At 41.9% G+C, this 72,089-nt stretch overlaps 1 protein-coding gene across 1 annotated transcript; it reads right to left on the reverse strand.

The window, feature by feature from the left end:
* Positions 1-5,726: 5,726 nt before the first annotated feature.
* On the reverse strand, positions 5,727-49,633 carry LOC148903298 (prickle-like protein 2). The gene is made up of 9 exons (XM_088999531.1): positions 49,538-49,633; positions 14,458-14,653; positions 13,124-13,237; positions 12,889-13,026; positions 12,121-12,324; positions 9,687-9,873; positions 9,098-9,252; positions 8,173-8,986; positions 5,727-8,098 (listed from the first exon to the last, which is right to left on the reverse strand). The coding sequence occupies exons 2-9, from the start codon at positions 14,587-14,589 to the stop codon at positions 7,161-7,163; spliced, it is 2,682 nt and encodes an 893-aa protein (XP_088855657.1). The 5' UTR covers positions 14,590-14,653; positions 49,538-49,633; the 3' UTR covers positions 5,727-7,160.
* Positions 49,634-72,089: the final 22,456 nt, after the last annotated feature.

The raw sequence follows: 72,089 nt of genomic DNA on the forward strand, positions 1-72,089 counted from the left end.
TGATTAAAAACAAACAGAACACCACATTAAAAATAAAAAGGGCAAGAGTTAATTTTTCTATTGACAATTCTCATGTCCTGAGGCATTTTAAAAAGCCATTCAGAACTTTTTTCAGTGCTTCAGAATGGCAATAGCATTCAGAATTACTTGTTGGGTATGTCCTAAATAAACAATCAGAAAAATTGTTGTCTTTTGAAAGAGTAATTTCATAACCGGGAGTCCAGCAGCGAGCTGGTGATCAAGCTCAGCAAGGCCCTCTCTGCTGGCCCAAAAATCTCAGGCGCTCTGACCTACATTTCTAACTTAACTCATTTACGCCGAACATGTTCATACGAACACAGATAAATTCATTTTCAAATAAATTAATGTTGTTTATTGCCACATTAATTATTGTTATTTGTATATAAGTATGTTATTGTTGATTATATACTCCGTTTGAATCTACGTATATGATACTATGTTTTGATTTTCTTTTTAATTTTTAACTATGATTTTATCTGTGTTCATATGAACACGCTTGGTGTAAATGGGTTAAATTCTAATACAGCCTCTTATTATGTATTTCCAACATTCGCTTCATTTAGCAGTTTTTCCACTTGACTATACCGCTGCCTTCTACTATGTTTACGTGGCGGTTGGATATTTCCTGCCCAATCAGATATTAGTATGTGTCAGTCATATCTGGTTACGGTCTTCAGAATCAGGAGTGCTGCATGGCTCACGCGACTGTAATGATCATTTTGTTTTTGTGATTGTATGAAGTAACTGTGAAGTACTGCAAAGGATCTAGGTGGCACGGTTTTGTGCTAATTTGATTGCATTTCTGTATTTGAGACACAAGAACAATGGCAGGTGGATTGAATACACAAGGCTCAAATACTAAATTCACCACCCATCACTGCAATAATTCAAACAATTGGCTGTAACAATGATGCCCTGTTATAAAGAGATGGCAAAATAGTTATCATATTTAATTTAAAAAAAATGAATGTATTTGGGCAGGTGTCGGTGTTAAATGAGCGATTCTTCACAGTAACATCATGAGTGTTTGAAGAACAGACCGCAACCTCGCCTATTTTAAGACTTAATGGAGTTGACCGAGAGAGGATAAAGATGAAGACTGAGACCGGGACTTGAAATAAATGGCCAGTACATTAGCCTCCTATCCACCTCCCTAGCCCCTGCTATTAATTTGTGTGTGCATGTGCTATGTGTGTAACACCACTATAAAAATAGCCTCTTGGCCTATAAAAGGTGACTGAAAAATAGATTTTGTAACCTGGACAATACTTAACCAAGCAAGACGTTTAAATATAACAATACTGGTATACTGTATTTGTACCAATGGTTCCACCCACTTTATCCACAAAATAATTTGACAGTGCATTTTTCAGCACCAGGGCAAAATTGACATCTTGTGTATGCAATTTTTCGCATGCCCATTGGGTGGCAGTGTGTGTTTCCCTGATGACAATCTATGACAAATATTTTGGAGGCTACCAGCTCCTGCAAGTTCAAGTGGTTGGCGGGCAGTCAAATGTCATCAAAAAACAGTCCTCAATACATACACATAGTACCCTTTTCCCATGTCAACACTTAGCTCCTGGTAAAATAACCCCGGTCCATGTTGCTCGTATGTTAGTAACAAGAACTATTCATTTGGGTTTCAGTGTACAAAGAATATAAATTCAACTTGTGACATGTACCACATTTTAGCATGGAAAATTGTATCGTGCATGTGCTTCTTGAATATGTTGCATTGAGCCAGCTCGTTTTCTCCCATCCTCCCTTGTGCACACTGCATCACTGTGGAGGTGTATTTGTGTACGTGTGAATGTGGCGCAGGTTTTGTGTGTGTGTGCACGCGCGCAAGTGATGGTGCAATGCTGGTGACTCATCGCTGATTTGTGTGTGCTGTATATAAGGGAGAACAGGAGCGACTGTATATGGTTCTGTTGGCTGCACAGGAAAACTGCATTCTCATATAGCAGCAAATGTTGCCGTACTTTCTTTGCAAAATCATAATTGGTGAGGCAAATACCATGGAAACAAGTCACATGTAGATGTGATGGAGAAAGAGCCATGTCACGAAGAAAAAAAAAAAAACAATACATATATTTTCACGTGCAGTATCAACCTTGGGTGTTGTTTTCTTTTCAGTGGATAATTTTTTCCTGAGTTCATGTCCAACAGGGACAAGGACAATCAGTTCAAAGGATGTTTTTGAGCTTCGCCATCTGCTTTATTGTCCAAAATAACGGCCTTCTATCACTTGGATTATTTTCTAGTCCTTTTTTTGTGGCAGGTAATGAATGCTGGGGGACACGTAGCCTGTATAAGAAAAAGAGTATTAATGAGAATGGTTGGAGCAATTCTATACAATTTCAAAGAGGTTGATTCGACGTACCTTCACAATGTGATGAATACTTAATATCAGAAGGCTTTCTGCTATGAGATACTTGCCAGTAAGTCAACCTTCTTGGTTCATCACAAAAGAAGTGATTGCTGAGAAACCCACTTTGTGTCAGTGCGCCACACATCTAAAATTACAGCTTTGCACACATTTCAGCACTGGTGTCAAAACGGAAGAGATGAAGAGGTCTGTTCATTTGTCTTAAATTGTATTCAAAACCAAGTTGGCATCGACAAAAAGACCTGCAGGAAAAACACACATGAACAATCATGTTCCTCCTCCATCTATTATTGGAACCGCTTATCCTCATGAATGCTGCAGGCATGCTAGAGCCTATTTTAGCCGTCTTTTGGCCATAGAAGAGGTACACCCTGAAATGGTCACCAGCAAATATCAGGGTACACAACCATTCACAATCAAACCTAGGCACAATTTAGAGTTTAGATATCAACCAACCAACCACCTTTTTGAACTGTGGGAGGAAACCGGGGGACTTGGAGGAAAAACCTACACAGGCACATCGAGAACATCCAAACTACATCTGCATGTGCTCATTGTTTGTGTCCCAGTACAAAACAAAGTTTTACTAGAGAGCAAAAACAACACATCCTCGGCCATATTGCATGATTGCCAGTCATTTTCAAAGTTTTGGGAATATAAGAAACAAAAGAAAAATCCTAACATTTTAAGACATTCCTTGGCATTTTTTTTCCTTTCGCCTATTTCTTCACTCGTCTGGTTGAAGGTTTTTGTAATAATTGAAATAAAGAAAAATCAATGTTTTTTAAAAAAAAAAATATTTTTTGTTGTTGAATAGTTTCCAAAAGTATATTATAATAATTCGGCAATCACGGCATGTGGATGACGACACATTTATCGGTCTAACTAAAACGACAACAAATATGAAATCTTTGTAAAACAAAATGTGCTTGAAACAAAAGCAAAATCACTTGAAATCAGCAACCGCAATACATTTTGAAATACAAAAAGCTGTCTATAAACTTTGTTGTTGACCAGTGTAATGAATGAATGTGCTCTGCTGAATGCAAAGGAGTCTTTCCCAACGGATTTGGCGCAAACACAGGTGAATGACACCCTGGATTGTTGCCAGTCTATCATTGTTTATCAAATCAGGTTTTCTGATTCTGATCTTAGACAAGGAACAGGAACCAGTCTCACCAAGATGATTGGTCTCTTGCTTTAAATGCTCCATTTGAAATTGATCCGAGGCTAATGAACATTTGAGAAATCGATCAAACTGCCCCCTACAACTAAAAGGCAATCTTTCAAACTCTTACATTTCCAATGTCAGTTCATTTGAGCCAAAAGAAATGAAAAACAAAGCACCTGAAGCAATCAATCAGGCATCTTGGCGAGAGGCTAATAATCGAGACGGACATTCCGAGGCACTACGCTAATGAATGTTATATGAGAGGTTATGAACACCTTGAATTTTGACTCCCCTTTACTCCTTTTGAAAGTTACGCCAAGGCTGTTACGTGGCGAGGAACTGTTAGTTAATGTGTACAGTGACGACATCAGTCGAAGCAGATTAAGTATGTGATTATGCGTACTATATTTTGTTACTATTTGTTCAATAAAGTGATTGAAAGTGGCTGTGTCCCCTTAGCGTAGCTTGATTTACTTTGCAATGACTCCTTTTTAATATAGTGAGTGATTTTTTTTCCAGGGCAGCTGTGCTAATCAACAGTACACATCCCAAAAGAAAACACCGTGTGAACATTTTCAGTAAAAAAAAAAAAAAAAAAAAAAAAAAACCCAAACAAACCAATCTTAAAAATGTGTCAGGAATGCTGTTTGAAGCGTCTGTGGCCAAATGTCTGTTATGTCCAATGTTGAGGCCTAAAGCCTCGTTGAGAGACATCTCCTGATATACTTTGATATGCTGTAAACTGGATTGAATCTTTTTTTTCTTTGACAGAATTTGATAAAATGTGCCCTCAAACAAGCTTAGAATTCACTGGTGCATTGTCGCAAGTCGACATGTGGCGCCTCACTTTCATCATCTTTGAGTCATTTTCAGCTCATCATTATCCCTCTCGAGCCAACTGTCACACTGAAACAGTCCAACTGTTTGGTACCATTTTCTTTTGCAGGTTCCTCAAAGCCAAACCAAACCAAAGCCGGGAAGGAGAAATCATTCACGTAATTGCCGACAGGATAGCTGGTGTTGTTTCTGCGGTGAAGTCACAACAGTTGCTTGTCTTTAATGTTATTGATGTATATTGCGGTTGAAGTCACCGACGTGGATAGCTCACATCTATCTATCCATCTATCCATTGCGCTAGCTAGCGACCTAGCTAGTTTTATGTGTGCTTATGCGTTTGAGTGTATAAATGTGCAATTCGTTTATTTTGATTGACACATTTCTGCACCAAATTGAGTTATCATTTGTAAATTCCATCCTTGATATCAAATCACCTGCCGAGGGCAACTTCATATCAACATTCAGCATAACTATATTGATATATTAGGGCTAGTGTATGCAATATTGTAACATTATGAGAGAACGGTGATATTTTGGCCCACCACTCCGGTTTTTGCTTGTTATTGTTTGGACGTGTGTTTGACACCCACTCGGGGAGGCAAAATGGCCTCCTTTGCACTTCTACATAGTTGCAGGGCAACAGAGGGCGCCTGGTAACAGAATGGATAGATGAAAACCTGTCAGCAAATAACAACTACAGATGCTTCCTATTTAGTCGGCACTATAAGTGAATGTGCAATCCGTTCCACAGATGCCATGGAAACATTTAAAGAGGACAAGGCACAAGATGCTGTCTGCCTACTGCAGACAGCAGTACCGCAGACAATCTTTTTGTGCGTGATCCATTTTGCCACTTGTCATTTCTACTGCTCTCACCCATCCATTAAAATGGCAATAATGCTAACTAATGTTAACCTGCTTTTAGTTACTAACTGTGTCCAAGCACATTCATCTTTCTCATAGATGAAGCCCAATTTTAATTGGCCCTGTCAGAGAGCTATTCAGTATGTTTATTATTGGAGTTGTACTTTCCAAGCCTGTGAAATTGCACAGTCATACTGGGAGCTCTTTCAATTTTTTATTTTTGCTGTATTTTATCCTTTCTGTATAGCTGTGTAAGTAATAAATTGAGAAATTGGGAATTTCTCTATTGTTAGAGAAATATAGGTTTGCTTATCTTATCATATCTTAAACAAAATCTCAGGCAAAAAATATATACTGTATATGTATTTTTAGTACAGTACAACATTCATGATTTGTGCCGGTAAACTATCAGCTGTCTGAAAAAAAAATGTGTGTTAGGTTCAGGAACCGAGTCAAACATTAATGACACAATTCAATGATATCATGTGATCAGTGAAACATTTTGATTTTAACGGATAAACAGAGCAAATTGTGACTGGTCAGTGTGTTCAATCTTTATTATTTTCACAACCGATTTGAGCTTGGAATTTGTCACGGAGGGCATGTGGGGAGTAGCACACAAGATTCATCGTGAATATGTCTTATTGGTTGTTCATAGAAGTAGACTTTATTTTAAGTATGCGACAACAACAAAATGACATGCAAATATCCCTATCTCTACATGATATCATACAAATAATGATTGTTGAGTTACAAAATATAGAGATATTTAAGACCATATGTACATAACATTTACATCACTATATCCATTTTGTTAATATGTGTATTACTATATAAACATTTAATATGTATTCTTTTTCCATAAGATGATTATTTGCATTATTTGTTATTACTTCTTTATTGTTAGGGTTATTATCTTTATTTGTACGTGTCTTTAAGTTACTCTGGAAAAAACAAAGCATGTTGCAGAAGAGAAAACGGGACCATACCTGACGTTACTGTGCCTGAATGGTCAAGGAGGAGAGGCCACCCGCTGAGCGCCCCGTCCTTGGTAAAGCATGGAGAGTCGGCTATGCAGAGCACATGGTTCAACAGACTATTTGTACAAGGTGCTAACCGAGCTAGCAGTCTGACACTCCATTCCAATATCGTTTGGATTCCAATGAGGGGAAATCCATGACACCGCGAGGAATCCAGCATGTAGTCGTCATTAGTACGACGCAACTTGTGCATTGTCCACAATCATACATTTAACAACAAAGCCTTTTGTTTAGACGTCTGAACGGCGATTACTCCAGTGTCTTATTTACCTGTAAATCGGTTTGTTCAATCTTCCCAGATCATGGACACACGCACGGACACTCACACAAGTCTTACTCACACAAGTATACCTTGACCACATTCATATTTAGGAGTCAAATTAATCAGTGCTTGTTCTCGCTACTGTTGGCGTCCAACGTTATAAACATTCCCTTTGTTATCTGTTGTGTAAGACAACTGAGCTTCCTCTTGTAGTTAGATCATTCTGCGTAGGTGTGCACAAACACTCCACGAGTTGTGTAAGCTTACAGCATGAAAAATAGGCCTAATGTCTCTTTACGTCCGCCCCTACACACACACACACACACACACACACACACACACACACACACACACACACACGCACGCACGCACACACACACACACACGCACACACACACACACACACACACACACACACACACACACACACACACACACACACACACACACACTATTATCTGTCACTATCTCGCACTCAGCTACCCACTCCCTGTTGCTTTTATTGTCTCCTCACCTGTCTCTCTTGAACGTTCACCTCCCTACTTATGCCCTCACCAGGATTTTTATCTAAATTTATGAAATGATGCAATTTTTGCTCTTCCTGCGTTGGCGGGCATGCAGCTGGCCGTGAATGGGTCCGTGCAGAGGTCCGTGATGGCCGCCCATTCCGGAGGGGCTGTAGCGATGGCGTAGCTCCTCGTTGTTGATGTAGCACAACTGCACGGGGCGAGGGATCGGTTCACCCATGAAGTAGCCCTCGTTTTCCTCCGATTCGGAGGAAGAGGAGCAGCTGGAGCACCATGTGTCAGCGGCTTCCGCGTAGCCGTCGCCCCAGCACGGCCCACCCAAACCAACAGGTTGCCAGCCAGCGTTTTGTAGGGTGAGATCAGAAGTGGTGCGGGGACAGGGTCGGTGGGGTTGCGGTCGGCACCCGCTCGGCTCCGGCCCAAACAGTTCGCGAGCGGCGTGACCAGAAGGGAAACGATCATAATCTTCCTGGACACGGTGGTACGGCAGCTCGACCATTTGAGTAGGTCGGTCGGCCACCAGGTGCAAAGCGTTGTCAGAGCGAGAACGGCGGGAGCGTTTGTGGTGGTGGGCGCTACGATGCTGACCCCGATGGTGTTTGCGACGTCTTGGTTGAGGCTGTTGGTTCTGGGATGCGACTTCCGGCCCGTTTATGAGTCGCCGGGGCATTCGGTCGCTGGTGGGAGCCATTCGCAAGTTGCCACTGCTGCCCATCAAGCCGACACGACCTTTGCTGTCAAAACCCAGGGGCTGCGGCGCATCCCAGTACTGCAGCGGGTAGCCGACTCTGTGTGGTGTGTACATGTTGTTGTTAAATGGACGAGACGAGGACAGAGACTCCGTGCTATGGAACTGAACGGAGGAGCTGAGCGTTCCAATGTTGCTCTTTTCAGACACATTCACACCCGAATCCTTGCTCAGGTCAGGCATGGAGAACCTAGACAGATTCTCCTGACGCTTGCCGACCCCGTCCAGAGAATTGCCTGTGAAAATTGGACAGCACATTTTAGGTTTGCATCCGATTCACGACTGGGGCAGAAAGCGTATGCCTCTTTACCTGTAGCATTAGACACGGTGAGGGAGTCCATGGAGCCCCGAGGCGTCTGTTCTAATGGAGTCAGCGGCTCATTGAAGCTCATGGCATTGATGTGCTTCCTTCTGGTTAGCGGGGGTCTTCCATCTCTCTGGAAGCCGTGAAGGCTAATGCTTCTCTTGTCAGAAAATCCTTGGTTCTGGCTCGACATCTCATTGAAACTCATTTGGGTGCGAAGCTTGTTCGGTCGGAACTCATCCTGGCCATGATGGATCCAGTTATCATTAAAAGAGTGACCCCTTAGGGCAGCCATGGGTGTCCTCTTTGCATTGCCTTGTTCTTTCCCCCAGGAATCGGGCCTCTTTCCGGGGTTGACGGGACTCTGGGCTGGCGGGTGAACATTTGAGTTGGGATTGTAGCCCTGCCTGGCGTTACACTGACCTAAAAAATGAACAGATGTTGGGGTGGGAGACGAGTCTTGCTGACGGTCCTCAAAGGCAGCAGGGACGTAAGGGTCATCCCGGCTCATCCACACCTGGTTAAGACTTGGAGCGCGACTCGGAGTGCGGTTTGGGGTACGACTGGGAGTGCGGGTAGGCGTCCTGCTCGGGGTCTGGCTGGCTGATACACTCAAACGGTCCATCTGAACAGTCAGTGGATCAATTTCAGCAGATAGACGATCAGGCAGCAGTGGAGGAGCCGAATGGCGTGCCTCTGCGTTCCTTCGCTCCTGCTCGGCATTCCCACGCTCCTTTTTACCAATCTTGGTGCTGTGGCGAGACTCACGGGATCGGGCGCTCTGGAAAGCGGAGTCTGATGAATCGGACTCATCCGGATCCTGACCCAAACAACAAAACAGTTATCCGACTCACTAGAAAAGTCTTGCCTAAATTTAACATGACACTGCACCAGTTTTAACTATTCTCATTTTAGAAATGACTGTTATTACCTGTCCAGCACTGCAGGAGCGAGAGCAGAAGATCTGCCCCTGCTTTGGCAGGAAGGGACGACCGAGCAGAGAACGTTTGCAATGAGCACAACAAAAACATTCTTCGGTTGCGTGCCAGTGCTGCCCATCATACGTCATCTGGCCTTGGTCAATGCCTTGAAGTAACCACACACAGAAGTGGACTTTCATTATCTCTTGAATGAAAATGATGCTCAAGGCACGGATTGATATACAGGTGATGATAATGAAGGCGGTATTCACATTATTTATTCGTTTTGCTCTTTACAGGAAAACACTCGTTATCTTTTAGCGACAAATCTATGTCTCCAGCCTTGGAGCGGATCTCAAGCAAGTCAGACTTATTCACAGATCCCATCTGGATCCAAGATGGGCTCGTACTTAATAGCCATCTATGTCTCATTGTGCTGGCTCCGCCTCACCGCAGCTGTGGCAGAGCAGGCCGGTGCTTACAATACTCTCTTGAATGTCTTTGAGAGGTTTTCTCTGGTTTGAGTGTACGCAATAAATAGTCAAGTCTTGCGTTGAGGTCAGGTCATTTCAATCAAACGAATCGCAATGAATCGCTAACCTATATGTTCTCCACATGCATCACAGTACTCTGCAAAGAGGGACTCGAAGCAGTTGCAGCAGTGTGGCCTTCCATCCTTCATGATGTAGCGCTGGCCACCGAGGGTGGTCTCGCATTCGTAGCAGCAGAAGTGCTTCATGTGCCAGTGTCTGCCCTCTGCCTCAGTGCACTCATCAGCAAAGATGATCTGCATGGGGAAAAAAAAATATTCATTTCCTTTCAAAGGTCATTTGGAACCCAAGAGAAATCTAATCATTCCCGCCCCCTTCCAAATTCAGATTGACTATCTTTTTTTTTTATCAGCTTTTTTCTGCTATTTTGCTTGAGCACTGATTTTTTTTTTTTTCACAAGAGATGACACCATGGAACTGATCAGTGATTTTGCATTCACTTTTCTTGGTGTTTGCTAACCGTATTCGGAGGTTGCTTGCATAGCTCTCAACCAGGAAGTTTAATAGGAGCTTCTCACTCCGTAATGGCATATTCTCCAATTGCGTCCTTACTCCGTGACTGGTCTGCTATCATGACACCAAAAGGATGATTTGTATTCATTTATTCCTAAATCATGGATATTGACAGTCAACTATGTCCATATCTGGGCTTTTTTTTTACATGCAGCACCGGGTTTGAATGGGACCTCTTTTGGTAAAGAATTACAGTGATCCAGTCAAGCCCAAGACTGATCAATTTGGTTATTTTGATTATTTTGTTTTAAATGAGGTTTACTGCAATCGTGTATGCTGATTTCAAATAAACACAATTTTTAATGCATCTAAAGATTCAAATGAACCATTACTACATTCTCTCGGAGGTGCAAGGGTGGCATTAGCACTGTAACGTGTGCATGTCTCACCTAAAGGCTTTTGCATGTTTTTTTTTTCATAAATCCAATCCAAGTATTTTAATCAGAATATACCGTGCTCATTTTTGAAAGCTTAGGAGATTGTGCAAATTGAGAGTTGGCCCCATTAGAAAAGATTAGAAAATGTATGTATGTATGTATGTATGTATGTATGTATGGATGGATGGATGGATGGATGGATGATTAAAAGGTCATTTGATTGTCATCATACATACATCAATACAGTCAAACCTCGGTTTGGGAATGTATCGGTTCAAATCCAATTCGGTTTTCAACTAAAAATTTACTTTTATTATGGCCTGGTATACAACCGAAATTTGGTTCTCAACCAAACTGAGTGAGATGTTTTTATGTTCCAATGTTAATGTAGATGTTGAAATTGGTGAAAATAAAACACATTACAGTTTGTTTTTATAGTATTTTACAAATTACCGGCTCTATTATGACATGTTTATCCAGGTTATGCTGTAAAATAGCGAAAACGTGCTTTTAAAAAGGTGTTGTCTAGATTTAGAGCGGATTTAAAATTGTATATTTATTATAATGGAAAGTACTGTTTCGGTTTTCGAACAAATCGGTTTTTGAACAGGTTTCTGGAACGGATTATGTTCGAAAACTAAGGTATCACTGTACCTGTACAGAAAATAATGTAGTGTCTTTAAGTGCCTCATCACAGGCACATGGCGGTGGCCTTGCATCAGTCAAATGTGCAAAGCGCAGAGCAGAGGAGATGAACAGAGTTAAATCTGAACAAATACTTCAGACTTGAAAAGGTTCGACATTGTTGATGATTACCAGAGGACTTATTGAATAAATGTATTACCGTTTTGGTAAGTGGGATGGTTTCATACCCTAACTTCGTTGAAATGCGGTATGTGATATAACCATTGTAGCTGTGTGAAGATGATGTACACCAAGAGCAAAATGTAGTTATTTTTTATTTAAATGACACATGATTCATTTTTCTCATGACCTGCTTATGCAGTTCAGGTTTATTTTTCCGTACTACTCTACCTTTTGAAAGGTTATGATCCTGATCGTTTGAATCAACAACATGCAGGACATCGGCCCTCGAAGCAGAGTCGGACACCCCTGATTTAGATTTAAGATACAGTATGAGTAAAAACAACACACTTGCTTTGTTGTGCTAATTAACATTGTGTCCAAAAATTAAATATATTTTCAAGATTTTTCAACCATTGAAATGACCGTAGGCCACAAAAATACAATTTGTTTTTTTTACAGTGTGGGGATGAGGGAAGCTCCACACAGAATGGGTAGTGCCTAAATTCCAAATTGCACCTATAAAACTGTGATGTACTAATCATTCATCCTGCCCTCTTTACAAAAGTAGTCTCATCATTATTACAAGACTTTAATTAGTAAAAAGTCCTATGACCAATTTGTCATCATGACTGGCTTGCTGCCTCATATTCGGTGCATTAAAGTGCATGCAGATTTTCTGAGATGTGGCAAGAACACTGAGTCGTCTTTTCACAGGAGACTAATTCCAACCAGTTTCAAATAATACATTGCTCAACAGTGAAGGGCGGCAGGCTCAGAGAGGCGCACCTCATCGCAGGCACAGCAGCGGGGCTTCAGTCTCTCGGAGTGGTGCCGGCCGCAGTAGAGTTTGCCATCCTGGTAGAAGTAGATGAGATCCACCAGCATTTCCTCACACATGCAGCAGACAAAGCAATTTGGGTGCCACCATTTTCCATGACCCGCCCTGGCGGCAAACACCACGATGTCACCTCCCTGTAGTTGACCACCGCACTAGGAGGGAGGATAGAGGAAAGCAAAAAATAAGCAACGTATCAAATGCTTGACGAGAGTTTATGTTTTTTATTACTGTCATTAGGAATGAGCAAATAAATAGTAATTTAATAACAGTGCAACTCCCATCAGCTCTTTAAAATCAAGGAATCAGGAAGATGATAAAGACAGTGGATACATCATATTGGTGGTTTACATGTGTTGTCATGGTTTGTTTACACTAATGCGATTTTGCGTTGACAGAAAAGGAGAATGAAAGCCAAAGATCACTTGAATGACGAAGGTGTCATTCTCTCATTTGCCAGTAATATTCAACCGGGGGCGTAAATAAACATATTGAAGCTTGTGTTTTTCCATAATTGTTCTCTGATTGCCAAAATGCTGCTTTTTGTGATGAGAGTTCAGTTCATTGCTTAAAACTATGTTCGCAAGTTTGAGCTAAAGAAATTGCCAAATATTGAAAAACTTGCACGTGAGTCATTGGTATCATAAGGCGCACCTGTACACTTTCCTTAAATATGGGACAACATCGTTGTTATATGAAATATTTTCCTTTCTTCATACCTTATCACAGATGGCTCCATTAATGGTGAAGGGGAAAGGACGGACGTTGCCTCTGCCCAGGTTGTCCTTTTTGCGTTGGTTGCTGAACAGTTTCAGTTCTCGTTTCTCTTCCTCGTCCAAGGAGTTGCAATAACGCACCTGGACAAACAGTTCATCAACAGTCTCAAATATTCGCCTCGCATGTGTATTAAAGCAGGATAGTCTAGATTTGTTGTTCGCCTTTCAAATGCTTTACCTCATTGTCGTGCGGTGGTAACTGATGCAGCAGTTGTTTGATGCGGTATTTCTCCCCGGGGCTGTTAATGTAAGGGACCTTCTCTTCGGGTAAGGAGTTGTAATACTGATGCACCTGTTACAGACAAATCATCCGTCCATTTTCTAGGCTGGTTATCCTCATGAGGGTCGCGGGCATGCTGGAGCCTATCCCAGCCATCTTCGGACAGTAGGCATGGGACACCCTCAACCGGTAGCCAGCCAATCATAGGGCACACAGAGACCAGCAACCATTCACACTCACAATCAGACCTCGGGACAGTTCATGGTGTTCCAATGACCTGCCATGCATGTTTTTGGAATGTGGGAGGAAACCGGACTGGCTGGAGGAAACCCACACAGGCAGTGGGAGGGTTTTCAAAATATAGTACAGCGATTCAATGGAAAGTCCATTGCGACACTAGAAATTAGTTTAATTTGATTTGCATTGATCAAATTGACTGACTGGGTGCACAACTATCCCCCACAGTTAAACCAAACCTGTTTGTCGGATGTCACGACTAATGAAAGTAACACGTACGGTTTGGTCTTCCTCTGCCATCGATGAAATGAGCTTGGTCATGCATACAATTAAAAGGAACTTAACTGCAAATGAGCCCATTGTGGCACCCAAAGGCATTAACACACATTTCAATTAAATTCATCTGCACACCCACATAAATGACTTCCATTTCTTTGGGATTCATTTTGAAAGGCAACTTTTGAATCCTACTGAAAGTCGAAATCGTCAATTCATTTCTTGAATGATGTGTTTCTGTCATATTTCCGGACAAATTGCACAGTTGCTTCTGGGGGAAATTGCTTCTTCGGTCGAGTGATCCGGGTGGCATTTGTTCACTGCATCACAGACTGTGTTCTAACAATGTAATCAGTCAATCAGCATGGGGTTGCTTTTAAACATTTGGTCATGCTTGTCACTCTGCCCCAATGTGAACTCGACCTTAATGTTGCTTCACAAAAAATGTCTTGACAATTATTCTTCCAGGAAAAGCCTGACGGATTAGTTGCAGTGATTTGTTTGACCCCACCCCACCCACATCACCCTAACCCAGTGCAAGCCAAAGACTCCAAACGGACCGTGAAGGGAATCAGTGAAGTAACCATCTTAGTGTTATTGGGAAAATGCCACTGAACACCCAAATAATTAAATCCCACTTCCTGATTCAGTTCAATTTGTTGCGGTCTGGCACAGAAACAGCTAATGGAGTGTGCAAGAGTGGCGGCACGGCCTTGTCAAATATGTGACAAAAATCTCTTGTGAGTTGAAGATGAATAGGGAGAAAATTGGGCGTGTACCTGCTCTGGACTGAGGCCGGGTGGAACCCAAACATATTCCTCTAGGGCGCACCCGGAGTCATCATCAGAGGTGGAGTTCCTCTGGAAGTCGTACATCAGCTTGGTGATGGTCTTCTCCATCTCCAGAGACATAGCTGTCACAACATGCTCTGTTGCACGCGTTGCTTCAGGGGAGGCTTGTACACCTGTTACAGACCTGCCCACAAAAAGGGAGTCGAAAATATGAAAACAAGAGCGATGAGGATATGGCAGCGCTTGAGTGTTTATCTTCTCCGTTTACAAGGCACCATGTGGACTGCACAGCTTTAGTGGCAAACATTAAATGCACCAAAATGACTGAGGAGCCCGCCAAGTTGTGATGCCAATTCTACAGATGCCCACGAACACGCAGGAGCCTTTTGCATTTTTGATATTGAACGGATAGATGGAGATTGCAGTGGCTGGCAAACAAAAAGAGAAGATGGCGCTGGCGAGACATTTTATGTGATGAGACCTTTAAATAAAAGGAGATGCAATATTACGTAATCCTGTATTGTAAAATGAAAGAGAGATGGATAGATAGAGTATGATTTGAATTGGTTTGATTGGAAGAAGAGCAACAAAAAAGTGGTGAGAGTAATAATGACGAAGAACATGGTTATCAGATATCATACAATACAATATTTTAACAAACAAAAAACACTTGACTGTCACTGCTTGACCTTCTTTTGGTTGTGTTTGTACATGAGCATGATTCCACAGAAATGTACAATGCAATACACCTGTTTTAATATAGCACTATCACAATAGCTGCAGGAGTCCAAGATGGCGCCCAAGTAGGCAGCTGTCAGCAAGTGCTCTCATGAGCCTTGCTTTTGTTGTTGTTGTTTTTGTCTTGTTTTGTGTTTTCTTTTGTCACTTTGTGCAGTTGTGCGTCGTGTGGAACGGATCCGGATTGTTTTTCAGCATTTTTGGCCACAACATTCATCAAGGAGGAGGCTGTGCTGAGCGGTTGCGCCTTTTCGGCAGCATAAATATGCCAGTACTGTTTTTGAATGGGAGGAATGTCGCTGCCATTTGACTGTCATCGCTGGACAGCTCTGGGGCCATTGTGCTTTTTTGCGCTTGTATTGGGCAGCATCTTCACAGCCCCGCTTTGTTCAGCGGAAAGGTTGGTGCTGTTGGACAGTCTGCGGTTGGATGGAAGCATGGCTTGAAGAGCCTGCGATAAGAAGAAAGGAGTGTAAGCGCAGAGCGCCGATGCGTATGTGGAACTGTCGCGGCTTGGAATTGATGCGAATTTATGTGGGACAGATGTGATGATGTGAGACAATCTCTTTTCGTCAATGGATACTACAGCTGCATGTTTGCTTTCAACATTTAACTTGTAGTCGCTGTGCACATTCCACCATGATGTCCCTGATCCACTGGTGAAAAGATGCTTTGATCCTCTCCTCTTTCATCTAGAACTGCTTCATGTAACAAAGAGGGTACAGAAAGTGCTTAAGAAGGAATGACTATGTGTCTATGTGTGTGTGCGTGGGTTTTCTCCGGGTCCTCCGGTTTCCTCCCACATTCCAAGAACATGCATGGCAGGCAGATTGAAGACTCCAAATTGTCCCTAGCTGTGAGTGTGAGAGTGACTGTTGTTTGTCTTTGTGTGCCCTGCGATTGGCTGTCAACCAATTCAGGGTGTCCCCCGCCTTGTGCCCGAAGACAGCTGAGATAGGCTCCAGCACCCCTCACGACCCTAATGAGGATTAAGCGGTACGGAAAATGGATGGATGGACTATGTGTCTTTGTGTTGTCATATTGCCGTTGTGTAGTCATATTATTTGTTATTTAGTTTTTTTTTGTTGTTCTTTTGACTTCAAGACGGCGCCGCGAGAGTGGCTGCCTTTCCAGCAGCTCATGTATTTTGTTTTTCTACCTTCATTCCTTTCATCACTTTGCTGCTGTGAAATGTAAATTTTTCCACTGCGAGACTAATAAAGGCAAATCCAATCCAATGTAACAAAGTATTTTATAGCACATCCAGCCATCCATCCCTCCCTCCCTCCCTCCCTCCCTCCCTCCATCCATCCATCCATCCATTTTCTGAACCACTTTATCTGTAAAGGGGTAGCAGCTATGCTAACCGTCTTCAGGTACCAGGCGGGGGACACCCAGGATTAGTTGCCGGCTTATGCAGGGTACACATAGACAAATAACCATTCTCGCTCACACCCACACCAAGTGTTCAATCAGCCTGTCATGCATGTTTTTTGGAATGTGGGAGGAAACCCGAGTACTCTGAGAAAACCCATGCGGGACTGGGAAGAAACATGCAAACTCAACACACGGAGGCCAAATCTGGAATTGCAGTGCACTTTGAAGTTGACGCGATAACCATTCAATAACTCGGTTGCCCCTTTGCAGAACAGATCATATATATATAAAAAAAAATAACAAAATACAGAACGTAAAACATGGACAGTCATACAATCATAACTGTCGTTTGTGCTATTTCACCAAAACATAACACCTTTGAAGCCAGCAGAATGACAAATGTTGAAGGCAAACAATAGGACAAGGACTTCTTTGTATTTTCTATTTATTAAAGAAAAAAAATTATACAGAAAGGGCTTCTCTTTGTTTTCTTTGTCTTAATTTGTTTGTGTCGTCAAAACATTTTTCAGCCGTCACCTGGCCTCATCTGTCTCCTCATGACCAGCTCCTCCTCCTCATTCTTCACACTGTTGCCAGTCGTGTGACGTCACAACAATTCCCGTATTTTCCGATGTATAAGGTGCACCCAAGAGCAGTGTCTGAACTAGCGTCTGCCCGGACACCCGGGACGTGTAACTTTTCTGTCGGGCGTATAACTTACAAAACGTCTCCGCCCGGGTGGCTGACAACTTATTCAAGGAAAAAAAAACAAAAAACTAAAGATTATTTTTCAGATCAAACATTTGCTTTATTTAATAAAGTAAACGTTTGAACAAAGATTTCGAAATCAGAATAAATTATTCCGATTTAGAAATCTTCATTCAGTTTGGAAATTTTTGGATTTCGGTTCGTTTGGCAATTTGCATACTCTGCACGGCAAACAATCAGAAGCCTGCTTCGTGCGTCGGACTTTCCCGAGTGTTATAAGGTCGTGCATTTGCATATCATTTTCCAAAGTAGATGCACAGAACCTCAGCCCCAGAAGAAAGATTCAAAAGAAGCTAAGAAAATGTCTGACGCTACAAAACGTAACCGTACATTATTCCGTGACTGTAAAGTGTACTTGAGAGTTTTGAAAGTACAGTAAAGTCTCGTTATATCGATATCGGATATATCGATAGTCCCGGTTATATCGATACTTTTTCTATGCACGCACGGAGAAAATTACATGCAAACAGGGTCGGATATATCGATAGTCCCGGTTATATCGATATTTTTTCGGACTCCCTTGAATATCGATATAACGAGACTTTACTGTATATATATATATATATATATATATATATATTGGATATTGGATATGCCTTTATTAGTCTCACAGTGGAGAAATTTACATTTCACAGCAGCAAAGCATATATATATATATATATATATATATATATATATATATATATATATATATATATATATATATATATATATATATATATACAGTAAAGTCTCGTTATATCGATATTCAAGGGAGTCCGAAAAAATATCGATATAACCGGGACTATCGATATATCCGATCCTGTTTGCATGTAATTTTCTCAGTGCGTGCATAGAAATAGTATCGATATAACCGGGACTATCGATATATCTATCCGATGTCGATATAACGAGACTTTACTGTATATATATATATATATATATATATATATATATATATATACATACATACAGTAAAGTCTCGTTATATCGATATTCTCGGGAGTCGGAAAAAATATCGATATAACTGGACTATCGATATATCCGATCCTGCGGCATGTAAATGTTCTCCTTGCATTCATAGAAATAGTATCGTAATAAGCAGTACTATCGATATAACGAGACTTTACTGTGTGTGTGTGTGTGTGTGTGTGTGTATATATATATATATATATATATATATATATATATATATATATATATATATATATATATATATATATATATATATATATATATATATATATATATATATATATATATATATATATATATATATATATATATATGATTGGCTAGTTTTTAGCCAATCATAGTTTGCGAAAACTGCTCTGATCACAAGTCACTAGTGAAAAGAGCATACTGGCCAGAGCTCGCACACTGTATCGGTAGGGAGCTGCATAAGCAAATATATTGTGTTGAGTTAATATCAGTTTTGTCAACCCACAATGGCTGAAGGAGGAGAAGAAATGGATTTGGTTGCAGATTTACTGTTAAAGCCATTTTCAAGACTGACTTTTCAAGAAAAAAGGGACACTTGAACACACTGTCTGTAAGTAAAGAATATGCTTAATATCATTAAGAAAGGTCGGTCACTTCCAGTATTTTTTTTTACCTGCAATTATAATCAACAGCAGCACACATTATGGCACTTTGTTGCCATCATCACTTATTTGCATAGCCTTACAAAACATATGCATTACAGCTATGTATTGATTAATTGGTTGATTGATTGTTCCAGTGGCCATTGTAAAATACTTTATTTTGGAGTTGTTTTAAGGAACGCTGTATTACAAAAAAATAATAATGCCGCGTTCAGGATAAATGAGAAGTGAGATATATGCCACTTGACGTCCAGCCTCCGAAAAATGACTTGCGTTCAGTTGATAAAGTGTAGCAGACAAGAAGCTTAGGCAGACAGCAAGGACCTCCAACAAAAAGCAGATTTACAATATTAAATGTCAATCTTGTCAAAAACTGCTGCGTGGGTTTTCTCCGGGTCCTCCGGTTTCCTACCACACTCCAAAAACATGCATGGCAGGCAGATAGACCACTCCAAATTGTCCCTAGGTATGAGTGTGAGAGTGACTGTTCTACGTCTTTGTGTGCCCTGCGATTGGCTGGCAACCAATTCAGGGTGTCCCCCGCCTCGTGCCCGAAGACAGCTGAGATAGGCTCCAGCACCCCCCGCGACCCTAATGAGGAATAAGCGGTACGGAAAATGGATGGATGGATGCTGCTAATAACACATCTGCTTTCTGAGAACAATTGGATTACAAAACAGGTTTTAAGTGAATGCAAATATGTTTTTGTCTGCTAAAACAAACATAGACAAATTGAGGTAAAAGGTCTATTCGGGGGTTGGAAAGTAAACGTGTTAAAAAAGAAACACATTGGGCAAGTCACATTTGAAGTGATGTTGAGGTGCCAAACGGGCTGTTTGCTTGCCAGTGTGTCCACTTTCATTGCTCTGCGAAAGAAGAACAGCCTCCGGCTCAAGGTTGCGAACCTGCAATCTTCTCTGACAAAGAAATAAGCAGCGCCCATGTTCCCATTATAAACAGTTGCCAGCTCAGCTTGGACAGAGGCTGACAGATTGCCTTATTAGTTTCAAATATCTGTTGTCCCCTGTGGAAATACTTTGACAACATACTTGAATATTTCATGGTCCTGAAATAGAAGTGACTCATTCAGATAAACTTAGATGTGTGTATCATATTTTTTGGGGGGTGGTGAGTCTGCATTTATGGCATTTCCTTTGTTTCCAGAGGGAAATGATGCTTTGATGTCCAATTGTTTTGAGTAACCTCATCTTTCAAGCGGCCCTTGCACTGTCTAACCTGAATTCAGCTGCTCGCAAAAGCGAGCACAGAAGAGCAACTTAAGGTTTGGGATTTTGTGAAGAAATGCAGTTGAGGAGGCCTATTTTAGGCTGTGATGAAAGACACACTCTTATTGGTTGCCCTTCTTTACTCTGCATGCCAGGAGAATGACTTTCATTTTCATATTTCAGTGGAGTCATTGGGGCACAACTTCATCAAGGATAAGCAGTAAAAACAAATCTTCTTTTTTTTTTGGAATGGCCCTTACACTAATCTTGGAAATGGGTGGAGTGTTTTGTTGTGGTTGTTGTTCTGCTGAATTAATTTTTATCATAGGTGCCAATTTAAAATTGGTCAAGCGTTGTGGCGTGTTCCATATGCGTGTAGAAATACAGTAAAGTCTCGTTATATCGATATTCTCGGGAGTTGGAAAAAATATCAATATAACCGGACTATCGATATATCCGATCCTGCGGGCATGTAATTTTCTCCCTGAGTTCATAGAAATAGTATCGTAATAAGCAGTACTATCGATATAACCGATATCGATATAACAAGACTTTACTGTATATATATATAAAAAAAAATGGCCATTACCATCTTGTCAGTCTGTATCTGGAAGTCCCACAGGATTTTTGCTCGGTCATTCTCCACCACCTTGGGAGGTGTTTCCCATTTTGACCTTGGGGTTTCCAGTCCATACTCCGCACAGATATTTCGGTAGACTATGCCAGCCACCTGGTTATGGCGCTCCATGTAGGCTTTCCCTGCCAGCATCTTACACCCTGCAGTTACGTGTTGGATTGTCTCAGGTGCCTCTTTGCACAACCGACACCTTGGGTCTTATCTGGTGTGGTATATCCCTGCCTCTATGGCTCTGGTGTTCAGGGCCTGCTCTTGGGCAGCCAGGATGAGTGCCTCTGTGCTGTCCTTTAGGCCAGCCCTCTCTAGCCACTGATAGGACTTCTTGAGATCAGCCACTTCTGCTATGGTTCGGTGGTACATCCCGTGTAGGGGCTTTTCCTCCCATGATTGTCCCTCTTCCAGCACCTCATCCTCTGTTCCCCATTGACTGAGACATTCTCTGAGTACATCATCCGTTGGAGCCTTCTCTTTGATGTATTCATGGAGCTTGGATGTTTCATCCTGGACAGTGGCTCTCACACTCACTAGTCCCCGGCCTCCTTCCTTACGGCTTGTGTACAGTCTCAGGGTGCTGGACTTGGGATGGAACCCTCCGTGCATGGTGAGGAGTTTTCGGGTCTTAGCATCCGTGGTCTGAATCTCTTCCTATGGCCACCTTATTATTCCTGCAGGGTATCTGATCACTGGCAGGGCATAGCTGTTTATTGCCCGGGTCTTGTTCTTGCCATTGAGCTGGCTTCTGAGGACTTGCCTCACCCGCTGGAGGTATTTGGTCGTAGCCGCTTTCCTTGTTGCTAATTCGAGGTTGCCATTGGCCTGTGGTATACCGAGGTACTTGTAGCTGTTTTCAATGTCTGCTATTGTTCCTTCAGTGAGTGAGACCCCTTCAGTGTGGACTACCTTGCCCCTCTTAGTCACCATCCGACTACATTTCTCCAGCCCGAATGACATTCCGATATCACTGCTGTAGATCCTGGTTGTGTGGATCAGGGAGTCTATGTCCCTTTCGCTCTTAGCATACAGCTTGATGTCATCCATGTAGAGGAGGTGACTGATCGTAGCTCCATTTCTGAGGCGGTATCCATAGCCTGTCTTGGCGATTATCTGGCTGAGGGGGTTCAGTCCTATGCAGAACAGCAGTGGGGAGAGTGCATCACCTTGGTATATGCCACATTTGATGGACACTTGCGTTAGTGGCTTGCTTCAAGTGTGGTTTTCCACATCCTCATCGAGTTTGCAACGAAGGCTCTCAGGGTCCTGTTGACCTTATACAACTCCAAGCATTCATTGATCCATGTGTGTGGCATCGAGTCATATGCTTTCTTGTAATCAATCCAGGCTGTGCACAGGTTGGTATGTCGGGACCTGCAGTCTTGAGCGACTGTTCTGTCAACCAGCAGCTGATGTTTGGCACCTCTAGTATCTCTACTAATGCCTTCCTGTGCTTTGCCCATGTATTGATCCATGTGTCCACTTATCTTAGCCGCAATGATGCCTGACATGAGCTTCCATGTTGTGGAGAGACAGGTTATTGGCCGATAGTTGGAAGGAACTGCACCCTTTGAGGAATCCTTCATGATCAGGATTGTTCGCCCTTCGGTTAGCCACCCTGGGTGAGTCCCATCCATCAGCAGCTGGTTCATTTGTGCTGCTAGGCGCTCGTGGAGAGCTGTGAGTTTCTTTAGCCAGTAGGTGTGGACCATATCCGGGCCTGGTGCCGTCCAGTTTTTCATACCTGAGACTCTTCCGTGTATATCTGCCGCTGTGATGGTAACTGGGTTCTGTTCAGGGAGGTTGCTGTGCTCCTCTTTCAGAGTCACCAGCCATTGTGCACTGCTGTTATGTGCGACCTCCTTCTCCCATATGCCTTTCCAGTATCTTTCAGTTTCCAGCCTTGGAGGGTCTGCTCTGCTGTTAGAACCCTGCCACTGAGCATACACTTTCGCAGGTTGTGTTGCGAACAGCCTGTTTATTCTTCTGGCCTCATTCTCTTTCGTGTACCTCTTTAGGCGACTGGCCAAGGCCTGGAGCCTTTGTTTGGCTGTTTCGAGTGCTTCAGGTATGGTTATCTGCATGTACCTCTTGGGTATTGGCCTTTTATTCACACCTCTCTGGGTCTCCGTCAATTGACTCACATCTTTCCGAGCCGCCTTGATCTTGGCCTCCAACCGTCTTTTCCATGGTGGGTAATGAATCTCGTGGCTCTCATGGTTGCTCTTGTAGCCAAGCATGTCTAGGATCACTGATGCTGAGGTGTATATCAGCTCATTGGTTTCCGTGATCGTTCCGGTCGGGATCGTTCTCAGTGCTGCATTCACAGTTTCCATGAGACTTTCAGGTGGTACTTCACATAGCCGTTGTAATCGGTGCCTTCGTTGCCCAGTTTTCATTCTTGCCATGATCTTATCTCTCAGGTCATTTGCTGCCTCGCTCAGCATTTCATTTATTGGGGCTGGCTTCCCAATCTCATTATTCATTGGGGCTTGCCTCCCAATCTCTGGTTGAACCTCTTCCTGTGATGTGGCAGCCTGGGGCCCTTCACCTCGGAATTTGTGTTGTACCTCATCAATCTCAAGTTGTGATAGCAATTGCCGTTTGTGGATATTGGAACACTGAGCTACTAGTTGTTTCGTGGTCAACCGTGACTGTGGGTTTCGAAGTAACCATTCAGCCCCCATTCTCCGCATGTAACCCCTCTGACTAGGGTTGCTTGAGTAGTAGCATTCCAATAGAGCCATGTTATCGCATCTCGTCCATCTCCGCTTTGTTCCAGTAGCCCATTTTTCATCAGGGTGCTCTGGTTCCCCAGCACCTGACGCAGACCTTGTTTGGCCGGGCGACGTCTGAGCCGGCATGTCATTCCATTTATTGTCTCTCATCATTGTATGAGGTAGGCATTAGCGTGAAGGGTCTTGCCCAAGGACCCACACTGGATGATGTCATTGTGCTCAAAAGTGGGATTCGAACCCTCGTCTCCCATATGCCAAACCGATGCCTTATCAACTGAGCTATCCAGCCGCTTATATATATATATATATATATATATATATATATATATATATATATATATATATATATATATATATATATATATATATATATATATATATATATATATATATATATATATATATATATATATATATATATATATATATATATATAAATCCTCGTATCACCCACCATGGGTGGTGTCTGTCCCCATTTCAGCTCGGGTCCTCTACCAGAGGCCAGGAAGCTTGAGGGTTCTGCGCAGTATCCGTGCTGTTCCCAGCACTGCGCTTTTCTGGACCGAGATATCCGATGTTGTTCCCGGGATCTGTTGCAACCACTCGTCGAGTTTGGGGGTCACTGCCCCAAGTGTTCCGACCACCACAGGCACGACTGTCACCTTTACCTTCCAGGCTCTCTCCAGCTCCTCTCTGAGCCCTTGGTATTTCTCGATTTTCTCATGTTCCTTCTTTCTGATGTTCCCATCACTCGGGACCGCTACATCCACGACAACGGCTTTCCTTTCCCCTTTATCTATGACCACGATATCTGGTTGGTTGGCCATTACCATCTTGTCAGTCTGTATCTGGAAGTCCCACAGGATTCCCCCCCCCCCCCACGAGATGCGATATATATATATATATATGTGTAACGGAGTTGTGCACTTAGATTATTAAATTATGAAGGAAGTGACGCAGCGGCGCACAGTGTGGCACCATGTCCCGCCCATAGTTTCCAGAACAATCTGGAGGAGATTTATGGTGAGTTGCAATTTTCTGTTGGTCTCGATTAACGTGCATTTTCATGACAATATCTTATTTTGTTTCCCCTTTTATACTGTCTAGTGTTATCTAATTAGTTCCCTTATTCATTTCGAGTCCAGATTACTTTTTGTGTCATTATTTACTTCACGTTTTGTCGAGTGGAACTTTGAAGCACATGTGCTTCATAGTGCTTTTCTATTGCGCAGTTAATCACAAGACGAAACCCATGCGACTTCACCCATCCCTTCTGCCATACTGTGTTGCAGGTAATAATGGCTTCATTTCGTTTTTATTGTACAATATTTAGTTTCTTGTGTCGTGTTTCATTTGCCCGTGAATGTTCGGGTTGAACTGTGCGCCCTTGCAAGCGCACCGCGTGTTCTGCCGAGTCTCCGCGTATGATGCGTTCAGGGACATCATGTCAATAACCACTATACGATCACACGTTGTTAATTCTGTTTTGTTATCTACAATGTTTTGCATTTGAGAACAATCTGGAGGAGATTTATGTTAATCACAAGACGAAACCCATGCGACTTCACCCATCCCTTCTGACATACTGTGTTGCAGAAATAAAATAAATAAAAAGACACATCCACGCGTCTGGTCTCATTAATACGGCAGCATCGTGGAGATGAAGACAGTCACTGTTGTGACTGTCGACTATTCCCTGAGGCTACACTGATTACTTCTATTGTCCTGACTGATTACCTCTATGGTCCTGCCTGATGGGGTCTACGACTGGCCTGATTGCACCATTTGCTCTGGTATCACCTCATCAGCATAACTAAGCCTATGTGGTGAAGGGTTTTGCTGTTTTATGAAAATAGCTTATTTTACTCCACTTTCAAACTATCTATTTTCTTTCGCTAAGATTTTAACCTCACAGTCATCAAATGAGTGGTTGTTAGCTTTTATGTGCATATGTACTGCAGATTGAGTAGTAGACGTAGTGGTAGTAGTAGAAGTAGTACTAGTATTATCCCTGCGATGTTGTTTTTTTGAGAATTTATTTAGTCTCCCCAAAGTATTGCTCTTTACAATCTTCATTTTTACAACTATTTGTCAGTGAATTAAAGTTGTGTTGGTAGCTCTGACCATGTATATATTTATAGGGCCAGAGCTGTATATTTATAGAGCTAGAGCTACCGGCACAACTTTAGTGCGCTGACGAAGCTTTTCACATGAAGAGAGAAACGTTCGACACCTTCAAAGAAGTACAGATGAAGGCTGAAGAAACCATTTCATCTATGTCATTGAATGGTTACAATGGTAACGTTATTTTCTCATGTGCCAACAAGAGCAAAATAAGCTGATTAAAATAGAGAACGAGGAGTTTGGGGGAAATCAGCTGAGCACGAAATAGTCGTTAATTAAAAGGATAATTTCATTTTATAGCTGATCTTCGGTCGCTGAATGGAGATCACTGCTCGTCTAAACTGGACTCCAGCGACAAAGGAGAGATGGTGGATCCGTTAGGGGAAGAGACAGAAAAAGATGAGTTTCCGTAGCAACCGGTTGGTGCGCATCATCTCGGTATGTGACATGTACGCGTTACTGATTTAACAAGGCAGAGTGTTCGTAGAGTGACTTGTAAAAATGCTTCTTCTGTGCTCTTTGTCATGCATTATTGGCGGGATATAATGAAGGATGCACGTGCCAGAGGTGTATCATGTCTTAAAGATCATAAATCCCTAGTTAATCTTTTGATTCATCATGATTTGCCTCGCCTCCCGTTAGATCCAATCAGCATGGCCTTCATTTACACATAAATTAACGCCAATTAATCATCAACTCTTTGCCTCAGGGGAGATTAGTTTCACGAAGAATCAGGTATATATTTTTTTTTAAATAAAAGGAAGACGTGATAGGCTTTGCACGTGAAGATCGACTACAGCTGGAATTTCTGCGAGAGAGAAAAAAACGTCAGACGGCATTATGGATGTGGATGTAAAGAGTGAAAGTGAAGAGAAAGAGTGGAGAGAGGGCTGCAGATGCAGCGTTAAGAGCAACCTCTTTTCCCTTTTCACGTGTCATGCTTCACCCACCTCCGTCCTTCCCCTCCTCCTCCCCGTCCGCATGTGTGCTTCTGACAGCCTCTGTGTGGGTGTGCTTGAGAGAAAGAGATGCAGTGGAAAAAAGCTCTTATTTATGTAAAAACTGAGGAGCTGATCAGCTCGAGCAGGCAACCTGACCCAGGCTCTTGTCATAACTCTTCAAGCTGAGAGCAGGGCTTCTTCAAATGATCGAGAAACATATTGATTTGCTATCTTGTCATCTATTACTATCCCGCAACAATTTGACTTTGTTGTTGTTGTCGTTTGCCGCCAGGCTTATCTCCTTCCAGGCTCAAGACTGCTGATACCGAGGTTAGGTTGGGTCGGAATAATCTGAGTTGATCTTTTATTTCATTTAGACTTCTTCTTCTTCTTTTCCTTTCGGCTGTTCCCTTCACGGGGTCGCCACAGCAAATCAGTGTCCTCCATCTTTAGAGGTTTGATCCACATGTTTGTTTTGGCCAAGCTTTTACGTCGGATGCCCTTCCTGACACAACCCTGTGTATTTATCCGGGCTTGGGACCAGCACAACAAGACTTATGTCCCTTTGTGGCTATAGAACAAGCCACTCGCTCAGTAAAAGGCTCCCAAACACAAAATGGTCATCAGCACAGCAACAATCACAAATGCAAATTCTTACTAGTGTCTACTTAAAGTTCTTTGCTTTGAAGAATTCCATTGTGACATCGTTTCCATTAGCCAGTAAATTCGAATCAGCAGTTTGCTGGGACAAATTGTTACTACGATGAAAAGGTTTCTTCAGCTGTCATCTGTACTTTTTTGAAGGTGTCGGACGTTTCGCTTCTTATCCAAGATGCTTCTTCAGCAAACTAAAGTCTTACTGGTAGTATCGGCCCGATACATACATCCCTAATGTCCAGACATGGCGGCGCCGGACACTGCTATGATAGGTCCCTACTCTCAGGTTGGTGGGAGCAGAGGACCACATCCTGCGACCCCACCGAATTTGTTACTACCTTTGGGAGACTTATTCGGTTGTTTCTTAAAAACGAGAATGTTTGTTTGATGCCTGTTCTTAATGACTATTGTTCTTTAATTGTGAGTTTTTGGTGTGTGTTTTTTTGGGTGAATCATTTTAGCTTAGTTTTGTATTAGTTTTCAGAATCTGAATCAGAAAGCCTTTAATCGTCTCACAATGTGGAAATTTGCAACAAGTTGAGACTTCAAATTACGTACTTTTTCTGTCGTACATTTTTCAATGCACAACCCAACAACAAAGTGTCTGAAGCAAACAGCAATGTACGTTCATCACATTTTGTAATATGTATTTTGGTGTAACCAAATGAGTTGTGATGACATCTGATGCACTCTCAAAAACAGCAAAATAATAATAGTACATTTCAGTTTTCATTTTAAAAGGATTCAGAAGTGAAGAAGTATTTTAGTGGTTGTACATTTCACAAAATAATATTCAATCTACAGTTTTGAATAAGTCATGCTCCGAGTGTAGCAACTAACGTCTAACTAATGATAGCTTTGTGTTGCTAGCACAGCTGTTCTGTTGCCATTATGAATGGCCAATCTTGACAATTACGCCTGTACATGTTAAGTGAGGACGTGGCTTTGGTCAGAGATGTGAGGGAGGGTGACTTGAGGCGACTTTCAAATCTTTCAAGCAGTTCAAATAGCGCAAACCCCAAATTCAATTCACAGTAAAAAATTAAATTATGAAACATCTGGCTTGAGCACATTTCCAAACTTTTAAATGAAATTTGGTGATCCCTAAAAGAGAATGCAAATCATCTGGACGGTTTATTGGTTGTCAGCTAATCTCAAAGCTGCGTGTCGGCAATTATTCCATTGTAAACAACCGCCGTGTGTAATTATCATTCCAACACAAGGATATTAATCATCTCTCTCCTGGCGAGGATTGCGCAACACTCAGATTTTATGCATGCTGTCAACAACACAAAACAAATCATCTCGATACAATCTAGTCATGATGTCTCCGGATGCAGCGTGTCTGCTAAAACAAAAAACAATAAAACAACTCAACCCCAAAAAAAAAAATTGTGAATTCGTAGTCAAGAAAGAAGTTTACTCTATCTATTTTCTGTTTTCTCCACATTTCTTTAAATGTTTATGTGGTAAGAGTCATTCAGCTACCCCAAAGCCCTTGTTGCAAAGCTGTTTTCACATCAAGCATTTCACCAATGTACTACTCGGACATTTCCTCACAAGTGGATGGCGAGACAAAGGAGGGAAAGTTTGCTTGGAGGAAAAATGACAAACGTGTGCTGAAATTGGCTATAGCTTGGCAATGCAACACTCCCTTTTATTATTTATCATCCCTTGTTTTGTACAATACAACATATTTTGAAATATAAAGCAGCCTTCTCACACTTTGCACTCCGAGTACCAATAAGTAATTGTCATGATCTGGTTGGCGACCAACGGGTGGCGCTGTCGGCCCCACCTGCACCTGCACAGGTGCTGGTTGTCCCGATCAGTGGCAGCCTGCCACGTTCGGATTGCCGACCAATGGGTAGCGCTGTCAGCCCTGCCTGCAGGCTCGCAGGTGCTGGTCGTTACAGTCAGTGGCAGTCAAAAGGACTCCCGGCACGACCATTCGTTGTCGGGTCATTGTATGCATTGTATGCAATTGTATGCATCGTGCATGCATTGTATGCTGTGCATGTGTTTGTTTCATATTGGCAGACTTTTTACTCTTGGTTTTTCTTTTGATACTTTGTATTTTTCTGTTCAAGTGATTTTAACGTTTTAGATTTTGTTCCTGTTGTTGTTTGCAGATGACATTGTGATCTGTAGCGAGAATAGGGAACAGGTGGCGGAGAAACTAGAGCTGTGGAGATATGCCCTGGAAAGGAGAGGAATGAAGATCAGTCGCAGCAAGACGGAATATATGTATGTGAATGAGAGGGATCCAAGTGCAAGAGTGATGCTACAGGGAGAAGAGATAAAGAAGGTGTAAGATTTTAAGTACTTGGGGTCAACTGTCCAGAGCAATGGAGAGTGTGGAAAAGAGGTGAAGAAGCGTGTCCAGGCAGGCTAGAGCGACTGGAGAAAAATGTCAGGTGTGATGTGTGATAGAAGGGTTTCAGCTAGGATGAAAGGAAAAGTGTATATAACCGTGGTGAGACCAGCCATCATGTTTGGACTGGAGACAGTGCCGCTCAAGAAAAGACAGGAAGCAGAGCTGGAGGTAGCAGAGTTGAAGATGTTGAGGTTTTCTTTGGGAGTGACCAGGTTGGATAGGATCAGGAATGAGTACATTAGAGGGACAACTCATATGAGAGGCTTTGGAGAGAAAGTCAGAAAGGCCAGACTGAGATGGTCTGGATATGTCCAGAGGAGAGAGAGTGACTATATCGCGAGAAGGATGCTGAGTCTTGAACTGCCAGGCAGGAGACCGAGAGGAAGACCGAAGAGGAGGTTCATGGATGTGGTCAAAGAGGACATGAAGGTAGCTGGTGTGAGAGAAGAGGATGCACAAAACCGGGATAGATGGAGGACATTGATTCGCTGTGGCGACCCCTGAGGGGAAAAGCCGAAAGGAAAAGAAGAAGAGATTTTGTTCCTGAATAAAATTTCTCAAATACAACCTGCTGCTCCCTCCTGCCTGCTTTTTGGGATCCACAACTGCCATCACCACCTTGCAAACCGTGACAGTAATACAGTGGAGCCTCGGTTTACGAACACCTTGCCTTATGAAATTTTCAGTTTATCAACGTTAAATTTATGAAAATTAAACCTTGGATTAAGCACTACTTTTCGCGATACACACCCCCTACCACGGCTGGCGGAGTAATCTTCGGCGGAAAAACATCAAAGCACATGACCAAACAGTGCCCCAGCCTACCTTTGCACACCTTTCTAGGAGTGCAAACGTCGATCGTCTGCAACGATACTTTTGCTGTTATGGGACCGAAAAAGACCCCACCACAGGACCGTGTTTAGCAGAAGAAAACACAAAGCAAAATTACAGTAGAGGAGAAGAACGAGATCATTGAGAATCACGAACGAGGTGTGCATTTGTGGCGTCACAGGTGTGCACCGCGGCTTTCATGTGAATCTCAGCCTGACACATTTCCCACGCTTGGAAATGGTATAAAGGCGCATAATGAGGTCCTCAACACAGAGGATTTGATTTGCCTTCAAGAGGACAAGCAGAAGCAAGCCATTCAGGAGTTGTCATCTGAGGGTGAGGAGGAAGAGATGGCTGCTAAGTGGAATGATGTGCAGGCTTTTATTGAACAGTTCCATCAAGAAAAGACTGTGGCTATGAGAATCATCAACATGATGAATGATAAAGTGATGCCTCAGTTTCGTAAGACCGAACAAGTCAGAAAGCAACGACCATCACAAATATAAATAAAGTGACTTTATTATATAGTGCAGTGTATTTCTTTCATTACAATACAATAGCACATTTATTATAAATCGATAGAATAATAAATAATAATAATAATAATAATAATAATAATAATAATAATAATAATAATACATATTGTGTGTATTCATTTTAATGGTTTCCTATGGGGAATTAATTTTGGGGATACACACTTTTCGCCTTACACACTCTGTTTGGGAACCAATTAAGTTCGTAAGCCAAGGCCCCACTGTATCTCTGTTGTTATTTGTTTATCACCTCTTAGTTTTATCTGTCCAAATACCAGCATCATGACCAAATTACAATAGCCATCCAAGCGTTCCTCAAATAGGGGTAGAAACCCCTCGTTAAATTATTTTAAAACACCGTAACATTACGCCCAGTTTGGACAGCGACACAATCCTTCAATACAGTGATTCCTTGCTACTTCGCGGTTCACCTATTGCGGTTTCAGTGCATCACACATTTTTTTTTCAAGGAAAAAAAACTTTCAGAATAAAAAAAAATGCCGAATGACTCAGAGGTTTTGTACATGGCTGTACCATGATTGTTTCCCAGCGCTGACGTCACCCAATGGCAGCACGATATCCCATGATTTACAGCCATGTGTATTGGCCGTGCCGTGCATCGGCCGTGCATCGGTCGGGTCCCCATTAACCGTGAAAAACAAGGGATTAGTGTACATGCACCAAAAAAAAAAAGTGAAATCATGATTTCATTCATGTATTTTGCATGTGACGTAAATAAAAATTGGACCTGAATGGGATTTTAAAAAATGAGTAAATGCAAAAGTATACTGTAGTTAAATACAATTGAAATGTACTGAACAATGGGCAGTACATGAAAGGTACATGTAATCTTTAATTTCTCTTTAATTGTGTGTTCTCATTTAGTTCATTATGGCATTAAAGGTATGGTTATATAGATTCTTACACTCACAAAAATTAAAGTTGCATTTTTGTTTTTGTTCAGGAATATTCAAAATCTGAATCATCTTTATTGTCCAAGTATGTAGAACACACAAAAAAAATGTCTCCGGCAGTATAGGCTCACTGTATATATCAGTGACGTGCGGTGAGGTTCATGGCTGGTGAGGCACTGACGTCATCATTGGATTGGATTGGATATGCCTTTATTAGTCTCACAGTGGAGAAATTTACATTTCACAGCAGCAAAGTGATGAAAGGAATGAAAGTAGAAAAACAAAATACATGAATCATAGTCAGATTTACAAACATATGAACTCTACAGAGTAGTTTATTCACCATTTGATTGGCAACAGTTAACGTATTTTGTTTAAAATTTCATGTCAGCATTCTTTATATATCCAAACTGTAGCATAGAAAAAAATAATTAAAAAAACGTTTTTAGCGTGTTACCTTTACTTGTAAATGAAGTCCATGCGCCGCACCTTCTGAAGAAAGGCATCGATAACTTCTTTGAAGAAGCCTTCCTTATCTTTTTTCAGTTTTAAGAGTCTCTCTGTCTCAACGGAGATCACTGCCAGTGAACAAAGTCGTCCTTGATCAGTCCTGTTCCGACTGTATGTTTTCAGTGCTGAGAATGACAATCTTGTCTACTTCTACAGCAACAAATGGGGCTGCACCGATCTCCTTTTTAATGTCATTTCTAATGACATCACCAATTACTTCAATTAAATCGTTCTGTATTCTGTTTCACAGGCTAGAAAATACAGTGGATGTCCCAAAATGACTCGCTAGCCTGTCATCTTTCTCAGCGAAAGCATGTAATAGTTCAACATAGTTGCCACGATTAGCAGAGCCTTTACTTTCATCATTTCCACGAAATGCCAGCTGTTGTTTGGCAAGGAAGCAGGTGGCATTGATGAGATATTTTAAAATCTCCCGGTTCTCCTTTACCTTAGCATTGTGGATGCTGATGTTGAGTCTTCGCTCATTTTTGATGAGGCTCCGTTGTAAATTTTTCAGGTCGCAATATCCCATTTGAGTCCAGACATTGTCACAAGTTGAGAACAGAAGGCAGGAAAAGCAGAAAAGGCGGTTTCGTGCTGGACATCCACACAGCCAGCCTTTTCGTGTGTACCAGTCAGCCTGAAAAGACGAAGTATTATGTCCCGTTGTCTGAAGCAAACCTTTTAGCTCCGGTGGTGGTCTTCCTTTAATTATTACCTCCTGCTTCGATTGAAAGTCCAGTTTAGAAAATTCTTTCAATTTAGATATGTAATCCTCCATTCTGAAAGTGAGGCCAAGCAACACGAAAAAATGACTGCAGGGTTGCACTTTACTTGCTAACTGTTTACTGTAGCTTTCTGTCTCTAATTCTATTATTCTGCAGACGCGGAGTCGGAAGTATCTCTGGAATCACAAGCGCCCCCTGTCATGAGGCGGGAGAACTGTTTGCCTCACCTACGCACAGCGTTTTGATAAAAATAAAACAAAATAAACACTGTAGTACAGTGTTTATAATGTACAATGACTCTACATTATATACACCAGATAAACTGTAGAAATTTAGTTCATATACTAAACGTGTTTGAACGCTTTAATAGCGATATGCAGAAGGACAGCAATGCGGTCTCACTGCAGAGCAAGCCAGCACAGTCAGCATAGTGATTGCGCAATCCATGTTGAGGCTCAGCCGGCTGCTGCCTCATCGCTCGTCTCTACTTAGTATTTGAACGGTAAATGTGAAAATTCAGCGATTTTGAAAAAAATCCTAAAACGGTGCAGTTAAATGGACAAGAACTTTAAAGTACAAATCACTAAATACATATAACTGTTTAATTTATTTTTTCATTTGATATTTCCATGACAGCTTTCCATGATGACAGGTGAGGCACTGCCTCACCTGCCTCCCCTCACTGCACGTCACTGATATATATATTTTGCAGTGCTTTATTATCTGGATGTTCCTCTTTCAATGAAACTACCTGTCACATTTTTGTTTTATTTATTTATTTTGATGAATGCCAGTCTATGAATGAAGCACAAACTGCATCCGTGTTTAACCCAGCCTCCCTTGTGATCTAGCAGCATTCGGAAATGTCAGGCCATGGCCTGTCCGGCTGGCTTCCTGCACTCACTTATGTTTGATTAATGATAACTGCTTGGAGACACACGTGCAATCCTTTCACTCACTACTTCGACCTTTGCAGGTTGCACAGTGATCCGCCAAACATGATAATGGCCGCACCAAAGCCGGCCATGCTGTCAGGCTGCTTGAGAAAATAAATTAACACCCGCGGACATACTTTGAACGATAAAAGGTCGAAGCACTGCGGGAAACACTATTGCTTATTGCACGAGCCAGGCGCATAGCCCAAATTTTGTCAGTAGGGTAGCCATGGGGACACGACATTTCACTGATAAGTCTCAATCACAACACCACCATATAACCCCCGCGCCCTCCCAATCGCCCCTTAACTGTTAAAAATTCTGGTTTTCTGTTTCATAATGTAAGCACTTAAGCTGTCTTCATTCCTCCATTTTGTTTTTTAATCCTCATGCGCACCCAAGAGGAGTTGTGCAAGCATGTGTGTGTGCAGCACGTGTGTGAAAATGATCAAGGTCACCGTGAGAGAGACATTTTGGGAGTGCTCCACCTTTCCCTCTTCGCATATTCTCTGAACTTGACTCACTTGATCAGCATAGCCTGACTGTCACCAAAACCCAGAAAAATATCCGTCATTATTTCAACAACAAGCAGCTCTCGTGTAGCACCAATCAGCTCATAATTCCTTGTTGAGAATTAAATTCTTACCGCGTCTTATTTGGATCAGGACTAACAAGAAATTAATTGAAAGGGGGTTGACCCAGTAGGAATTATGCTCTGAACAGAAAAAAAGCCCTGAGTGGGTGACAACACTGCCGATAATAGTTGGAAACATAACACGCTCAAATTGACTGCCTGCATTACTCACATGTTATCATCAGTTGCTAGAAAGATTTATTTATTGATTTATTTTATCTTGGGAGCCTTTCCAGATAGGTCACACACACACATGACACACACACAAACACATGCTGACACGCTAATTGCTGGAGGTGTATTCCTGAAATGCAAAATAGGGTTCTCTTACCTCCAGCTGTACAAAATTTCACAAGGGGCCGAAATGATGTAATTAAAGGGTGACACATTCACCCCCACCGCGTGTGGGATGGCCTGAAATAGAATTGCAGGCTTTCAACACACAAGGCGCTCTCAAACATTGCTTTCACAAGCAAATGGATGTCTTTTGGGCCCGTGAGCCTCCTCGCTTGTTAGGGATTTCATCAGATCACTTGACAGGCGTGATCAGGTGTAATGGCAGGCGAGGTGTTGTCGCAGTGACAACACAAAGTCACACAAAGCAACCTGGAGGGGAGACAGAGCTCATGACCCATGTGGGGCGGGTTAGCAGTGCACACGCTCCCTTGACTGCTGTTCACGCACACAGACAAATCCTCTTGTGTGAAGCCATTTACATGTTTTGCTTGAGGGGACACTGTTATCATTGTGTGTGTGTGTGTGTGTGTGTGTGTGTGTGTGTGTGTGTGTGTGTGTGTGTGTGTGTTTTCGTGGGCGTGAGCATTTGTGAGAAAGAGGACAGAAGAGAAAGAGTCTGTTGCTATGCATTTTTACAAGTCCTCCCACTGGTCACAGAAAACACATCATGGCAGAGAAGAGGAATGGAGCACATGCTACTGCGCACAACATTTTGACACCAAAAAGCACTTGGAGGCTTGAAAGTCGGAAGGGACTCTTCAAATCCTTCACTTTGCCGAATTCCTGATATGAATCGTGGAAATACCACTGCTGTGTTGCATTGCTGACTCCAAGAACAAAGTTGACTTACAAGAATTGGCTTCTTGTAAGTCGCTCTCTGTGTTGACAAGAAAGGGCCTTCTTTAAAGCTCAGCGATGAAATGTTTTCTTAGCATCATGATGGGTTTTGCAATTAAACAGCATGAATATGGAGCATACAAATACTGAAATATATGCTAAAAGAATTCTAGTTAATTTCAAGGAGTTACGTAAGTAGGTCTGTACTGGATGTGTGCTTATGCAAGACACTTTAACTCATTCACTGCCAGACGTGCAAAAATGTGTTCACTCCAGTGCCAGGGTTTTTGTCATTGTCACTCGAATTCCAGGACCCACAGAATATTGAGTCTGAGGACCACATAAACATTCAATGCAGCGTAAGACTCTCTTCTTTCATCAGAAAAAAAAAGATATTTCCCAAATTATTTGGGTCTGGGGTTATATGAGCTCCAAATGAGGACAGCTGTCCAAAATACAATGCTATACATCGATATAGGTTTATATAGCGCTTTAACAACAGCTGAAGCTGGAACAAAGTCCTAACATGGGAAAAAAGGGAAATGCTGCTCCCTTGTGGAAGAGAAAAAAACATTGCCAGAGGTTTGGCCAGTGCTTTATCAGCATCCGAGCAAGAAAAAACAAAACCGAACCAATTTGGTCATGGCGCTTACTGTACTTTCTACTCACTTACTTTACTCACTTACTGTAACTTTCAGCTCAAATGAGCTTCGGTACAATTAAACAATGACCCAAACAATAAAGTTGCCACATTTATTGGAATTCAATGCTGCAAGAATGTGTTTTATCAGAAAAAATATGAACTGTACTCTTTCAGTTTATTTGGAGAGCGTAACAAAAACCAAATGGGACAGAATCTTTTAAACGTCATTTCAGTGTGTCACTTTCAAAAAGGTTTTTGTTTGATTTGTGCAGAGGTTATCCCGGTGTAAAAAACGTGCCTGAGATAAATAACTTCAATGAAGGTTGGAAATCACTGACTGAGACCAACATGATATATAATGTCATAAACGCCTTTTATCTATGACGCCATGTCTGAACTTCATCTGGCCGAAAGCTATGACACACGGCAGCAGGACCCCAAACTGCAGATGTTTTGCCATCCCGAGATGTGGATGTGCACCAGATGGGTGACATTTTCAAATGCTTCACTGTAGTGTAAACCAAAGCTACTTCAACTCAAGTGATCCCCACTTCTCCCCCCACAAAAATGTCATTTTTAGCTTTACAGAAAATGTTAAAATACTAATGATAATGCATTTGGTCGAGACCCAAAACGAAAATGAGCAATGAGCCACTCTGGGTATGATTCACTCCACTCCCTCTGAAAAAAAACTACATCTTTTGTGCTCCAGAGTAATCAAGTTATGACTCACACGAGTTGTTCCAACGTGAACAAAGGCAAAAAGTTGACTGTGACAAGACGAAAACAGAAAATAGTGGGACAAAAGGTGCAGATAGAAAAAAAAAGAAAAAACCAGACAAACATTCTGACACAATCCATCCTTTTTGCAATGACTTGACTGGGTTGTCTTGTCGGTTATCTCACCAAAATTCGAAAACATTTACACCAAAATTGAGAGTACAGTGAGCAACGGAATAACGACCTTGTGAGGCTATCATCTGAGGGGATGGCTGCTACCTGTCAAGAAGCCCTTTTTCACTGACCTGTGAGCAACATCACATTAAAATGCATTACCGCAAATTTCATGCAGACATTCAAGGCTCTGTGCAAGCAAGTAAATGAAGTATTAGTAAGGGCAACAACAAGATGTCCGACTGAAATTTTCAGAAAACCATCATATCCGCTTATTTGCTGCTTTTCAGTTCAGAAAATTGAAATGTAAAGGAAGACAAGAAGGATTTTGCAGAAATGAATGACAGAAAGTGAGACACAAGTTATACCTGCATCTCACATGAAGAAGATGAAAGGAAAAAATTCAACAGCAAGCGACAAAAGGGTTCACAAGGAGAACGTTTTCATTCACGACCAAACTCCAGATTTGAAGGCAGTCGTCCTTGAAGCTTTTGAATATGAGAGCAGCTTTGCAAATCGGCGTCGATCTGGGGCCAAAAAAAGAAAAAACGCTTCGACAGGTTGTAATTACAACCTCTCCCCCACAACACCCATATTCAATTCGTCTTGTATCAAAATCCATTTAAATTTATCTCTATCTTCTGAGAACTACTGAAAAGGCTTGATACATCTCCAAATCAACTATTGTAGAAAAATAAAACCACGGCGATACTTGAATGCGTTGATTACGGTAATCTCCTACTTCTTTGGAATTCCTAGTGAAGGCATCAGCTGAAACAGGTTCTATCTTCTCTTATCTTCTGAAGTCTTGCCTACTGCCTACTGTGCAACTGAATTGCTACAGTACGGAGTCATTTTCTTGTTGCCGCCGCCACCAGGAACAGGATGCTTTTATCAAAATGGTGGAACACAACCAGAGTGAGCGCAAGCGACATGCGAGAGGTCACGAAAGAGCACGAAGAAAAAACCATGGTTAAGTTAAAAAGCCGTGATATGACCCATCCCAGTTTGATCATCAATCTGTTTTCCATCATAAACTTTTAAACATGTTAATTTAGTCAACGATGAATTACGGTATGCCCCTGACAGACTCAAATGGAAAATTCTAACATTTTGAATGTCTTTTTTTCTGTCAAAATAGAAACCAGCTAAGTGTTTTATTATACCTGTACTGTCACGGTGAATGGTTGTAAAATATCATCCATTTCACCCTTCACCATATGAGATGCAAAGTTATGGCCAGAGGCAGCCTTTGTGAGGTTACGGTGACTTTGTAAATTCTGCATTTGCATGAGAGAGAGAGAGATTGAGAGAGGGGGAGGGGGGGAGGTAGAGACAGACCAGACAGACAGAGAGAGAGAGAGACAGGGAAACAGAGCACAAGAAATAGAGAAAGGGAAAGGGGAGGGAGATAAAGAGAGAAAGAGGAAGCGACAGACAGAGAGCAAGAGGAAAAGAGAGAGAGAGAGGGAAGGAGGGAGAGAAAGAGAAAGAGAAAGAGAGAGAGAGAGAGAGAGAGAGAGGGAGGGAAATAGACAGAGAGAGATAGGGAGGGAGAGACAGACAGACAGAGAGAGGGGAGACAGAGAGACAGACAGACAGAGGGAGGATGAGAGAGGAGGGATGGAAGGAGAGACAGACACGGAGAGAGAGAGAGAGAGAGAGAGAGAGAGAGAGAGAGAGAGAGAGAGAGAGACGGACAGAGATAGGGGCGTGGGGTGAGGAATGGAGAGAGAGGAGAGAGACAGACAGGCAGATGGACAGACAGAGAGAGTAAGAGGGAGGAGAGAGAGAAAGAGGACTGAGGGAAGGAGAGACAGACAGAGAGAGAAAGGGAGGAGAGAGAGACAGACAGACTCAGAGAGAGAGAGGGGGAGGGAAGGAGAGACAGACAGAGAAAAGAGAGAGAGAGAGAGAATCTGAGCAAGAGGGCAGTTATCTTACTTTCCCAGCTGTCACCGACAGCTTCCGTGACTGATGTGATGTTCGAATTTGTTTCAAATTGCAAACATGGAACCATGACTTGGACTTGTGGTCAATATAATAAAGCCCGTAGCTTGTGCAAACTAGCATAAAGCTCTGGCGAAAGCTTGCAGGACTAAGCGTTTCACCACCACAAGCTCAAATGTGCAAACTGATAACAGACGAATAATGGCAAATAATGAAGGGAGGGGATTCAGGTGCTGAACAATGTGATGTCTCCCGCCTAGTGGTCCACAGCTGTAACGAATTTCAGTGTTAAAATACAGAAGTCATCATAATCATTTCATGAGTATCCCAGCTACTTCAAAATCCTCTCTGAGTTTGATTGAGTCTCATGCGAACCCCCCCCCCCCCCCCTAGTTGCACATTCCTGTTCTAATCTGAGGATAGGCAGGAGGAATCTTGCGCCCGGGGGTGAAAAGTAGTTCAGCGATGATCATCTTTTTTGCTCCTGAGAACCTAATTGTTACCATCTGTGTTTACATCACTAATCAAAATCATCCAGAGAAATTACAATCTCAAGTATGGAAACCAAACAAACATGATTAAGAACTTTGACAAAAGCCTCTCAAATGGATACTTTCAAGGTAAGAGTGGCTTTTGTTGATCTATTTATCAATTATATTGGACAGGGTCTCAGCCTCACAGATATTTCTATTTATAGTGGTTTATTGAAATAAACTAAAGCAGTCGACTGCTGCATGAGTATTTTATAAACAAATAGAGTGCAGGCCTTGCATAAAAAAAATGATATCTGTCCATAAACAGCTAGCCGTGCCAAAGCAGCAGGTGGATCAGCCCCAAACCATAAACCCAGCCAGTCACTCATCCATCACTTCCTGAAAGTTTCCATTTCATCAAAACCTATTTGAGAACAAACCTTTGGTCCTGCTTTATCCTTGCCAAGGTCATGCGTGAAAGAGGCGGTGATGGGTTTTTGAACTTGTGAATGATCTTGGGGCCAGAGTTATATATGCTAACTGTTCGATGACCGTGCCGCGCCACCATTAGTACAAAAGTATTATTGAAATAAATCTTTTCACAGGGAGGCGTCAGTATCAAGGGAACAAGCTATAAAAATAGTCTGTAGTGGCAGTAGGATGCAGCTCGCAGGATGAATCATCGAGGGGATAGAATTAATAAAGGCTCCCTGCCACCAGGGTGAGGTTTAAGATCATCCATCTTAACTCACATCTTCCATCACGGTTTTTAGGGAAAAAAAAAATCACATCTCAAACTGAATAGTGTGATTCATTAAAAAGACATTTAAGAAAAACAGCGTGCAAAGAAAAATGCTAGCCCATTATGACGTGTTATATGGAATTGTACATGCGTGTGGGTGCTACATTCGCTTCATAGTGTGATTACGTGTTCCTTGGGCTTTGAATGAGTGCGCCTACACTCATAAAAAGAATCCCACCGATGACGTCATTAGTTTAAAGACAGAGTGAGTCAGCAAGCTCGGGGCAGAGTAGCACCACAGAGGATTACCTAAACCCCATTAACAAAAGTGACCAAAGGAGGCTGCGCACTATTTACATCCCACTGTCAGGGTGGCTGAGCGCAGATCAATCCACATGCAAACCAACGTCTGCTCTATTTGCCTTCCCCCAACTCCCCCAAGCATGCAGATTGTAATGTATTTTTTGGGATGGATGGAGGGGGGGGGGTGTAGGTGGGGGGAGTCTCTCTCTTACCATGCATAAACCGCACATTGATCCAGTCAGCATTTTCTGGGCTCCGGAGAAAGTACGGAAAATGCTGATACAAACTTTGCCACAAAACAGAACTAACTCCGCGGTCAATCAAATATGAAGCCCAAGCTTAAAGGGATACTTCACATGTGTATGCCATTTGCAGGAGTAAACAGTTAATATTTTGTCTATAAATTAATTTAGTTTCCCATGAACACCGAATAATTAAAAAAAAAAAAAGGATTTTTATAAATAATATGTCTGGCCGCCATGTTCAGTGGACACATCACTTAAAGGACAACAGACACCATTTTTTTGTTTCCTAACTGACATCAGAAAAACGTTTTATAGCATCTAAAATACCCAAAACACGCAGGCTGATATTTTTAGTCAAATGCAAAACACCAATAAAAATGAGTTTAAGTGTCCCAAAACTACTTCAAAAATACCCCTGAAATGGTGAGTTTCAGAAGGTCCCGCCCCCTTGTTCGTGACGTCTCGCCATTGCTCTAGAATCAAAACAATGGCTTCAGATTCTGAGAAGATGCTTTCTTGTTACTCATCCAGTTGTGAATATGATTCAAATAGTTCTGAAGAAGAAAGCAAAAATGTTTGCAATCAATGAAAGAAGTACTTCAGTATCAATTGAGCCATCAGGACTTCAATGTAGCGTCCGGGAAAATGCACAAGATGGCGCCCAAGCTCCATTAGAAATGGGCTGATTTATCTGCTGGGAATTTGTGTCAACTCGTATCAAATAGTCATCTTGGTGCAACACACAACGATTCACCATCGAGTCATTTATGTGTTTTCCTTCTAATTTCGCCATCAAGATGGACCAACACGAAGTTTTCAGACCAAACAAAGTACCCAAAAGGCATTGTGTGTCACTTTCTTGGTCAGGGGCGTTCCTGACGTGACGTCAGGTCAGGCATCGTCATCAACTCGAAAACAAGACTTCCTGAATATTCAGCGTGAGTCTTAAAACGTAAAATATAGCTATATGCGGTGGAATCTTTGTAAAATACGCTCAGTAGAAGTCATTTGAAGTGATTTTACAAATTATGGACACAACTTGACAGGAGGCGTCGGTTGTCCTTTAATTGTCACGTGTATCTCAACAATGGACTCGGCTGATTCATGATATACACACATAGCGACATCAAATGGAATGCATCTACCATTGACAGGCCTGCAAAGCCTTCTGTGCAGATCTAGAAATATCTGAATCACAGACTGATGTTAATTATATTTTGGCCATGAAATCTTATTAAATGATACCCAATTGTCTTTCAGCTTCCTTTTATTACTTTTTCCCTGTTGCGCTGCCTCCAGACGTGTGTTTTCGTATTTAAGCTTTTAACCAATCACATTTCAGCCATCATTTGTTACCAGGGTCAGAAATCTACCTGGCCTACCAGGAAGGCTACCACCTTCACAATCAGTTCTGCGGGCCCTGTCCCATCAAATGTGTCGATCAAACTGTTGCTCTCACCAATCAGCTTTCCAGTTGGCAACCCAAAAGGGCTACCAATGCCGTCTTGAAGGCGCTGATCAACATCAGAGTTTTCACAAAAAAATGATTGGCTATTGCTGCTATTCATAGTTTGCGAAAACTGCTATGATCATAGGCGCTTGTGACAAGAGCATACTGGCCAGAGCTAGCACACTGTCTCGGTAGTGAGCTGCATAAGCAAATATATTGTGTTGATTTAATAGCAGTTTTGTCAACCCACAATGACTGAAGGAGGAGAAGAAATAGATTTGGTTGGGTATTTACTGTTTAAGCCATTTTCAAGACTGACTTTTCAAGACAAAATTGACATCATTAAGTATATATATATATATATATATATATATATATATATATATATATATATGGTTGGTCAGTTATTTCCTGGCTAATATCACACTCTAGTGGACTTGTAGTAAATCACACCACACTTTTTCATTCTGGATTGATTCAGACGTAGCACTACTGAAGTCCTAGCGTTGAAGTCCGCGACCCGCCACTGGCACCTTCAGCTGAAAGAATGAAGCCATCTTGTTTCCAGCCATTTTGATGGCACAAAATACACTTTGAGGAACAAGTGAAACCAAGAAGTGGCGCAGACATGATGCCTGTTCGCTTGCAAGCCACACGCCCATGAACAATGCTGGAATTAAACCAGCATGTCCTCCTAACTTGTGGGCATGATGGACATAATGTAGTCAAAGTGCCACTTTCAACCATCTTTGTTTTGCACAATAAGAGAGAACGTGAGCAGATGGCTTGAAGGGCTCATCCAGATGGGAAGAGTTCAAAGGAGCAGTGAGGCAGCTCACAAAAGTCACACTGGCAAAGGACTTTTCAAAGTAACCGACAGGCAAAACTGTCACAAAAAGAAACAGGTTTAAGTTCTCAGTCAAGTCAGATGTTGAAACAGTTTGGAGGTCTTTCCTTCACTTTAAAATATGGTGGGAACTAAACACGGGCAGTGATTGATTAACTGGACAAGAAATGCGGTTGGAGCTGATAGGTAGACAAAGAACGGGGCTGAAAGAAAAACCAAAAGGAAAACCGAGTCGACACGAGAGAGAAAAAAACCCCAACAGCAACACAACACAATGTGAAACAAAATGACATTTAATCCAAGCCAAATCAACAAAATGTTGTATTTTTTGTTGAAGCCATCAGAGCTTTTAAAACAGGTCATTGGACAATGGGTGCTACTAGCAGGGCGCTCTGGTCCCTTGAGTGCTCGCGTACGTGCACTGCATCTAAATAATTTTTTTCCCATGTCTAGTGTTGACACAATGATGTAAGCAAATAATCCTAAATATGAAGTAAGCGGAATATTTCATGGAAAAAAGTGCACTCCTTTTTTTCCTCAGTCACATCAACATTTGTTTAGATCAGTGGTTCTTAATCTTGTTGGAGGCACCGAAGCCCACCAGTTTCATGTGCTCATTCACCGAACCCTTCTTCCAATGACTGCCTACTAACTGCAGTCTAGACTAATTGGTGGACCTCTGCGACGGAGGATCCACCGAACCCCTGAGACCGCCTCACCGAACCCCCTAAGGTTCGATCGAACCCAGGTTAAGAACCACTGGTTTAAATCCTCCGTAAAGACAACCTTTGCTCCCTCAGGCGTAATTTAATGACTTCAAGGATTGTGCGTGCCCAGAGCCTGCCAGAAAATTCTACTCTGCATCGTCTCGCCACATTGACCAAAGATTCAGTTACATATCTAGCCTTGATGCACTCTCTCTGCAATAGCTTTGTGGGGTCACACCTCAACATGTTTGTGTGTAGTGAGAGAGAGGATCAGAATAATTTTGGACAATGAGCTTTGGACAATGTGGAAGTCTCTTGGTTTTGTCATTTAGCTCTCTCAACTCTTTGGGCTTTATTTACGAAAGGTTTTACAGATACAAAAACAATTCAAACATGCTTGGGCATGCAATGCTAAGGCTAAATGTTAGCCCTTCAAAGATGTAAAATTGCCACCCACGCATTCTGAGAGGCTGATCGAGAATTAACAGAATAGAAGTTAGCATATTTAAAAGTTTCATGCTTAGAAGGCCCACAATGGAAGCACAGAAAATCTGGGGTCAATCTGAGGTGAACCGAGTTGTCATCTTCATGTAGAAGATCTGGCCTTGGACTAATTTACAACTTGCTAAACTCCTTCACATGAAGAGGTCATTAGCCAGGTTACAAACTATCAGTTCATAGAAAGGACAACCAATTAAAATGTCTACGTTCTGTTGTTTAATAGTTGTTGGCGCTTGGGACCTCCGGGGGCGTGGTATTCATATACTCTCAATAAATAGCTTGGCAAGGGGCTGCAGAAGTTGGGCATCGGTCATGAATGGCTGTGTTCCCTGGCGGCAGTAAAAGACAATCTTCATGTGTTTGAGCCTTTGTTCACAGTGTCCGACCAAATATCTCTGACAGAGGCGCATATGTCAATCATTGAATTGGACATGCACAAATCTTATAAAATCTGACATGAACTGAAACAGTGATAGACAGATTGATAATTCATGCAAGTGGAAAGTGATCGAAGTGTGGTGCAGGCAAAATGAGGCAGTGGGCCCAAGTTTTCAGCTTATGTCAACGTTCTTGAAAAACCCATACATAGAATCGGTCAACCATGTATTCTGCAATTTTAGAGCTTCTGAATGGTTACAGGACTGACTCAGAGCCAGTCACAAGAAGGTGTCATGCCATTTCAGAGAGACAGACTACCTGTTGCCTCACATTCGGTCTGTTTACTTTACAGACATTCAACATGGAAAGTGAAGACCGTTTCTTATTATTGTGTTGGAGTGGAATTGCGGTGGGCACTCTGTAAAGTTGCACATTTATACTATGTTTTCTTGTCGACTTCAAATTCATTCTCAAATTACAAACTGAATGCTGCAGGTGGACGCGGTATCATGTGACACTCTCTCAACCTGCTCCTCTTTGATATGCCGCGAAAAAGCGACATCTTTGTCATCATCTGTGGTTTGTCGCCGAGATGGTAGTGTAGGCTCTTTGTTCTGGCACTCATGTGATGGGGTCTGCAGTCTCAGACTGCGTCACCGTTCAACACTGCAGTGTGGAGAAATCTCTGCAGTCAGCTCACATTAATACTGACAGACATTATTTAAACCAATAAGAAAACACATTCTTTGCTGCAATTAGTTTTGTTTTCATGAAAATCGGAAACAGAGGGCCACTTCAGATAAATGAAACTGTCGTTGATATCGTTACAACATAAAGTTATATTTAGAATATGGCTCTAATCAATGCGAAGTCTGGGAATTTAATTTAAAGAAAAGCACCTCTCGGGGGTACGAGTTGCTCTCAATCATAACTTCCTCGGTGAGAGCAAATTCCCTTTTTAATTTAATCTGGCACAGCAGGATGAGCTTTCAGGTGCCCGCTTGGATAGACTGTGGGGTGGAAACAACTTCCATTTCTTGTTCTGACACCTTGAAGAAGCTTTTTCCAGTGACTGTACCTGCCATCTCCATGGCAACACAAGCAATCCTTAACATGGCACAACACAGATTAAACGATGATGGCGGAAAAAATAAAATGCAATTAACTAAAGCTGCTTTTTATCATTCACAGTATGCCAGCCTTGCACGTTCTGCTTATAGAAGAGAAATGTCATGTCATATCTATTATTAAATGCCCAAGTCATAGGAGGGTGCATTATTAATAACACTCACACACACGCACACACACACACACACACACACACACACACACACACACACACACACACACACACACACACACACACACACACACACACACACACACACACACACACACACACACACACACACACACACATGTACGTACACAGACACATAAACACACACACACATACACTGACACACACAAACGTGTACTTACTTTGACGCACAATCACACACCCAGACACACATACATGCGCACACACACACACACACACACACACACACACACACACACATGCACACACACTTACGTACACTGACAGACAAACACACAATTAAATACACTGACACACACATACAGACACACACACAACATACATGCCCACACACTTACATACACTGACAAACACACACATACACACACACTCACATGACACACACATACAGACACACACACACACTTATGTACACTGACACACTCACACACACTCGGACACACGCACACACACACACACACACACACACACACACACACTTATGTTCACTGACACACATACAGACACACACACAACATACATGCCCACACACTTACATACACTGACACAAACACACACATACACACACACTCACATGACACACACATACACACACACACACACACTTATGTACACTGACACACTCACACACACTCGGACACACGCACACACACACACTTATGTTCACTGACACACACACAACACACACACACTTACGTACACGGACACAAAAACACACAAATACACTGACACACTCACACTTCCCTGACACAAACACACTTACACTGACAGGCACACAACACACACACACACACATGCACACACACATGCACATGTAATGATATGAGCAAATCGTGTTTGCATGTTCTACTAGTGATGCCTGGCTTTAGATCAAAGGAGCATGCGCGCTGTTGCAAGTCAGTCTGATGAGAGCCTACGAGAGCCACACATGTCAATTGCCTTCTCCCTCCAACCAACACAGCTGTCCTAATAAAGAACCTCAACTCTATCCAGAAGTTGTATCATTTACCAAACCCGCTTACACAAAGCAACACATGTGTCAGAATTGGTCTGGAAGACAAGAGGACGATAAAAGGACTTGGAACGGAAGATTCCACGGAGGAAGGACATTGAGCACAACCCATGGCAGAAAACGGCAGAAATGGAAGCTTTACGTCCACCCACAGCTCTGCAGCTAACAGGTAACGTGGCTGAAAATTGGAAGAGATGTAAGCAACGTTTTGAACTGTATTTGTCTGCAATTGGAGCTGATGAAAGCCATTCAAAGATGAAAGCATCCATGTTTTTGCACGTTGTGGGAGAGGAAGCTCGAGAGGTCTACAATAACTTCACAATTGATGCTGTGTTGCTTTGTGTAAGCGGGTTCGGTAAATGATACAACTTCTGGATAGAGTTGAGGTTCTTTATTAAGACGGCTGTGTTGGTTGGAGGGAGAAGGCAATTGACATGTGTGGCTCTCGTAGGCTCTCATCAGACTGACTGCCTACGAGAGCCACACATGTCAATTGCCTTCTCCCTCCAACCAACACAGCTGTCCTAATAAAGAACCTCAACTCTATCCAGAAGTTGTATCATTTACCGAACCCGCTTACACAAAGCAACACAGCACACACCCACGCAATCCGTAACTCTGAAAAGAAAATAAAGCTAAGCACTCTCGATCAAGCTAAAACAGGTAAAGAGCCATGTCAGAATCTCCAACAAGCATTTCAACAAGTAAAACACACAAGAAAATCAAACAAAGAAAGCTCATTCGAGACATTTCAAAATATGCCGAGTATTAAAAAGGCAATTCAGTCAATCCAAGTGAACAAATAGCCTTTGTTGTGCGAACATAATTGTGTAACGTTTGAGTGATCCACCTGAGCTGTCAGCATGTCAGCCACATAAAAGCAGCACACAAGCACAAGCTCACTGTGAAAGCGCCGTATGGGGCACAGCAGCCACAACTCAGAGACACCCGCCCACCCTTCGTGAACCTGAATCAGCCGTTTCTCTGGTGACCAGAGCGGTGATGCAGTGCGAGTGGGGGTGGGGATGTAGCGCTCACTCAAAGCGAAGAGACAAACATTCCAAATCCGATGGGAGCAGTATGAAGGCGGGGATGGATTGATGGATGGATGCTTGATAAAGAAAAAAAAACCTTCCAGGTTCACTGGGGAGCTGCGACTGATTCCTTGACGTGACCAAAATTGTTGACAGGTTGACACTTGCAGGCTGCAGCATCCGAGTCACACAAACGGAAGGGTAACGTTCACTGATGGGGGCAGTCAAGATCAAGTGTGCCTGTGAAATATCAAGTCACGTGGACCCATTTTACGAACATCTCCCAACGCTCTGCTTGAACACAAAAACAAGTCCGCATTCAAGTTTCAAAAAGCCCACTCCTACAAGTTGCACACACTGAAGGCCCTTCATCCGATAATGCAACAGACAAGAATTCTAAAATGGAGAAGTGGCTGATTTGTTCTGTATGTGAAGTAAATTCTTGTGGTTTTTTTTTTACAAATACCTCTTCAACACAATAACAAAATATTCCACAGCAAAAATAAAATCGGGGCTGTTATTAAAAAAAGACCATACTTTGGGCCCCTTCGAATGAAGATTAGGCAATCTTGTACTAGACAAATTGCCTCTTGTCTATGCCACAGCAAAGACGGATGGATGCGGTTCTTCTCTTGCGTGTCTGTGACAAAAAGCTCACAGTAAGCTCAAGAAAAACAGGCAAAATCTGAAATGTAAACACCTCCGGATTTAGCCGACTGTTGTCGCGTTACAACTGTGTCCACACGCTGTGAGCTGCAATGTGTGTGCACGTTGCTTCAAATATTGCTCCCAGCCTAAGGCGAAGCATTAAAAAACAACGCGGTCTTTATGTTTTCCTCTTTGGTTTCCAAACAAGGCTGATAGCGGTGGCAAAGACACTGCTAAAATCGTTCCCACTCCACCCACTCGCTCTTTCGGGGACACTTGGATTTACACTGGGGGGTTGGGGGGGCAGCATGCATATTCGCTCCTATCAGACAGAGAGGCTATGCTTTTCCCCAAGTCCCTGTCGTCTTTTTCACATAGCACTCAAGAGATAAACAATCCTTCACACTCACACGAAAAAACACCCCTTCCTTTCTCACCTTTATGATAGATGCGGCTGTTTCGTTGGGGAAAAAAACTTTCAGCAACGACATTTCCAGACGAAAGACAAGCTTGTAAATACGTATTGAGCATTTTAGTAAGAATGTCAATGTGTACTCAAAATGCTCACACTCAATATGTGTGTCAAAATGCTGCTGAGACTCACCTGTTAGTGCGGCAGCTCCTTCGACTGATCCTTGCAGTGAGTTGAAGCGAGTCGCAAACACTGGACTGCTTCCCGCTGAACGACTGGCTTTGTACCGCAACGCACTCGCGGCTGACGGTTCTCTCTCTCTCTCTCTCTCTCTCTCTCTCTCTCTCTCTCTCTCTCTCTCTCTCTCTCTCTCTCTCTCTCTCTCTCTCTCTCTCTCTCTCTCTCTCTCTCTCTCTCTCTCTCTCTCTCTCTCTCTCTCTCTCTCTCTCTCTCTCTCTCTCTCTCTCTCTCTCTCTCTCTCTCTCTCTCTCTCTCTCTCTCTCTCTCTCTCTCTCTCTCTCTCTCTCTCTGTCATTCTGTCCGTCTCTGTGTCTGTCATTCTGTCTGTCTCTGTGTCTGTCCTTGTGTCTGTCTTTCTGTCTGTCTGTATCTCTCCTTCTCTCTCTACCCCCCCCTGCCTTCACCCTCCCCAACCGGGTCTCTTTCTTTCTCTCACTGTACTTGACTCTTTTTCGCAGTTGGTAAAACGTAATTACCTTTAGAGTGGTACCTCGGTTCTCGACCATAATCCGTTCCAGAACCCTGTTCGAAAACCGATTTGTTCGAACACCGAAACCATTTTTCCCATTACAAATAATGTAAATCGTTTTAATCCGTTTCAAAACCCTGAATGTTTACCTTTTTAGTACAATATTTTATACATTATTTTATGCAGGAAATTGCACATTAAAATGCTGACCAACACATAAAAAGCAATGTATATCTCAGAAAATGTTAAGCAAAATGGCAAAGACACAAATAACATAAACATAAATGTAACCCAGGCTAATTGTACATTCGGAAAGAAAAGAATTATGAAAATGATTTTTTACCTTTGTGGTGGTCAGCAGAAGGCGCAGGTGGATGTAGGAAGTAAATTTATTGTTTGGAAGGAGTCCCCTTCCATAAAAACTTCGGGGAGCTCTTCTGTCTGAGGGGTGCTCACACGTTCAAATCTCTTTGCTCCTGTCACGTGCGAGTTGACAGCGGGGGGCGGGGCTGCCTCTCCCGGCCGCCCTCCACCTGCTGTCAATTCTCTAAACACGGACACGGGGCATTTATACGGTTCACGATCACCTCGCCAATGCCGGATGATTGACTCACCTCGTCACCGTACCTAGACTCTTCCTTTGATGCGCAAGTATATCCGGTCCGAGGTATTTTCCGTGCGTCCCGTAAATTTATGTCATCTTCCGGGATTGCGTAATTTTCCACCCTCGTGTGCCATTTGCTTCTTACTCGCTGTGTTTTCTTTTATTTGTAAATAAACATCCTGCTTGGTTAGTACGTCTCTGCCCCCAAACATCCACTACATTCCGACGAGTCAGCTGCCGTTACTCTCGCTCGGAACGTGACAGCTACGGATGACTCAGCTACAGGATGTTCTTTTCTCTTAAAATATCTATCCAATGACACTTGCTCTCACTCCCACAGCCACATCACTAGATTTCACAGCCTCCTTATTCTTTAATATCGTACTGATTGTAGATTTCGCCATGCTGTATTCCCTAGCCAGATCAGACACTCGCACACCTCCTTCATATTTTGCCATTATTTATTTCTTAAATGCAATAGTTGTACGCACTACTTTTCTTTTTTCACTTGTAGCAGCACTTACTTTCTTTGGAGGCATGATTAGGGGCTAAAACTCGCCGTACACCTATATTATACACTAGAGCAAAACACAGCAAGTCCGCAAGCGACAACAGTTGGTCACGGAGAGAGCGATACACCCGTACGCCGCTCAGCACCCCACCCTCGTGTACGCACTCGCGCGTCGTACCGGCGTTCGAACACTGATTGTTGTTCGAACTACGAAGCAAGAATTTCTCGAATATTTTGTTCGGACTCCGATTTGTTTGAACTGTGAGTCGTTCGAAAACCGAGGTTCCACTGTATACAGATACATATATCTGTGTGGATGTGATGGTTAGAGAAACAGTAACGGACAACTGTTATAGGCTTTGTTTCGCACTTCGCACTTCGAACCACCAACCCATCCTCTCTCATCTTGCCAGCCCCTCAATGCATGCTCAAATGAATTAGCAGTCATCAGACAGTCTTGGCAGTGACTGGATTTGGATCAGCAAAAAACAAGTATGTATTTATATTTGACCCTTTCAGGTTTAGGAGGCCAACACTGCTGCAAATGTTTCATTCAGGTATCTCAGATTTCCATTAAATCCAACTTTGTTTTGGACTGATACTTCTGCTAATGTAGCGCATTGAATATTCATATACATTTTTTCTCTCCAAGATGACGCCTGAGTAGGCAGCCGTCAGCAAGTGCTCTCATGAGCCTTGCTTTTTTGTTGGTTTTGTCTTGTTATTGTGTTTTCTTTTGTCACTTTATGTTGTTGTGCGTCGTGTGGAATGGATACGGATTGTTTTTCAGCATTTTTGGCCACGACAATCATCAAGGAGGAGACTGTGCTGAGCGGTTGCGCCTTTCGGCAGCATGAATATGCCAGTACTGTTTTTGAATGGGAGGAATGTCGGAGCCATTTGACTGTCATCGCTGGACAGCTCTGGGGTCATTGTGCTTTTTTGCACCTGTAATGGGCAGCACCTTCACAGCCCCGCTTTGTTCAGCGGAAAGGTTGGTGCTGTTGGACAGTCTGCGGTTGGATGGATGCATGGCTTGAGGAGCCCGCGATAAGAAGAAAGGATCGTTGTACTAAATTCATCCTATCTACTTGATATCTAATTTAAAGCAGATTCTTACTTACGAAGGCGGAAGTATATGCCAGGTATTTGAACACCTATAATACACTGTCTGTAAGTAACGAATCTGCTTTAAATAAGAAGAAAGGAGCGTCAGCGCAGAGAGCCGATGCGTATGTGGAACTGTCGCGGCTTGGAATTTAAGCGGATTTATGTGGGACAGGAGATGTGAGACAATGTCTTTTCGTCAATGGATGCTGCAGCTTCGTGTTTGCTTTCAACATTTAGCTTGTGACGTGCAAATTCCACCATGACGTCCCTGATCCACTGCTGAAATGGATGCTTTGATCCTCTCCTCTTTCATCTAGAACTGCTTCATGTCATCACAAAGAGGGTACAGCAAGTCCTGAAGAATGAATGACTCTTTGTCTTTGTGTTGTCATATCATTTGTTATTTTTGTTTTTCTCAAGATGGCGGCGCGTGAACACGCAGCGGCTCCACTCTCCTGGCAAATTGGTGTTTTCATGTTCATTAGGTTTGTTAAAGTCATTATAAGTGCCTTGCATGCTGGGTCCGAGAGGACAGTAATTTCATCTGTGCTGTATGTCATGCCTATTAGCATATTTGACAATAAAGCTGACTTTGACTTTGACTTGACTTGATCACATTATTTATGTTTACCTTCTAATTTCGCTATCAACATGGATCAACACGATGTTTTCAGACCAAACAAAGTACCCAAAATGCATTGTGTGCAGCTTTCTTGGTCAGGGGCGTTCCTGACGTGACGTCAAGTCAGGAATCGTCACCAACTCGAAAACAAGACTTCCTGAATATTCAGCGCGAGTCTTGAAACGTAAACTATAGCTATATGCGGTGGAATCTTTGTAAAATACAGTCAGTAGAAGTCATTTGAAGTGATTTTACAAATTATGGACGCAACTTGTCCGGAGGCGTCGGTTGTCCTTTAAGTACTAAACTAAGCTAAGGATGCTTCCATCCACTCAGGTCTTTGAAAATTCAAACAAACATGTTCAGTCACTAGGCAGAGAGCTAAGCCGGCACAAGGGGCTTAGCTGGGCCTGTAAAACAACTGAGCAGAGTTGCACACAAGAGGCTTTTTATTTTAGAAACCTAATTCCAGTTCTCCATCTATCCATTTTGTCCCATTTACCAGACTAACACAGATACAAAGAGTGCATGCTGTAAAACCCGTGAACCACATGCACCATTGTCATGCAAAGCAATTACAAAGAAATGATTATTTCTGACAGCTCCAAAAATTATTCATACTCAAATGATGGCAAAATGACTTTGCTTTGGGAGAGTTGCAATTATGAGAAAGATGGGGCTGTAATTTCATAACAGTCGATCAGACTGGAGAGTATCCATGACAGGTTACCCTGTTTAAAAAAACACGGGGAAATAAAAAAGCTCACTAGATTAAAGGGTGTAGTGATAACATGAAGAATTATGCTGATTCCTTTTATGTCTTTAGTGCTGCTGAATACTTATGAAAGTCCAGTGACGTGCGGTGAGGTTCATGGCTCGTGAGGCACTGACGTCATCGATGACGTCACCACTCGTCTCTACTTCGTATTTGAATGGTAAATGTGAAAATTCTGCGATTTTGAAAAAAATCCTAAAACGGTGAAGTTAAATGGACAAGAACTTTAAAGTACAAATCACTAAATACATCTAACTGTTTAATTTATTTTTTCATTTGATATTTCCATGACAGCTTTCCATGATGACATGTGAGGCACTGCCTCACCTGCCTCCAGTGACTGCACGTCACTGTGAAAGTCGTTTCCTGACCATCTACTTCAACATCGCCTGGCATGATAGATGATGTTGTGACATATGCTGCTGTATTATCATTTAGAGCAGGGGTGTCAGTCAATTTTTTGCCGCGGGCCACATTGTAGTTATGGTTTCCTCTCGAGGGCCGTTATGAATTTGGGGAACCCATTAGAATGTTTAAATCCCTTCAAATATTACATATAGAGCACACAGCAAATTAATGAATAACTCGTTTTCAAATCTGAAGTCAAGAATAATGACTTTTATTGTGGTTGACATCCAAAAATATGAAATTTTGGCTCAGATTTTAGCAATCATATTGAAATGTAACAAGTTTGATTTGCTTTCGCGGGCCGAATAAAATGACGTGGCGGGCCGGATTTGGATTTGATTTAGAGTAAGCAACATTGGAAATAATTGTATAAAACATTCAATCACTCCCTAGTTCAAATAATTTTGCCAATTTGTGCAGAAGGTTTCTTTTAAAATGAGTTCGTAATTTCCAAGGACCATAATCTGAAATTCCAAAATGGATCAGTTCTCTGTACATGCTTTCAAAATGTTTTTTTCAGCAGCGGCTTTGTAAGGCTCCAATGGATCAATTACAATCTCTTCCACATGAGTGGGTTCATTGCATTTCACATCGTGGTTTGTTTGTTTTGGAAAACTTTAGCAGTTCACAGTATGAGTTCAGCTGTGATTAATATGTGCAGCAATGAAAAATCAAAACCAAAACAACCATAATGATCACTGCTTTTAAACATTTACGGAGGATACCCGTATTGCATTTGGAGGAAGGGTGTAAAACTCATTTGACTTCATGCGCTTTATTTGCCCCAATTCAATTCAACATTGGCCGAATCAAGAGACAGACAAATAGATTAGTACCTTCAAAAAAGGAATCAAGGAGACCATAGAGGAAGGGTGTCAAAGTCATCTGTGTCATGGGCTGCATTTTAGTTAATTTCTCTTAGGGGTCCTAATGACTAAAACCAATTTAAAAAAACAATCATAAATGTTTATTTGACCATTGTCAGCGTTTGAAATAACGTCTGCCCGGATTCCCGAGGCGTGTAACTTTTACGCCGGGCGTACAACTTCCAGAACCTCTCTGCCCGGGTGGCCGACAACTTTTTCCATGAAAAAAATCAAACGTTTGCTTTATTCCGATTTCGAAATATTCATTCGGTTTGAAATTTCGGTTAGTTTGGCAATTTTGAATTTCGGTTTGCTTGGCAATTGACATACTCGGCAGCCAATCAGAAGCCTGCAATGAATAACTTTGTGCTTCCGGGTGCATTTGCATATCATTTTCAAAAGTAGACGCACAGCGAACACAAAAAAAATGGATAAGTGGTTATGAATCAAGCCAAAACCTCAGCCCCAGAAGAGAGACTCAAAAGAAGCTAACACAATTTATGACGCTACAAAACGTACATTGAGAGAATTGTGGAAAGAGGCATTTAAGTGGCTTGCAGCAGACGACGTAATGCAAATATTGGACTGTGCAACCTGCCGGGAAGTGTATGGACAAACGACTGGTGCAAAATCATCAGCAAAGGATATTTACGACAAATTAAGCAAGGGAGCAGTTGTGGTAGGTACATCAATTACTTAACTTTAAAGTGTTGTTCTATTCTATATTGTGATCATCAATCCTTAATACTTTGCAACAACGTATTTTTTTTTGCAATTAGTTGTCTTATTGTGTTTCAAGTTGTGAAAAATCGGGCAGGCAACTTTATGGCAGGGCAGGCAACTTTTCAGAGTTGTCATGATCTGGTTGGCGACCAACGGGTGGCGCTGTCGGCCCCGCTTGCACCTGCACAGGTGCTGGTCGTCCCGAGCCTTGGCGCACTGCCACGTTCCGATTGGCGACCACCATGTAGCGCTGTCAGCCCTGTCTGCTGCCTCGCAGGTGCTGGTCGTTACAATCAGTGACACTGAAAAGGACTCCCAACACGACCATCCGGTGTCAGGTTGTATGCTTTGTATGCAATTGTATACATTGTATGCTATGCATGTGTTTGTTTAACCTTGGCGGACTTTTACTCTTGGTCTGCTTTTGATACTTTGTATTTTTTCCGTTCAATGATTTTGATGTTTTACATTTTGTTTCTGCTGACCTTTATTTTAATACAATTTGTCAAACATAACCTCCTGCTCCCTCCTGCCTGCTTTTTGGGATCCGCACCCGCCATCACCACCTTGCAAACCGTGACAGTTAGAGCACATTTTAGATTGATGCTGAAGTTTCCCCACCAAACTCTTTCTAAGTTTCCATCTCACATCAGCAAAGCCCATGATTAATTTTGGTGCTGTGAGTCCAAGAGACTAATGAGCCAACGTGCGGTTGTAGCAGTGCAAGACGAGGTCGATGGAGGAGGATGATAATGAGCCTTGATTAGAGTCTGCGTCATGCTAGATGACCTTGGATTTCACCTGGCTACCACTTCTACCAGGTAGTAAGCGCTTAAAGGACAACCTACGTCTCCGGACAAGTTGTGTCCATAATTTGTAAAATGGCTTCAAATGACTTCTACTGAGCATAATTTAAAAAGATTTCACCGCAAATAGCTATATTTTACATTTTAAGACTCGCGCTGAGTATTCAGGAAGCCTTGTTTTTGAGTTGGTGACAAGTCCGTACGTGACGTCACTAAAGGAACGCCCCCTGACCGAAAAAAAAGACACATTGTAGCAGTCCTTCCATCTTGTCAATGTATTTTGCTGTATTGTTTGGTCTGAAAACGTGTTGCACCCAAAAGCCGCCAGAAGAGGGTGTCCAAGCTCCATATAAGGAATTTATCAGACTGTGGAAACGGAGGTGGCTACATGAGGACTTGCACACTGCAAGAATCCAAACTAGGGCGCGGAAAATCCTACTGGACCCTCCGCACCCTGCCCACCACCTTTTCCAGCTACTCCCCTCAGGCAGGCGCTACCAATCCATGCGCACCAAATCCAGCAGACATTTAAACAGCTTCTTCCCCCAAGCCATTAACTCTTTGAACTCTTTCAACTCTTTCAACAGTAGCCAAAATGGAACTGTATAGTGCCACTTAGCAGTTTTTTTTGACGACGATACTCGTGCAGCGTGTTCTACCGGAAACAAATTCCTTGTGTGTTCTACATACTTGGCAATAAAGATGATTCTGATTCTGATTCTGATTCTGATTCTGATGAGGTCGCCATTTTGTGCCTCTTTTCTGGTGATCGTTTCTCCCCAATGTTGCCTCAAAATGGCATGGAATAAATTCTTTAATCGATTGCAAACATGTATGCTTTTCTCTTCAGAACTATTTGAATCATATTCATAACTGGAGGTGTAACAAGAAAGAATATTCTCCGAATCTGAAGCCATTGTTTTGATTCTCAAGCAATGCAAGACGTCTTGGCGTGACGTCACAAACTGGGGGCGGGACTTTCTTAAAATGCCCAATTCGCAGCTCAATTTTTTGCAGATTTTGGACACTTTAAATCATTTTTATTGGTGTTTTGCATTTGAATAAAAATATCATACTGCGTGTTGTGGATATTTTAGATGCTATAAAACGTTTTTCTGATGTCAGTTAAGAAACAAAAATGTGACATCGGTTGTCCTTTAAATGTAACAGAGAGGCCTCATTTGTGCCGCGCATGGCAACATCATGGAAACAACCGATACATAAATATTTCATGCCTGGTCCCAGTGCCCAAGATTGCCAACCCCAAAGAGCTCAACAGCTACAGACCGGTGGCGCTGACGTCTCACCTGATGAAGACGCTGGAGAGACTCGTCCTCGCCCACCTGCGACCGCTGGCAAGCTCATCGCTGGACCCGCTGCAGTTTGCCTACCAGCCCAGCATCGGTGTGGAGGATGCCATCATCTACCTCCTCCATACGGCGTTGCTGCACCTGGAGAATGCTGGGAGCACGGTGAGGATCACATTCTTCGATTTCTCCAGTGCCTTCAACACCATCCAGCCAAGTCTACTGGGGGACAAGCTGCAGCATGCCGGAGTTGACCATCACCTCACATCCTGGATTACAGATTACCTCACAAACAGGCCACAGTACGTGAGGGTAAAGAACTGTGAGTCGGACAGGCTTCTCTGCAGCACCGGAGCGCCGCAGGGAACAGTCCTGGCTCCATTCCTCTTCACCCTCTACACCTCGGACTTCAACTACAACACCCCAACCTGCCACCTTCAGAAGTTCTCTGACGACTCAGCTATTGTCGGCCTCATTACAGAGGGAGACGATAGGGAGTACAGGGGACTGACAAAGGACTTTGTGGACTGGTGCCAGCAGAATCACCTCCAGATCAACACCGGCAAAACCAAGGAGCTGGTGGTGGATTTCTGCAGGAAACAATCGTCACCTGCACCATTGAACATCCAGGGTTCGGACATTGAGAGGGTGACCTCCTACAAGTACCTGGGTGTTACTCTCAACAATAAACTGGACTGGACAACAAACACGGATGCCCTAATCAAAAAGGGACAGAGTCGCCTCTTCCTCCTCAGGAAACTGAGGGCTTTTGGAGTTCAGGGGTCACTCCTAAAGACTTTCTATGACTCTGTGGTGGCATTCGCCATCCACTATGGCATTGTCTGCTGGTCAGGCAGCATCACCACCCGGGACAGAAAAAGACTGGAGCGCTTTGTCAAGCGGGCCAGTTCTGTCGTGGGCTGCTCGCTGGACTCTCTAGAGGAGGTGGGCAACAGACGGACGCGAGCTAAACTAAAAGCTATGACGGACAGCCCCTCCCACCCCCTCCTGCCCATCCTGACAGCTCTGGGTAGCTCCTTTAGCCAGAGACTATTACACCCGCGCTGCAAGAAGGAGAGGTACCGCCGCTCGTTCCTACCGACTGCTGTCAGGCTTCACAATTCCCAATGATCACATGTGAAAAAAAAAAAAAAAAAAAAAAAACTGGACACTTGTAAATATGGGTTGTTGCAATATATCTAAATGCATTTCTTGATTCTGCACTATGTACAGTCTTGTTTATAGAACGGTTTTTGCACATCTACATTTGCACAGTATACAGTTGTCATTTTTATTTTGTTATGCTTAGAATATCTTGTTTTCTATCCTTTCACTCCCACCCCAACCCCATCCCTCTTCAATTGTTGCTGTGGACTGCAAATTTCCCCATTGCGGGACGAATAAAGGTATTCTGATTCTGATTCTGATTCTGATTCTGATTCTGATTCTGATTCTGATTTCATACAGCAACTTTGTTGTTCGTCTTTTAGATAATATCAGTACAGAACATTTCCAATTTCTGCTGGAATTGATTTTTAATATTTTTCTTGGGTCCCCTGTCAACTCATTATGTCATCACCACCTGTTCTTGTCAGCGCTGCTCTCCTCATGTCAACCAATCAGCTCTCTCCAGGCACTCGTGCCTTTATTTCAGTTTGCACCCTGCCCAGCGGGCACCGTGCATTTATTTGATATTAGCGATTGGTCACGGTTTTGACTGCCATGATATGTTGAAGCATTTTGCTTCAAGTGTGTTTAGGGATGTGGGTCTCAGTGATTTTATAACATGCTTCATATTTATTGTATTTTTTATTCAACAGTTGTTTACCTTTTTATCATAAATTCTGCATATCTTGCATGAACCTTTGCCTTTTCTTGCTTTTTTATGTATTTATTTATTTTGCCTAAACTCGACCAAACGCCAAAGAATTGATGCAGCTCACTGGATTCGGAGGCTAAAACTTTGATGGCATGATGAAAGTCAAATACAAAGATAGAGGCAACTGGTGGACGATTCGAGAAAATCGGGAACAATTCGAACCACTGTCCAAGGTTGTGAAAGAGCTGCCATTTCACTCTCAGAAAATACACGTAACACAAACACATGAGTGTACAATACTTATTTCCTTTGGGTGAAAACACATTTTGCAGTTGAAGTGTAAGCTTTGCCATGTCACACTTTTTTTTCATAGATGACCCTCTACATAGAACAAAACATATCAATTTCCAAGTAGCGCTATTTTCCACCACTCAGGTGTGAATGTTTACAACTCAATCGACTGTGCTGATGGTGTGATTATGTCCCAGTGTCCCTTTTCAAATTACCTGTCCATTGCCGGATATGTTTTAACCGGAACACCCCCGCCCCCTCACCATCTCTCCCAATCTTATGGGGAACTAAAAACGAAAAGATATACAGTACAGTATTTAGATTGTAGCAAAATCGCACACACTCTCACACACACACATACACACACACACAACAATAAAACTATCATTAATCTTAATCTTAATCTTAATCTTAATCTTAATCTTAATCTTAATCTTAATCTTAATATTATATATAATACTAGGTTTTATTATTATTATAATAGTAATAATACAAATAGTAATAATATGAATTATTATTATTATTATTATTATTATTATTATTATTATTATTATTATTATTATTATTATTATTTCACACTAATGTAGCCACAAGGGGGCACAAGCCAGTGTCTTATTGTGCCTGTCCCAAGCCTGGATAAATACAGAGGGTTGTGTCAGGATGGGCCTTCGACGGATTTTTTTTTGCCAAAACAAATATGCGAAGAAAAACATAATCAGAGAGACAGGTCGGAAAGTACTTGGTGTATCGAGTGGAAGAAAGGAAGATAAGGAGACTTGGTGATGGAATGGGGAGGTGCATGAGTCTATACAGAGAAAGAGGTTAGCAAAGAATAAGTGGGACACTGAGAGGACAGACGAGAGTAGACACCAGTACAAGGAGATGAGATACAGCGCACAGTTAAAGTAAAGGTGGCAAGGGCCAAACAAGAGGCCTATGTTGACTTGTATGCTATGCTGGACAGCAAGGAAGGCGAGGCTGATCCTTACAGGCTGGCGAGACAGAGAGACAAAGATGGTAAGGACCTGCAGCAGGTTCGGGTGATTAAGGATAGAGATGGCAATGTATTAATTAACAGGTACCAGAAGTGTGATGGCAAAATGGAAAGAGTACTTTGAAGAATTGATGAATGAGGAAAATGAGAAGGAACAAAGAGTAGAAGATGTGACTGTTGTGGACCAAGACGTAGCAAACATTAGCAAGGATGAAGTGAGGAGGGCGCTGAAAAGGATGAAGGGGGGAAAGGCACTCGGGCCTGATGATTTAAAAATTGAGGTATGGAAGTGTCTTCAACAAGATCTTAGATGGTGAACAGATGCCTGAAGAATCGAGACGAAGTGTACTCATGCCCATTTTTAAGAACAAGGGAGATGTGCAGAGTTGTACTAACTACAAAGGAATAAAGTTGATGAGCCATACAATGAAATTATGGGGAAGAGTAGTTGAAGCTAGACTAAGTGCAGAAGTGAACATTTGTGAGCAGCAGTATGGCTTCATGCCAAAAAAGAGTATGACAGATGCAGTGTTTGCTTTAAGAATGCTGATAGAGAAGTACAGAGAAGGTCAGAAGGAATTGCATTGTGTCTTTGTAGATCTGGAGAAAGCGTATGACAGGGTGCCCAGAGAAGAGCTATGGCATTGCATTAAGAAGTCTGGGGTGACAGAAAGGTATGTCAGAGCGGTGCAAGACATGTATCATGACTGTAAGACAGTTGTCAGGTGCGCTGTCAGTGTGATGAAGGAATTCAAGGTGCAGGTGGGACTCCACCAGGGGTCAGCTCTTAGTCCCTTCTTATTTGCTATGGTGATGGACAGTCTAACAGATGATGTTAGACAAGAATCTCCTTGGACCATGATGTTTGCAGATGACATTGTGAGCTGTAGTGAGAACAGGGAACAGGTGGCGGAGAAGCTAGAGATATGCCCTGGAAAGGAGAGGAATGAAGATTAGCCGCAGCAAGACTGAATATATGTGTGTGAATGAGAGGAATCCAAGTGCGAAAGTAATGCTACAGGGAGAAGAGATAAAGAAGGTGGAGGATTTTAAGTACTTGGGGTCAACTGTCCAAAGCAACGGAGAGTGTGAAAAGGAGGTGAAGAAGCGTGTCCAGGCAGGCTGGAACGGCTGGAGAAAAAGGTCAGGTGTGATGTGTGATAGAAGGGTTTCAGCTAGGATGAAAGGAAAAGTGTATAAAACAGTGGTGAGACCAGCCATGATGTTTGGACTGGAGACAGTGCCACTGAAGAAAAGACAGGAAGCAGAGCTGAAGATCTTGGGGTTTTCTTTGGGAGTGAGCAGGTTGGATAGGATCAGGAATGAGTGCATTAGAGGGACAACTCATATTAGAGGCTTTGGAGAAAGAGTCACAGAGGCCAGACAGAGATGGTTTGGACATGTCCAGAGGAGAGAGAGTGACTATATCGAGAGAAGGATGCTGAATCTTGAATTGCCAGGCAGGAGACTGAGAGGAAGACCGAAGAGGAAGTTTATGGATGTTGTCATAGTGGACATAAAGGTAGCTAGTGTGGGAGAAGAGGATGCACAAAAGCGGATTAGATGGAGGACACTGATTCGCTGTGGCGACCACTGTAGGGAAAAGCCAAAAGGAAAAGAAGATTATTATTATTTCACACTATTATTATTCACACTATAATAATAATAATAATAATAATAATAATAATAATAATAATAATAATTATTATTATTATTATTATTATCAGTTTTTGAAATAGCGTCTGCCCGGTGGCCCGGGGCGTACAACTTTTACATCGGGCGTACAACTTTTAAAACGGCCCGGTTCGATAACTTCTTCGGTTTTTTTTCTTCACATTAAACGTTTGTTTTATTCAGTAAAGCAAAAGGTACAAACAATACGCTACAAGCCTCGCAGACTCCTGTTTCTCAGCAGCTTTCAAAACTGCCAAGTACACTTTTCAGTCACGGTATAGTCTGAAGCACAAAACAGGCTTCTGATTTGCTGCCGATGCCGCATATGCAAATTGCCAAACGAACGCTTGTTTGGCAATTTGCATACTCGCACTGGCAGCCAATCAGAAGCCTACTTCGGACTACACCTTGACTGAAAAGTGTACTTGAGAGTTTTGAAAGCCGCTTAGAAAGAGGAGTCCACGTTACTTTGAGCAGACAACACAACGCAAACATTGCATTGTGCACCATCACTACTAACGACAAGTCGAGCAAAATCTTCAGCAAGGATTATTTACCATGAATTAGGCAAGGGAGCATTTGTGGTAGGTACTAACTTAATTAAAAAAAAAAAAAACTCTTTATACTTGCACTTGTGTTTTTTTTTTTTTGTGATTAGACGTCTTTTTGTTTTAAGTTGTGAAAAATGGGGCAGGCAACTTTATGGCCCGGCCGGAAACTTTTCAGAGTTGTCTGCCTGGGTGTGCACTAACTTTTTGTCATGAGTTTCAGCCACTGCTATTATGATTATGATTATTATGATTGATTATTATTGTTGTTGTTGCTGTTCTTCTTCTTCTTCTTCTTCTTCTTCTTCTTCTTCTTCTTCTTCTTCTTCTTCTTCTTCTTATTCTTCTTATTATTATTATTAATATTATTATTATTATTACCTGTTTACCTGAGCAATTTGCGCTGGTCTCAGTCCCAACCTTCCAAAATCTTGGTCACAGCGGAAGTGGTCTTGACTACAATGCTAACATCTGTTCTTCTAGTCAAACATAATTAAACAGTTGACTTATGCTACATTATGAAAAGCTGTGAAGATGAAGAATTTTAGATTTTACCTTTGTGAGCACATCTCAAAAATATGGGTAGTTTGGCATTTCATAACAAACAGCCAGTTTCATGGAAAGGCAATACACGACAATTTTCTCATTAAAGTCTGTTTTGTATCAAACTGCGCAAAAATGTAAAATGTGCTGTTCGAATGTCTTAGCATCACTGCAGACAACTAAAGATTTGTTTGTACGTAGCTGAGGAAATATTAGTTTGGCTTGTTGACATCAAAAGGGCTCAACTGTTTAACCCAAGGCTATGGCTCAAATAGAAATGAGTTCCAAAATCCTAAAAACGTTTTTGCCCTTGAGACTTTCGATTTTAGTTCTGAAGTGGAAGAGATCACAGATGAATACTTGCCAGACATGCTTTAAGTACATTGGAGGCAGAGAAAATGAAGATTGCAGCTCTTGCAATGAAGTTGCAAGAGCTGTTGATTGTCCTACTAAGGTGAAAGAACATGATGTTAAATTTATTGTAACTTGTAGATTCTTCCTATAATCTCAAAGTAGATACAAATAATGTATCACTTTAAAACAACAACAGTCAAATTACATTAAAAGTTATATTAACCCTCATATTATGTTGGAAAAAAAAATCAGGTTGATTATGTTGTGGGTCATTTTACCCATAGGTAAAAATCCACAAAAACAGTCAAATAATAGGAACAGCAACAACTGTTTCTAAGATGTTATAAACATACTTGAAAGAAAGACAACATATTTTCTATCCCATTGGGATATTTTAGAACTGTTTTGAATAAAGGAAAATGAATGGATATCTAGTGCTTTCGTCAACACAAAAACGGAAACGGGTAAAATTGACCCATCCCATGATATGAGGGTTAACGGGGTTTGTTCCCAGAACTCTTCTCTTTCCTTCTCTTTTTATTGTTTCAGAAAACCAAAATAAACAACGTTTTTTTATTAAACATTTATTTAAACATTTATTTTTTAAATTTAATTCATTTGGTAAAAATAAAATAAATTAAAAATAAAACATTAATTTTGCAATTGTTGTCTTTGTTAATGAACGCAGATCTGTGTGTTGGGGTTGCACCAGGCCAGCACAGCCTTAGCAAAGAGAGAGATGAAATCTCTTAGCAGGAGAATTATCAGAATGAAACAAGTCGAGCTGCCCCCCCCCCCCAACCATTCAACACCAGTTGTGTAAGTGGTAGATGATGTTTATTTTCGCAACTAGATAATTGTGGATAATTCTAATGTGTCCCCAGTTTTGCAGACATTGTTGAGAGGCCCACCATATTTTTGGCCACATAATTAAGGAGGAAAAATCGAATCTGGGCTGCTCTTTAAGTGGATGAGTAGGATGAGCCCAAAGTAGCACAAATATGTGCTTACATTTAAAGGACAACCGACGTCTCCGGACAAGTTGTGTCCATAATTTGTAAAATGGCTTCAAATGACTAATCTAATAAGATTCCACTGCATATAGCTATATTTTACGTTTTAAGACTCACTCTGAATATTCAGGAAGTCGTGTTTTTGAGTTGGTGACGAGTCCGTACGTGACGTCACTAAAGGAACGCCCCTAACCGAGAAAAAAGACACATTGTAGTAGTCCTTCCATCACATCAATGTATTTTGCTAGCAAAGTACATGTTTGGTCTGAAAACCGTGTTGCACCCAAAAGCCGTCAGAAGAGGGCGTCCAAGCTCCATATAAGGAATTTATCAGCCTGTGGAAACGGAGGTGGCCACAGGAGGTCGCCATTTTGTGCCTCTTTTCTGGTGATCGATTTCCCCCCCAATGTTGCCTCAAAATGGCATGGAATAAATTCTTTAATCGATTGCAAACATGTATGCTTTCCTCTTCAGAACTATTTCAATCATATTCATAACTGGATGTCTAACAAGAAATCATATTCTCCGAATCTGAAGCCATTGTTTGGATTCTCCAGCAATGAAAGACTTGGCGTAACGTCACGAACTGGGGGCGCAGCTCAATTTTTTGCAGATTTTGGACACTTTAAGTCATTTTTATTGGTGTTTTGCATTTGAACAAAAAATATCATATTGCGTGTTTTGGGTATTTTAGATGTTGTAAAACGTTTTTCTGATGTCAGTTAAGAAACAAAAAAGTGACGTCGGTTGTACTTTAAGGGAGCGCCATCGCCCATGTCAGGTTAACACAAACAAACATTTCAAACCGAATAAATACAGATGCTGCTGGACAAAATGCTTTTATTTATTTTTTTGCTGTATTTTTGGCAGATACTTGGAATGCTTTCAAGACATATTTCCATGTGTTTGACCTGCGGCATGAATTAATAATTGAAAAACACTTTCCGTCAAAGGACCGATGACTACTCTATCCATACCCACGCATTTTTGTTTGGAGTAAAATAAGGCGCCTTCCATCAGCATTCATGCAACAGGAAATGGACACAATGGGGCTCAGCAGGCACAGCGAGATTGCATATACATAATGAACGAGGAAAGAGCTCCCAGTGAATGCGTAATTAATTTCAAATCAAAACAATGAATCATAGTCCACACTTCAAATGGCTTTTCACTTCAACATTCATGCAGGTATTTCAAATTATGTTTTTTTTTTCAAGTGTTTGACGTGCACGTTTTCTACGTTTATATTTTGGATTTGCGTCATCTCTTCAGCTTTGTGGACAGTTTGTACACTTTGGTGTATATTTTTTTAATTTGCCATTTCTTTTATTTTGTTGTCTGCAGCCAAGATCACATGGCAAAAGAAACTATATTTAAAATCTTAGAATATGAGGATACTCACTTAAGATATGTATTATGAAAACAAAAGACATAGAACATTGTTACAAAAAAAAATAAAGATCAGGAAGAACATATTTTTAGCACTGTTGTGTTGATTTATAACATTGGCAATGTTATTGATGGTGGTATTATTTACAAAGTACCATATCTCTCTCTCTCTCTCTCTCTCTCTCTCTCTCTCTCTCTCTCTCTCTCTCTCTCTCTCTCTGCCTCTCCGTCTGTCTGTCTGCATCCCCCTCTCTCTCTGTCTGTCTCTCTCTCTCTCTCTCTCTCTCTCTCTATATATATATATATATATATATATATATATATATATATGGCAGGCAGATTGACCACTCCAAATTGTCCCTAGGTGTGAGTGTGAGAGTGACTGTTGTATGTCTTTGTGTGCCCTGCGATTGGCTGGCAACCAATTCAGGGTGTCCCCCGCCTCGTGCCCGAAGACAGCTGAGATAGGCTCCAGCAACCCCCGCGACCCTAATGAGGAATAAGCGGTACGGAAAATTATATATATATATATATATATATATATATATATATATATATATATATATATATATATATATATATATATATATATATATATATATATATATATATATATATATATATATGTGTGTGTGTGTGTGTGTGTGTGTAAGCTTATATTTACATTTTATATGTATATTTATTTTTCTACATTTTGTCGTCTACTTTCTCTCTTTTATAATTTTGCTGCTGTAAATTGGGAATATCTCCACAGTGAGACAAATAAAGGTTTTCTCATCTTATACCTTACGACCTTGCACAATACAGTGGGACCCTGGCTTACAAACTTAATTGGTTCCCAGACAGTGTGTAAGGCGAAAAGTGTGTATCCCAAAAATTAATTTCCCATATAGGAAACCATTAAGGGGCTATATATGAGGCTGCTAAAGAAGCATGGCCTGCCGCAGGAGGTGCTGAAACATTTCTACACGGCTGTCATCGAATCCATCCTGTGTTCTTCCATCACCGTTTGGTTCGGGGCCACCACAAAAATGGACAAAATCCGACTTCAACGGACAGTTCGGACGGCGGAAAAAATCATTGGTACCACCCTACCCACTCTCGAGGACTTGCACACTGCAAGAATCCAAACTCGGGTGCGGAAAATCAGACTGGACCCTCCGCACCCTGCCCACCACCTTTTCCAGCTACTCCCCTCAGGCAGGCGCTACCGATCCATGCGCACCAAATCCAGCAGACATTTAAACAGCTTCTTCCCCCAAGCCATTAACTCTTTGAACAGTAGCCCAAATAGAACTGTATAGTGCCTCTTTGCAATTTTTTTGATGATGATACTAGTGCAACGTTGTAGTCCCTACTGTAGAAGACTTCTTTGTAAATCCACAGAGCACCTTGTGGATTGATTATGTATTGTCATATACAAAAGAAAAAAATGACATGTCTGTAGCACAAGGAGTGGAATCAGGCTGGCGAGCAGATGGAGCAGTGAACCACCCGAGCCTGTTCTCACCCCTTAGAAGCCTAATCCATCATCGTTTGATCCGTCTCTGCATACTTCGGTCTCGTTAAGGAAATGAAAGCTTAATTGGAAATTGTGTTAATTCTGTGGCATGGTAGAAACTCAATCCTGGCTTTCATCTTTGCCCACTTCCCACCACTCACGACACATTACAAGGCCTATGATTAATGTCCTCCAAAGTCACTGGTCCACCAAAGCAAACAAACGCGCGATGAACGAACTATAATGTTGTCAGTTTATTTTCTTCACGAAATCCTTGAATCAGAATTGTGCTGCATGCTAAGAATAGTCTCGGATGAGTAGATGATTGTTGTTGCCATACTCCACACTCAATGAATATCCATGTCATTTAAATGGACGCAGCTGAGCTTCAAACACATTGAATGTCAAAATATTATTCATTACACATGCCCATATCCACACCAGTACCCATTTCTTTTGACCTGCAGTGTCTGCAGCCTTTAGTATTATGAAGCCCACTTAATACTTGCTGTTTACAATTATCCATACCTGCCATTTTGTCAAAGCTTTCCTTTCTACTGATGTGTTTGAATCAGCAAAAAACAATATTATTTATTGCATTAGCAGCCCAAGCATTTGGTAGCTTGCCCTTCAGTGGAGACATACTCAATTGAATCCACCTTTTAATATGACCATATCAAATATCTAAAAAAACAAAACGTCAATACATGTATTGTATGGAAATGGAGTATAACGGTATGCAACTGTGCATTGCAGTACATATCTAGAACAGTCAACATTCAACATGAAAAAAAAACATGATTATTCCTGAATGCAGATTACTGTAGACATGCTTTTCTTGTTTATCTCTGACCAAGGATTCAGGAGATGGAAAAATGTTGAGGTCATTAAAGTTCCAGCACTACTTGCCCTGTCAGGACGAAACTAGGTTAATGGAGCAGTCTCATTCGTAATAGTTCAGGTTACGTTGGCTGGCACTCCAGCTTTTGAAGGCCATGTAAATTAAGCATGCCGGTACAAAGAGTTGAAATATGACTAAACAAAAATAAATACATGGCAGATGTGATCCGTTTCAGTTTGGTTCTTTCATGCAGAAACATCCGCCAGCAGCCTCGTCCTCACCACTGAGACTGCTGCTGGGGTTGGGACAGATGTAAAGAGAGAAGTCACATCGTATGATGCCAAAGTTTCCTCAGGTTCCAATATGAGGTCTTTGATCCTCTCTACAAACCCTGTGGTGTTCTCTACGTGGTATTCTGTGTTACCAACCAACGGAGCTAAAATAGTTTTTAAATATTTGGCTACATTGTGTGTAGAGGAGTCAATGCTACAAACAATGGGTCGGAGGGGCAACCCTTCTTTATGTATTTTTGGCAGGCCATAGATACATGGCGTGGCCTCTCCGGGTATAATCTAAAATACATCTGTTTGTCTATATGTTTTCCTTTCTCTAGCTTTTGGAGACAGTCAATCATTTCTTTCTTGTATCTATTGGAAGGGTCCCTTTTTAGTTGCTCATACGTGTTAGAATCACTGATTAACCTATTTATTTTGTCTTCATAATCCAATGTGTTGAGCAGCACTGTGCATCTGCCCTTGTCTGCTGGCAAAATAGTAATATTTTTGTCTTTTTGTAGAGTAGTTAACGCCTTTCTCTCTTCTAATGTTATGTTGGACGGAGGAAGTTTGGCACTACTGAGAAGAGCTGATATTTTAATGCGTAGATCATCTGCCTCTGCATACGAAAGATTTGTTATTTTTAATAGCCGATTCAGTAGCTGTGATATAATCTATTGTAGGTATAGTTTTAGGAGTCACTGAGAAATTTAAACCTTTGGTAAGTACCGCCTTTTCTGTCTCTGAGAGATCTCTGTCTGACAAATTTTTGATCCAATTCTCCCTTGCAAACTGTTCATACCTAATTTTACGCGTGTTTACCAGTAGCTGAGATTGTTTCAGTAAAAGTAATTTTTGAAATTTACCCTTTTGTCTCTCTTTGGTTTTGCTGTGGTGCCTCATATAACCGGATTTAGTAAATTCACACACTTCCTGATAGATTTTGTGGGTAAGATTAGTTTGTAATCGCTGATAATAAGTTTCTATTTCTGACTGTTTGTTTTTTATCTCTATGTTAAGTCTCCTAATTCGCAAATTTAGAATTTTCCTAGTATAATTTTGGTACGTAACTTAGAAAAGGCCACCTTTAAATTAGTTGATTTAAAGAACCACCTCAGATTCAATCTTAGATGTAGACAGAGCCGGTTAATTCCTAAATGCTTGAAGCAAGCACCCCTGGAACCCGGATACTTAGCCGATAAAATGCAACAAAATTATTGACAATTGACAATGCAGAGGTCGCCTGTTCGTGTCCTGCTCCGGCCTCCTTGTGTGGAGTTTGCATGTTTTCCCGGCCTCCGTGGGTTTCTCTCCGGTCCTCCGTTTCAACTTTCAAAATTCCAAAAACATGCATGGCAGGCAGATTGAACACTCCAAATTGTCCCTAGTTGTGAGTGTGAGAGTGACTGTTGTTTGTCTTTGTGTGCCCTGCGATTGGCTGGCAACCAATTCAGGGTGTCCCCCGCCTCGTGCCCGAAGACAGCTGAGATAGGCTCCAGCAACCCCCGCGACCCTAATGGAATAAGCAGTACGGTACTATATCCAATATATTTATCTAGTTGTGGTGTAAAGGGTAGTTATATTTACATTTTATATGTATATTTAAAAAAACATGATTATTCCTGAATGCAGATTACTGTAGACATGCTTTTCTTGTTTATCTCTGACCAAGGATTCAGGAGATGGAAAAATGTTGAGGTCATTAAAGTTCCAGCACTACTTGCCCTGTCAGGACGAAACTAGGTTAATGGAGCAGTCTCATTCGTAATAGTTCAGGTTACGTTGGCTGGCACTCCAGCTTTTGAAGGCCATGTAAATTAAGCATGCCGGTACAAAGAGTTGAAATATGACTAAACAAAAATAAATACATCAATCAATAAACAAACAAACAAATTCATTCACTGATTCATTCATTCACGTGTTCATTCATTCCTTCCTTTTCCAATCCACTCTATTGGAGCTGGAGCCTATCCCAGCCGTCTTCAGGAAGTCGGAGGGGGTCACCCTGAATTGTTTGATTGTTTGCTGCCAATTGCAGCAAACAAACAACTAAATTATTGCCGAACAACAAACAAACAAATACATTATTACCAAAACCTAGTTTTTTTCTGCAGCAATCTTTCTTCTCTTTTACATCCTTTGTGTGTTCAGCAGTGGACACTTCCGTACTTGGACAGAACACATTTTCAGAACCTCAGCAATTACCCCTCTAACAATGAGACTAATCCCACCGTAATCACATTTTGAGGCGTGTCATACTTTTAGATGATTTTCATGCACGACCTTCACAGTGGTTGGCCGCTATTGTTTTGGAAATCATATCCTTGAAAAGCCCGAGAGGGTTGACTTTGTACCACTTACAACATTTTCCCAGTGGCGGTCCGTGCATTTCACACCTAGGCCTTCAGTGAAGTCCTGCTTAGTCCGACTTGAACAAATATCCCTCGTAATACCATAATTTATGACACAACGGCTGGAGATATCATTTGCAAAAGCACACGCACGCAGTACTGGGCGTGGCATCACCTTAATCTACAACACAGGCTATTTTCCGGAGCAATTACACATCAATAAATCTGCATCAGCAATTAGAACTTGTCACTATACGTGATACTGCAAATTTAAAATCATTTGTCCACAAAGTTTTATGAAGTCCACCAAGAATATGCAATCTTTAACAAGATTTTACGCTAAATTACAAAATGTCAGTTTAATATAAGAAAAACAACAAGACGTTCACAAAACGAACTATTTGTTGAAAATAAAAGTAAACAAATATTTTTCATTTGTTCTTGAGAATAGGCTTACCTACATCCGACAGCGAGTTGTCCTGTCCTTCAGCCATTGTGGGTTAAAAAAGCGAGTAGATATACTTGTTTTTTCTGCTAAAGTTTCCGGGTTTCCGGGCTGAGGGCTGAGGTAAAGTGAGTATCCAATCACAGGACGCGTACGTCATGTTCAACGCGAGGCCCTCTAGCTGGCCTTACTGTGCCAACTTGTGATCTGATTGGCTATCGCAGCTGTATATCAACTACATGTGCCCGTTCATGTACAGCGCACA

This window comes from Hippocampus bargibanti, linkage group LG01 (assembly GCF_051943395.1).
Source record: "Hippocampus bargibanti isolate YZ-2025 linkage group LG01, ASM5194339v1, whole genome shotgun sequence".
Classification (NCBI taxonomy): domain Eukaryota; kingdom Metazoa; phylum Chordata; class Actinopteri; order Syngnathiformes; family Syngnathidae; genus Hippocampus; species Hippocampus bargibanti.

Bases quoted from the DNA above. Each gene is read 5' to 3' on its own strand.
- LOC148903298 (XM_088999531.1), bottom strand. From the start codon at position 14,589: ATGTCTCTGGAGATGGAGAAGACCATCACCAAGCTGATGTACGACTTC. The intron at 13,238-14,457 runs GTACACGCCCAA...TGTCTGTAACAG, and splicing joins CCGGCCTCAGTCCAGAGCAG to GTGCATCAGTATTACAACTC. The intron at 8,987-9,097 runs GTAATAACAGTC...TGTTTGGGTCAG, and splicing joins GCTCCTGCAGTGCTGGACAG to GATCCGGATGAGTCCGATTC.